The sequence below is a fragment of the Musa acuminata genome, chromosome BXJ1-1 (assembly GCF_036884655.1).
Source record: "Musa acuminata AAA Group cultivar baxijiao chromosome BXJ1-1, Cavendish_Baxijiao_AAA, whole genome shotgun sequence".
Lineage (NCBI taxonomy): Eukaryota > Viridiplantae > Streptophyta > Magnoliopsida > Zingiberales > Musaceae > Musa > Musa acuminata.
Window position 1 is genome coordinate 22,462,151 of NC_088327.1, and position 61,533 is coordinate 22,523,683.

Sequence of the window (61,533 nt, forward strand, 5' to 3'; positions counted from 1 at the left end):
TTCGCGGAGCTCGCCGAGAAAGATCGGAGCTTACCAAAGAAGCTCGTTGGAACTCGCCAAGATCAAATCGTGAAGTCTAGGAGCTTGCCGGGAGTCCGCAGAATGGTTTCCGAGAGTTTATCGGAAGACCGTCGGAAGTTCGCTGGAAGCTCGCCGGAAGAAGTCTTGACTTGCGGACTTTGTAATAGCTTAGAAAATGTCTTTAAATTCGTAGTTAGCACATTAATTAGGGTTAGGATTAGGTGTTAATCCTATAACCCAAGTAGGGGCCAATTGGGCCCAAGTTCGGACTAGTTTGGGCAAGATTGAAGCCTAACTAGTGGGCTGAAAACACTATAGGCGGTGGCACCGCCTGGGCTGGGCGGTGGCACCGCCCAGTGCCCGAGAGCTAGGCGGTGACACCTCCTGGCTGGGCGGTGGCACCGCTTGGCTGGGCGGTGGCACCTCCAACAGCGGGAACCTAAAGAGAATTCAAATTTTGAAGCCCAAATTTGAATCCTCTTGAGGCCTATAAATACCCCTCAAATCTCAGCTGAGAGAACAACTTTTTGAGCAGCAAGTGTTTGAGAGAAAGGCATTAGAAAAGTCCTAGCTAATCTTGTTTTCATTTTGCTAGTGTTCACCTCCTTCATTCTTGCTAAAAATTTGTAAGAGAGTGAACCGCTTGTAAAGAGTTGTAAGAGGGGTATTTACCCTTCCCTTTCAAGAGATTTGCTAGTGGAAGGTGGGAGCCTCATCGAAGAGGGGCCTCGCAAGTAGATGTAGGTCATTTGACCGAACCACTCTAAATCGGCGTAATCTCTGGTTTGCATTTCATTATTGTCATTTACATTATTGCAAATCTTCTTACTGCTTTAGTTCCTTATTACCCTTGCTGCGCAACTTTAAGAATACGCTTTCAAGTTAAACTTTTCAAGTTTCGTTCTTATCGTACGAAAAATTTGTCGAAATCAACGTTTTAATCCGCTGCACTAATTCACCCCCCCCCCCTCTTAGTGCCGCTTCGATCCTAACAACAACAACTGAACCACTCTAAATTCCGGTTTGCATTTTATTTGAGCAATTTACATTACTGCAAACTTCCTCAATTTTCTCTTTACACTCTTACAAGCTCTTTCAAGTCTAATATCTTTCCAAAACGGATTTAATCGAAACGAACATTTTCTGAAATCAATGATTTTTTTGCTGCACTAATTCAACCCGCCCCCCCCTCTTCTTAGTACCGCTTTTGATCCTAATAATTGGTATCAGAGCTTGGTCACTCTCATTTGGTTTAAAATCCAAGAGAGATGGTATTTATCGACAACCAATAGGGTCACTCAATTACATGTCTGCCCATATTTAATAGAACGGATTAATATATTGGAAGACTAGAAGGAGAATTTTTCTGATTTCTATGGATCTTGAGTTGTGGAACAATATCGAAAATGGTTTTTAAAAGTCTTCTCTTATAATGAACGATTGGAATGAGTTGGAGAAGAAGACTTTCGCCTTAAACGTCAAGGCTATGAATGTCTTGTTTTGTGCTTTAGATAAAAACGAGTTCAATCGAGTGTCTATTTGTGAAACAGCTTTTGATTTTTGGCATACACTTTAAGACATGATCACAGCTCTTCTTGTTCTAGTGCGTCAATTGCTCTTTCGGCGAGCTTCCGACGTACTTCCGATGAACATCCGACGAACTCTCAGCAATGCTCCGGCGAACTCCCGGCAAGCTCCTGGACTTTATGACGATCTTCTTGGCAAGTTCCCACGAGCTTCTTTGGCAAGCTCTTGGACTTCTCGGTTGGTTCCAACAGAACTTCTGACGAACGTCCGGACTTCCGACGAACTCTCGAACCCCAACGTGATCTCGATCTTGACTCCAGCACAACACCTGCTTTATATCTTATTGCTATCGTAGTTAATCCTGCACACTTTTCTCAATATATAGATTAGATCAAACAAATTATAATTGATTTCATCATCAAAAACAACTTAGGTTTCTTGCCCCCAAGGCGACACTAAGCCACCTGGTCATCCCTGTTGAGGCATTCCGAAACCTCACTCAACAAGTGACGCAAATAGTTATTCTGCTCTTGCCTTAGCTTGCCTAATAGGGACACCACCGTCTCAGTCATGGCAGCTGCACCAACACCATCGAGAGGGTGGATTCTGTTGCAGATTAAAGGCCTTCTTAGCATTATTATTTACATATTTCACCTACCTAGATAACTTAATTCCAATACCTAGTATGAACAACACGTAGAAGAGTATCATCTTATGGAGTATCCTATGCTCGGTCGTCATGAAGAATGTTTTAGCTGAATCACTAGGAAACAACTATTATGTCCATCAACTTTAATAGGCTCCTAAAAACTAGATTGAAATCAAAGAGTGACCTTTCTGAGCAACTTGATTGAAGCAATTTATTTCCTGTACAATAATCATGAGCCTCAGAACAAGATATTATGCAGATCTTGTACATTAATCACCACGGCTGGATCGGAGCACCTCTTCTACATTAAAACCAAGCGGAGACAAGTGGCATGATTACAGATAAAAGGTATAGAAACCACTAAACCTTCTCCACACCAATCACACACAAAACAAAGGATCGACTTAACCTTCGTTGTTGATCATCATACATATGGAACAAGAATGCTAAACACATGAGGCTGTGGAGGTTTTCTCACCGTGACCATGCTTGCTTCCAAATCTACACACGGCCCGTGATCATGGCCCTTACCGGGCTCAGCAAGAGGTACCCGGCGTGTGCCTTGGTGAAGTTGCACCTGGGCGAGTACAGCTCCGCTGCGTCCTGCTCCACCTCCCACAACACCTTTTGGAAGAGATCAACGTCGCAGGGAAGTTCCAGCGGCCCGGCAGCCGAGTACCCGAACTCCATCTCCGCCTCATCAAGTAGCATCTTAAAGAGCGGGTGGTTCAGACACTCCGTGCGCACCACGAACCGCTCCCTCGCGGGCCCGACGTACACCGAGAAGCAACCCTCGGACGTCCGCTGCCGCTTCTGATCCCCCTTGCGGTGGCTCCCCAGGGACCGGCACCGCTCCAGCGTCTTCAGTATCAGGCCCTTTGACCTCTTGTCCTTGCCGTTCTCAGCCCTCCCCATGTATGCGGGGAGAACCTTATGAACCACAGGTGATCTGAACACCAGTGTCTGTATAGACAAGAGAAACTATATTTTGGCTTGAAGGAAGAAGAGAAGAGACGCCAAGAACCCTACAGAGTGAGCAGAAGAGGAAGTAGCAAGCTCTCTTGCTCTTAGCCTCTGTCATAAACTTGATGATACATAGCCTTCGATCTGGGCACTTTCGTGTTACTCATGACTCGAAGAAGGACTAGTCATTCATGCGTACAGAGATCAGGGGAAGAACAGAAGAAGGGCTAAGAGAGAGGAAGAGACATTAGCTGGGAGGTGGAAGTGGTTGTTTAGTGACCAAGTGGGCACAAACACCGATATATAAAGAGAGGAGAGATGCAAACCGGCTTGTCGATGCAAAGTCGTATCCATCTAAACCGTCCAATCTTTTATTCTCGTCATCCAACCGTTCGTCTAACCTGAAAAGGAAAAAAGAGCTGCTCACATCCTCGGTGTAGAGCATGTCAAGTCTTAGATCATCTGTGGACTTCTTTAGACTTAAATGTGCCACGTATCGTTCATATTTGCCCTGGATTTGTGCAGGAAATTTGTAGATATGATCGAATATATTGATTAAACGTAATGGAAATGTCTCTCCATTAATCATCCTTCCAAGCCAATAGAACGAGTGGCAAGAAACATGGCGCATGATGAGAGGATTATTGGACTAACGTGAGTGATAGGCTGCCAACTTTCAGTTTTCTTATCTATCCAAGAAAAAGAATGGTTGATGGCCGGCGGCTTCTGTGAAGAAAGTCAACGAGTTACGATAGGAACAGACAAATAAAAACAGTCCACATAATGCAGCCAGAAAGGAGTCGGCGTGCTGCAAACTCGGTCCTCTCAGCAACAAATTATCAACTATAGAGGTTTGTACTTGTTCGTGACTTGGGATTCTCATTTTAGTCAAAAGTTATGCAGATCTATCCAAGATCATCCATGGCACTTGTCATTTCGATCTTTGCATGAGCTATGCAAAGAGGTGACTCTAGAGATATCTAATAGTGATGACAAGGTTTTCTTTATATCACGTAGGGGTGTCATCAGCTTAAGATCTAATGTTGAACCTTATATTTAATGGAACTTGAGCACATATATACAGTGGAGGACAAAAATTAAAAGTATGTTTGTGTGTAATAGCCCATTTAAGCTCCGATTATTGTCTATGGTCAGCATGCATGCCTGCCTGCCTGCCTGCCTGCCTGTATCACGGGTTCATTTTTACATTGTGAACCCAGTGTCAAATAAGTCTTTTAAAGGTCCAACCATGTATAGAACTACAGGCATACGATGAGTTGGTAAGGGATGGAGGATATTAGAAGCTTTCATTTTTTGTTGCCAAGTCAAGTCAAACAGATACAAACTATACCCGCCCATCCGGGGCTAGAGCAGTTGCTGGTTGACCTTTGACTTGCTATTAGGTTATAAAAAGCACAGAAGTTATTGTCAGGAATTGCAAGAGAGAGAGAGAGAGAGAGAGAGAGAGAGAGAGAGAGAGATTGGTTGAGTTTTACACAAATGCATACCTAAATGTATGCGCATCTCGACAAGCAAAATTATACTCATTCCGCCAACTATAAAAAAGAAAGCATTTGATAGTATATGAAAAAGTAAAAGCTGAAAGAATAGCTCTTGAGGGATATATATAAAGTGGACTAAGGCACTTTCACATGGTTGACCAACTAATTTGGCATCAAAATATTAACGTTTTGTAAAAGTTAGGGTATAGCGAAATGACAATGAAGACAAAATTAATCAATACGAACCTTTTTATTAATGATTAATTTTAGTGCAAGTTGCACAATTATGAAAAGACAATTTGCGAATAGAACAAATCAAGTAAGGCCCGTACCTAATTCTTATGACTGATTTTAGTGGGTGTCATCTACAACACCTCCTATTTGTTATTTGCTGGGAATCCAAAAAAAAAAAACAGGGTTGTTAGGAATTAAAATACACCCTTTGTCCTAGTTATGACTATTTTGGTTCTTGGTCAAGAAGATATCTACACATTCCCTTGTTTTATTGCAAGTGAGAAGAGAGAAAAATTGGAGATTCTTGTTAGCATCGTTTGTTGGGTAAGCAAAAAATCAAGAGATGAAAATTAAGGAGGAAAAGAGTCAATCTTGAAATTTTATTTAGAGTCAATCTAGTAATGGTTTTGCAAAAAAAAAAAACAATTTAAATTTCTTATGCTAATATTTCCATCTTAAACTTCCATTTTGGTTTCACCGTTTCGTGTATTTCTGTAGTTTTTTTCCATGAGAAATGAATCAACCATTAAACTACTCTTAGATACTTTTTTTTTGTCAAAATAATAAAAAATATTTCTAAGGATTATGTGATTCTATTTAATTTTAGTTAAGATATATTAAAATTTTATTTAAATTTTGATTAAAATTATCGATAAATATAAAAAAATTACTTATGTTCAAAAATGTTATAAGATAAATTTAATGGAAAAAACTCTCTTAATTATCTCCTCTGCTCTCACTTATATATAAGCAAAATCCTCTATAGATCGTAATACTATCAAAGAGATCTCACCTCTATATAAGCAAAATCCTCTAGAGATTGATATAATATCAAAGAGATCTCGTAGAATGGAAAAGATAAGTCTACCTTTCGATGTAAATTTGTGATGATAGTAAAATCATATTGACTATTATATTTAAAACAATTTATGATAGTTGATTTTAGTCCTAATATTAAATTATTTTATATTTTTATTTTTATTTTTATAATTGATATCAGAATCATATTATTGATAGATCAGTAAAAAAAACTAAGTCTATTCTTTCTGGTTCATTGTTGCACCTCTACTAATGCACAATAATTGTATGTATCATTGATACTCAGATTATACTCGGAAGGCTAAATATATTAAATCTATAAGTAGACGAGGCAGATTATTCGGATCATACTTAAATTTAATCCTAATATTAAATTATTTTATATTTATATTTATATTTTTATAATTAATATCACTGGGGCTCTTCTAATTATTTTATATTTAGATTATACCGTCTATGTCGGCAACACTGTCGTGGACGGCAGTTTGCTGCCGTCGATGGTACAGCAATGGGCGGCGGCTTACTGTGGTCGCTAGCCCTGTTGTTGCTGCTGTCGGCGGTCGGTGTGGCTGCTGTGTGCAGTGGGTTTGTTGAGCGCAGCGGGAGAGACGGATTTCCACAACTCAAGTAAACTTGTCCTTGCTGACACTTGTCTATTTCAATGTTTCCTCTACTGCTTTTCTTGCCTTCACAAGCCTAACTTTGATAATGAATCGGCAGCAATGTTTTCATTCGGAGGAATCTGCTCGATGGTATACCCCTGCAGAGTAGAGTGTCAATTCAATATTCCATCTACATCATCTCTAACCAAACTAAAATGATCCCGAGTAAAATCAAGAGTTGGTGTATCCTCTTCCAGTGCCTTCTCATTAGCAATGGATAGATCCGTCAAGTGCTCCTGACTCTTTATGGTGACGTGAAGCTACACAACTCAATTAAGGAAAAAGGGGAAGAACGAATGTCGTCAAAATACTGGTAATGATTTCATTGATCATATCAAAGATCAACTGAATGTGTATATGACGTTAAAACTGGGATGAAGACTGATAAACTCAAGTTGATGCAACATACTTTGGCGGCTAATTCGATGACCAAGATGGGGAATTGGGATAACAAAAATTTGGTGTTGACAAAAGAAATTGGATTTTGTGCCGATAAGGGAGACACGAAACTAGCAGATCTCCGTTCCGTGTCACTAACGGGTTCGACTCATCTGACCCGTTTGACATGGATAGGGTTCGGTCCAACCCACATGACACAACTCAAACTTACCATTTGCCAGAAACCCTAATCCAATCTCGGTTCCCTTCATCCCGTCGTCGGCCCTCAGGGATGCCGCTCGCATTGCCAGACGTTGCGATGATCCGACCACGGCCTTCCAAGACGGTGCAACTGCGACTCCCCGCCGACGATGACGCTACCCGTCTCCCCCTCGCTTCACAAATCTTCTCGTTCGCTGAGGTAAATAGGGCCTATCTGTGTCTTTTTGCTGCGTTCTCTTATTTCCCGGACTTCGCCGCCGCGCTCGTCTCTCTTTCTTTTGTTGCATGGGATCTTCTCTCACGGCACTTCCCTTCTTAGCAGAAATCATTTAAGTTGGTATTTACTGTCATCCCGGACTTGAGCGACACCTGAGATGCCATGAACATGTACTCGATTTCATATATTTTATGGAGCTGTTACTGAAGAAAAGTTAGATAGCCAATGTTTAATCACAAGCTTGACATAATCCGGCTTGACCTGACCTGTTTAACAATCGAGTTAATAGGATTTATTGGGTTAATTATAGAATCAGTGGGTTGGATCGTGGTTGAGTATTTGACACACACGTCAGGTTTGACGCGATAGTCGACACGATTCGAGCCGCGGACACCTCCACCTTTAGGTGTGCTCTTTCTAATGATAAACGTATCCTTTTTTTGCTTTTTTGATTCATTCAGTTGAATCAATTTAGCTGACCCAAGACTTGAACAATTCAAAATAAATTATACTATATATATATATATATATATATATATATATATATATATATATATATATATCGATAAAAATATACAGTAATTACATAAAATTTATCTTAAAAATATAAATAAAATAGTATAAAAGGAACCCATTATTCAAATAATAAAGTAAAAACTTATATTAAATATAAAGTAAAATATGATATAATACTAATATTATTTTTACTAATTTCGATCTTTAAAATGTTGTGTCTTTGTCATTTAAAGATTCAAAATAATAAAAATATCTATTTTAAATATTTAAAAATAAAAAATTATCTTTCAAGCATTTACAAATCATTTTTAAGGTTTTTAAATATGTAAAAATTTAGAAAAAAGAAAGATAAATTATATTATTTTTAAATAGACCCAAAAGTAATAACTTCATTCAAAAACAATAAACTCAGGACCCAAAAACTTTATTTTATTTCAAACTTTCAAAAGAATTTATAATAATATTTAAGTGATATTTGATCCAAATTTATTCTAGATTCACCATATATTAGTCAAAAATCAAATATTCACCATATATATATTTTTTTTTGATGATTGAATTAGGTAAAAATAAGTATATTAAATCCCTAAAAATATAATTGTGATCATTTAGGCGTCACTAGACATTAACACGCCTTTATGAAAATATTAGCTAAAAAACTTATAATTTCAATTTAAATTATTCAAAAATTAAAAAATAAAAATTTTAATCATTTAAGTACTTAATTAATCAAAAATAAGTATTTTAAAAGCCTAATAATATAAAAAGTGGTTATTTAAGGTTTTACTATATGTTCCAAGGTTTTATGGAAACTTTGATAAAATATTTTGAAATTTCAGCTTTAGTTTATCAAAAATAAAAAAAATTAACTTTTAACAGATTAATGAAACAAAAATTAAAAAAAAAAGGTCAACTATGACTTCATTAGACAATTTCACAAGTAAAAAAATCAGTTATATGTTCTTGAATATGAAAAAAAAAAAATTAGTGTAACCCTATTTAAAGATGGTGTATTCACAAGTAAAAAATAATCTTTATCTCAAAACTTTAGATAAGCTAATATTTGTCAAAAACTTCAAATAATCTTATTTAATAAAATAGAAATGATTGTATGATCAAATATTTTTAATTTGGGTAATTTATCCAAAAAAACCCTAATAATAGGGTTTGTTAGGATCGAGAGCACTAAGAGGGGGGGGGGGTGAATTAGTGCAGCGGAAATCTTTTAGCGATTAAAAACAAAAGCTGCGTTCGTTCGATAAAAATCAGTTTTGAAGCAAAAGCCGACTCTAAGATAACTTATGATTAAGTGCAGTTTACGTCTAAACGTAGTTTACGTCTAAACACAATTTACGTTTAAATGCAGTTTGCGTCTAAACGCAGTTTTACGTCTAAACGCAGATTTACGTCTAAACGCAGATTTACGTCTAAATGCATATTTACGTCCAAACTCAGTTTACGTCTAAAACGCAGTTTTACGTTTAAACGTAGTTTACATCTAAACGCAGTTTTACGTCTAAACGCAGATTTACGTCTAAACGCAGATTTACGTCTAAACGCAGATTTACGTCTAAACTCAGTTTACGTCTAAAACGTCTAAACACAGTTTGAGCAGTTTTACGTCTAAACGCAATTTTACGTCTAGACGCAGTTTCAAAGGGATCTGAACTTTAGAAACTCGTTCGTAAAAGCGCAGAAGACAGTTTTGCAGAATCAAGGCGTAAACGTAAACTGCAATGTAAATATCGTACGAAAACACTGGTTTACGTCTGAAAGCAGATTCTGACAGATCAGCACTTAGAAACTTGTTCGTGAAGGCGTAGAAGACAGTTTTGCAGAATCAAAACGTAAACGTAAACTGTAATGTACGAAAACACCGATTTACGTCTGAATGCAGATTCTGAAAGAACAGCACTTAGAACTTGTTCGTAAAAGCGCAGAAAGCAGTAGTTATGAAGGAGGTTTGCAGTAATGATAAAGTGCTCAAAATAAACGCAAACCAGAGATTTAGAGTGGTTCGGTCAGTCTTGACCTACTCCACTTTTGGCTTCCTCCACCGACGAGGTCACCGACGTCAACTAGAGGCCTTCCTTCAATAGGCGAAGGCCAACTGCCCTTTTACAGTTTCTCTCCTTTTGACAGGCTCAGGAGACAACCTTTACAGACCTTTCTCTTCTCACTTTACAACTCAAAACTTGAAGAACAGAAGGAGGAGACTTAAAGGCTTTACAACACTTTTGAGCTCTTAGAATCACAGAAAAGATCAAGATTTCGGTGTAGGTCTGTATCTCTTCAGTGCTGAATGGGTGGGGTATTTATAGGCCCCAACCCAATTCAAATTTGGAGCTCAAAACGATCAAATCCCGGAATTCCGGGATCAGGCGGTTGCACCTCTTGACTGGAGAGGTTGCACCGCCTGGCAGAGCTCGAAGACTGAGCCCAGGCGGTGCCACCTCTTGACTGAGGCGGTTGCACCTCTCTGCCAGAGCTCGAAGACCGAGCTCAGGCGGTGCCACCTCTCTGTCAGGGAGGTTGCACCGCCCAGTCTTGCTCGAAGACTGAGCTCAGGCGGTGCCACCTCCTGGCTGGGGAGGTTGCACCGCCCAGTCTCGCTGGGAGGCTTAGCCCAGGCGGTGCCACCTCTTGGCTGGGGCGGTGCCACCTCTTTCACTATTTCAGCTCACTTGGTTTGGCTCCAAACTTGGCCCAAACCAGTCCGAACTTGGGCCTAATTGGCCCCTACTTGGGTTATAGAATTAACACCTAATCCTAACCCTAATTAATGTGCTAACTATGATTTTAAAGACATTTTCTAAGCTATTACAAAGTCCGCAAGTCAAGACTTCTTCCGGCGAGCTTCCAGCGAACTTCCGACGGTCTTCCGATAAACTCTCGGAAACCATTCTGCGGACTCCCGGCAAGCTCCTAGACTTCACGATTTGATCTTGGCGAGTTCCAACGAGCTTCTTTGGTAAGCTCCGATCTTTCTCGGCGAGCTCCGCGAACTTCCAACGAACCTTCCGGCGAGCTTCCGAAAAACCCTTCGGCAAGCTCCCTACTCATTCTCGGCTAATTCCGGCAGCATTCCCGACGAACCTTCGGACTTCCGTCGAACTCTCGAACTCCCAACGAATCCTTCGCGCTTGACTCCAGCACTTTGTTTCGCTTTATGTCTTCATCGTTATCGTAGTTAATCCTGCACAAACAAAACTTCGATCGAGACAATTAATCCTAAGCAATTAACCAAGTTGTCCGGTATGTCATTGGTCCCTCGACGCTTCGTCTGATTTTTCGGCGCATCGTCCTCTCCTGCGGCCTATTGCCCAATCGGCCAGTTGACTCCGCAACTCCGATATCCTTGGCACAATAACCGCTCTTCTTGGCCCGATGCCCGAGTCCACTACCCGAAGCCTTTTGTCGATACGTCGACCGATCTACCGGCCCGACGTCCAATCTTCTGACATGTTCCTCCGGCACAACATGATTTTCCTGCTTTAATTGTCTCATCCTGATCAAAGCATCCTGCGTCACTCAAAACGCAGATTAAATCATAAACATATATCAAGTAGTTTCATCATCAAAATACGAGATTCAACAATCTCCCCTTTTTTTATGATGACAACCACTTGATGACGGAGTTAAACCTAACTCCCGGAGTTTAAACAAACTCCCCCTATCAATATGCCATATTGATAGAACGTTGAATTCAAACTGAATTCAAGTCATTGCAATATTCATCATGAATACTTGCAACACGTCAACATGAACATATGCATAAACTTATGCATCACATGTCATGTTATCAACATACTTCTCCCCCTTTGTCATCAACAAAAAGGAGAAGTACCACAATCAAGTGTTTGTAATATAAGTTCAACTTATTGCATGAAAAACATATTATCAAGTTTTATCATCATGCAGTTTTGAAGCAAAAAAATTTAGCAAATGTTACATCATGCTTAGAATATTCAGGCTATCAAGTTTTAGATATGCAAGTTTTACAGCATACAAGATAGCACTTTTAGAACATGCAAGCTAGCAGTTTTGAGATGTTCAAGAAAGCAACTCTTGCTTCTTGAGATATGCAAATTTGTCAAGTTTTGCTAGATGTGCAAGTTAGCATTTTTGCCTCTTGAGATAGGCAAGATAGCACATATGCTTCTTTTGAGATAGCAACTTTTCGCTTCTCTTTAGACTACAAGCTAGCAATTTTTACGATATACAAGTTTCGCAATATACAAGCTAGCAAAAACTTCGAAAGCAAATGCAAGATAACTTTCTTGTGTAGGCTCATGATTATTGCTTCCTATTGTAATGTGCAGGTTGCAAGTCTTGCTTCTTGAGATATTCAAGATAGTGATTTTCAAGAAGACAATTTTTGCTTCTTGAAATAAGCAAGTTAGCAATCAAGTTTTTGCATCTTCTTGACTTGTGCAAGCTAGCTATCTCCCCCTTTGTCATTGTCAAAAAGAAAGGAAGAATACAGTTTTGTAGTTCTTTTTCCTTTTACAACGATTTCAAAATCATGACAAAGGATGAATAATCAAGTTATGAATGTCAAGACAATTTTTCATCATGAATATTTTATCATTGCATGCATCGTTATCATAGGTTGAAGTATTACATGCATAATTTCATATCACCATTCATAATTACATTAATGTTTCAATATAGCAATTTCTTCTCAAAGTGTGTAACTTAGCACTCATAGCATTTTAAATCATGATTTACATCATATGCAACACATCACATCATAATTAGAAAGCACAAGTATTGCATGCATAATTGCACATCATAAATGTTTCATATCATGATGGTATCAATTTTGTCAAATTATATCCTACCATGATCAAAACTTCTCCCCATTTTATCATTGAAAACAAGAAGAAAGTAGGGGGTAGAGCATAAAAGTGTTAAATATTTCAATCATTTCAAGGCATCATAGATCAAGTTATGATTCGTGATTCATCATAAAGCAAGTTAGTTTTCAATCATCACATAAGGCATTTAAGGAATTTTTTAAACATAGGAGAATGATTAATTTAAGCATACAATGTTTCAATCCAATTCAAGTCATGAATATCAATGCTTTCATATTGTGAGTATCAATTCATGAATACCACAGGATATTATTTGTGACTTCAATTTTGCAAGATCAAGATTATGATTTAGATAAAACTTATTCAAATCAAATCATTAACTTGAAATTCATAATCAAGTCATTAAAATTAATTTCGAGATTCACAAAATATCATGAAATCATTAATCTTGATCAGATGGGAAAAGCATTTTTTAAGAGATTCTTTTTCATCTAATCATGCCTTAGTCTTTATATGCCAAATTAAGATAAGCATGAAAGTTCAAGACAAAAGGCAAAGAAATCTTGTTATTTCTATATTATGAAATATATGATATCAAGGCTCATGATTCATTTGAAAAGATATAGTACAAAGAGCAACTTGAAACATTATTATCAAGATCACATTTTAAAATATTCCAAGTTTTAAGATATTAATATGACACTTCAATATGACACTAAGATATTAATATTATTTGTGACTTCAATTTTGCAAGATCAAGATTATGATTTAGATAAAACTTATTCAAATCAAATCATTAACTTGAAATTCATAATCAAGTCATTAAAATTAATTTCGAGATTCACAAAATATCATGAAATCATTAATCTTGATCAGATGGGAAAAGCATTTTTTAAGAGATTCTTTTTCATCTAATCATGCCTTAGTCTTTATATGCCAAATTAAGATAAGCACGAAAGTTCAAGACAAAAGGCAAAGAAATCTTGTTATTTCTATATTATGAAATATATGATATCAAGGCTCATGATTCATTTGAAAAGATATAGTACAAAGAGCAACTTGAAACATTATTATCAAGATCACATTTTAAAATATTCCAAGTTTTAAGATATTAATATGACACTTCATTGAATTCTAAGAAATCAAAAGACAAGTTGCATTTCATTTGAAGAACTCCTTTTTGATAAGCATAATGAACGATCTTGATTTATAACGAGCTTCATGTTATAATTATCAAGATCATGATTTTAATAATTATTCTCTTTAGCAATGAATCACAAAAGCACTTTATTTTTGCATAAGAAATCTCATTGTATTATGATTTATAAATTCTTTTTCTGCACATGAATCATAGGAGATATGTATGTGAAACAAATCTTTGCAAGCAAAAATACTATCATTCAAATTTCAAGATGGAATTTATAAGCGGGGATCATTTCATCAAATCTATTTTAGAAAATTATTTTTCATAAGTGTATGAGTAAATCCGATTGTTAGGATACCACTTGTTAAGTGAATCCGAAAATGAAATTAACACTTTCATATATTCAGACATGATTTTTGCTATAGATTTTGAATTTAAATCATGAAGATCAAACAAGCTCATGATCATGAATAACTTAAAATCTCATGCATAAAATTGTTAATCATTGTATCATAACCATTTAATATTATTATGCATTACTTTAAATCAAACGTGATTTCATTCAACAATGTTAATCAAACATGATACACATTATTACTTCTTAACCATGATTTCATATTTTCAATCAAAATAATTTTGTTTGTTTATCATAAAATATGCAATATTATCATTTTCGAAATTACTAGCATGATCATAATTTTGTAATTTTTTTTTTTAAACATGTAATTTTCAAGAAAATTAATTCTAAACTAAAAAAGAAAACTACATCATGAAAGCATCAAGTAATTTCAAAATAAACCAAAGGCATTACCTCAACGTTGTAGGCTGTTAAGGCGTAGTTTGCCGCCTCGCTTTTGTTGATTTTTTCTTCGTCTTCGGAGGAGCTCGATTCATCCCAATTTTTGTTCTTCTTCTTGCGTTTAAAGCAAGTAGTTCCATTCTTTTTGCTTTTTAATTTTCGTTTCATTTGTAGTTTAAGTTCACCATCACTTGAGCTTATGCTCGAGTGGTCTTCAAATGTTCTATGTCCCAAATCCTTCCTGTTCTTTGGAAGGTTGTTTTGTTCATCATTGTCCTCATCACTTGAGTCATCGCTCAAGTGGCATTCATTTGTCCAGAGTTCCAAATCCTTCCTGTTCTTTGGAAGGTGATTGTGCTCAACATGTTCATCATGTGCATTGTGCACCATTTCATATGTCATCAATGAACCAATTAGTTCTTCAAGTGGTAAGTTGTTTAGGTTTTTAGCTTCTTGAATAGCAGTTACTTTTGAATCCCAAGTTTTAGAAAGTGAGCGCAAAACTTTGTTAACGAGTTCAAAATCCGAAAAGCTTTTACCAAGTGATTTTAAACCATTGACGACATCCGTAAAACGGGTGTACATGTCAACAACGGTTTCGCTTGCTTTCATATGAAAAAGCTCGAAATCATGTAGTAAAATATTAACTTTCGAGTCTTTGACTCTACTAGTTCCCTCGTGCGTGATTTCAAGAGTGCGCCAAATATCGAAAGCCGTTTCGCACAAAGAAACCCGATTGAACTCATTTTTGTCCAAAGCGCAAAATAAGGCATTCATAGCCTTTGCGTTTAAAGAAAAATACTTCTTCTCTAAATCCGACCATTCGTTCATCGGTTTAGAGGGAAGTTGAAAACCGTTTTCAACGATATTCCATAAATCCATATTTAGAGAAATCAAGAAAACTCTCATTCGAGTTTTCCAATAAGTGTAGTCCAATCCGTTAAAGAACGGTGGACGAAAGACCGAAAAGCCCTCTTGAAGAGCCATTTCTCTCGGGTGTAAATCCGAAATGAGAAATACCCCGCTCTGATACCAATTGCTAGGATCGAGAGCACTAAGAGGGGGGGGTGAATTAGTGCAGCGGAAATCTTTTAGCGATTAAAAACAAAAGCTGCATTCGTTCGATAAAAATCAGTTTTGAAGCAAAAGCCGACTCTAAGATAACTTATGATTAAGTGCAGTTTACGTCTAAACGTAGTTTACGTCTAAACACAATTTACGTTTAAATGCAGTTTGCGTCTAAACGCAGTTTTACGTCTAAACGCAGATTTACGTCTAAACGCAGATTTACGTCTAAACGCAGATTTACGTCCAAACTCAGTTTACGTCTAAAACGCAGTTTTACGTTTAAACGTAGTTTACGTCTAAACGCAGTTTTACGTCTAAACGCAGATTTACGTCTAAATGCAGATTTACGTCTAAACGCAGATTTACGTCTAAACTCAATTTACGTCTAAAACGTCTAAACACAGTTTGAGCAGTTTTACGTCTAAACGCAATTTTACGTCTAGACGCAGTTTCAAAGGGATCTGAACTTTAGAAACTCGTTCGTAAAAGCGCAGAAGACAGTTTTGCAGAATCAAGGCGTAAACGTAAACTGCAATGTAAATATCGTACGAAAACACTGGTTTACGTCTGAAAGCAGATTCGGACAGATCAGCACTTAGAAACTTGTTCGTGAAGGCGTAGAAGACAGTTTTGCAGAATCAAAACGTAAACGTAAACTGTAATGTACGAAAACACTGATTTACGTCTGAATGCAGATTCTGAAAGAACAGCACTTAGAACTTGTTCGTAAAAGCGCAGAAAGCAGTAGTTATGAAGGAGGTTTGCAGTAATGATAAAGTGCTCAAAATAAACGCAAACCAGAGATTTAGAGTGGTTCGGTCAGTCTTGACCTACTCCACTTTTGGCTTCCTCCACCGACGAGGTCACCGACGTCAACTAGAGGCCTTCCTTCAATAGGCGAAGGCCAACTGCCCTTTTACAGTTTCTCTCCTTTTGACAGGCTCAGGAGACAACCTTTACAGACCTTTCTCTCCTCACTTTACAACTCAAAACTTGAAGAACAGAAGGAGGAGACTTAAAGGCTTTACAACACTTTTGAGCTCTTAGAATCACAGAAAAGATCAAGATTTCGGTGTAGGTCTGTATCTCTTCAGTGCTGAATGGGTGGGGTATTTATAGGCCCCAACCCAATTCAAATTTGGAGCTCAAAACGATCAAATCCCGGAATTCCGGGATCAGGCGGTTGCACCTCTTGACTGGAGAGGTTGCACCGCCTGGCAGAGCTCGAAGACTGAGCCCAGGCGGTGCCACCTCTTGACTGAGGCGGTTGCACCTCTCTGCCAGAGCTCGAAGACCGAGCTCAGGCGGTGCCACCTCTCTGTCAGGGAGGTTGCACCGCCCAGTCTTGCTCGAAGACTGAGCTCAGGCGGTGCCACCTCCTGGCTGGGGAGGTTGCACCGCCCAGTCTCGCTGGGAGGCTTAGCCCAGGCGGTGCCACCTCTTGGCTGGGGCGGTGCCACCTCTTTCATTATTTCAGCTCACTTGGTTTGGCTCCAAACTTGGCCCAAACCAGTCCGAACTTGGGCATAATTGGCCCCTACTTGGGTTATAGAATTAACACCTAATCCTAACCCTAATTAATGTGCTAACTATGATTTTAAAGACATTTTCTAAGCTATTACAAAGTCCGCAAGTCAAGACTTCTTCTGGCGAGCTTCCGGCAAACTTCCGGCGGTCTTCCGATGAACTCTCGGAAACCATTCTGCGGACTCCCGGCAAGCTCCTAGACTTCACGATTTGTTCTTAGCGAGTTCCAACAAGCTTCTTCGGCAAGCTCCGATCTTTCTCGGCGAGCTCCGCGAACTCCCAACGAACCTTCCGGCGAGCTTCCGAAAAACCCTTCGGCAAGCTCCCAACTCATTCTCGGTTAGTTCCGGTAGCATTCCCGATGAACCTTCGGACTTTCGTCGAACTCTCAAACTCGCAACAAATCCTTCGCGCTTGACTCCGACACTTTGTTTCGCTTTATGTCTTCATCGTTATCATAGTTAATCCTGCACAAACAAAACTTCGATCGAGACAATTAATCCTAAGCAATTAACCAAGTTGTCCGGCATGTCATTGGTCCCTCGACGCTTCGTCTGATTTTTCGGCGCATCGTCCTCTCCTGCGGCCTATTGCCCAATCGGCCAGTTGACTCCGCAACTCCGATATCCTTGACACAATAACCGCTCTTCTTGGCCCGATGCCCGAGTCCACTGCCCGAAGCCTTCTATCGATACGTCGACCGATCTACCGGCCCGACGTCCAATCTTCTGACATGTTCCTCCGGCACAACATGATTTTCCTGCTTTAATTGTCTCATCCTGATCAAAGCATCCTGCGTCACTCAAAACGCAGATTAAATCATAAACATATATCAAGTAGTTTCATCATCAAAATATGAGATTCAACAGGGTTTTACCGGATGGCGCCCCCATCTTTAGGTTTTATTATGGGTGCCTCTTTTTTCGTACTAGGATCAAAATACCCTTTATAAAATTAAAAAAAACACTCGATATCTATTGACCTTGGTTGACTCTGGTTTTTTAGATTGAATTGATTTGATGGACCTACCAGATTTATTATTCAATCTAAATCAGACCAGTTTTATTCAACCATACTGATTCAATACAACTCTTAAGTATTTGATTTATTATTATTAAGGCCTAGATTGCCCTTCTTTGTTTTTTTTTTTTTTTTTTTCAGATCACCATGCTACACAATTATACCAATGCAACAGTAACGTCGAAGAAGGTTGTCATTGCCAACCTTCTTGCCAATGGTGGCCGGCAATGTTGCGGCCTCCATCGCCATCACCCTCAACAATAGGAAGGAGGGATAGCGCAAGCCCATCGTCATCAGTTTCTTGCCAATAAGTCATCACCAGAGAGGAGAGGAAAGGGGTCATGATCATCGTCGCCAATGCGGTAGGAGGTGAACGTTGCCTTCATGCCAACAATATGTTAGCCTTCTAGCTATTCATTGTCACCATGGCCGTTGATTGAGCATTGAGCCTTGATGATTAACGAGCCAACCGAGCTATAGCCTAGCTGTTGTCATCTGCCTTCCCATTGGTCGTCATGACCGTGGTCGTGAGCCTTTGTGATGATCGATCGCCAACATCGACGTTCTCTGTCACATTGGTATTCGTGGTCGTCATCGACGACGAAGTCATCTATTGAGCCTCTGTGACCGTTGGGCAACAAAGTCGTAGCATAGTTGTTGCCAACATCCTGGGAGGTGGTCATCTCGATGTCTTTATTCCCATTGGTTACCATCACCTTTAGCAAAGCCTTATAGAGCCTCGATAATTAGTAGTTCATCGTCGTATCCTCATTTAATTTTGTGCAACCTCGTTGAATCGCTATATGACTTATTGTAGTATTGGTGAAACATTTATAGTGTCGTTGAAACCTCGACATCATCCTTCGTAGTGTCATTGAAGTGTCGGTTGTATCGACCTACCGTTCAATGCATCGTGAATCATTCACTACAACAAAAAATGTATTCTATTAAATGAATACATCTTTATCATTTAGTATTATTAATTTTGAATATCATTTAAGTAGAGGCTACTTATGACAAGAATGATCCTCTTTCGAATAAAATATTTAATTTTCTAGATGAGATTGACACTTTCAATAAAACATCATCTTTGTCGATATCGGAAGCAGAAGTAATTTTTGGGAAGAAGTTATCTGATACCAAATAAATTTGAAGGATCTACCTCTGCACAACTTCAATCGTTAAACTTTGTTTTGGAAAGCGACCATGAGTTAGAAGAGCAAATTGAAGGATCTTCTTGACAATCTCAAACTATGTATGAAAACCTCTTGGGAGGATAGGGAAGATGACTTCAACCTTAATGCTTTAGCTTCCTATCTAAATAAAGATGAATTTGTCATCAATGACCTATGCATTAGATAGGTCATTTATACTGGATCTATACAACCTTAAATTTACAATCTCGATTTGAATAAGACATTTCTAATAGATGATAATGACAATAATTATGAGATATTTGAAGAAGAGTGGGCTGAACAGTGAATAGCAGGAGAAATAAAAAAAATGATATAGATCGTAATAAGTTTCAGTGAGCTTATCGAATTCAATTAACATATATATGAAAACTTCATGGATGGTAGAGTCATGGAAGAAGATGACTTCAACCTTAATGCTTTAACTCCCTATCCAAATGAAGATGAATTTGTTATCAATGACATACATTAGAGAGGTAATGATTTGTGTTCATATTATAATATTAAATGTAAAAAATTATTTGTGATATTTGACACTTATGTCCTTCATGTTTTGTAGGTTTTTAAAGATATTTTAGGATTTAAAAAAGCCTTGCAAGAATATGTTATAAGGAGGAATTTTGAAATGAAAACTCAAGTGCGTAGAAGTTACAGGTTTAAAGTATGATGTAAGGTTGAGCGTTGTGGATGGATAATTGCTCATAAAGGTGATACATGTCGAATTACAAAGTTCATCAACGAGCACCAATACAAAATATCTAAAGGAAATCGAGATCATCCATCTTGCACTAGCAAGTTTGTAGTGAAGTAATCAAGTAATAAGTTACTGCAAATGAACAATATACTCCAAAGATGATCATTATAGACATACAAAATAGATAGTGGTAGTTTCGTATAGAAAAATATATCTAGCACATGAAATCGCATTAAATGAAGTTTGTGGAGACGTTTGATGGATCTTATGGTGAGTTAATACCATCCCTATGAGGGTTGAAAGTTCATGATTATGAAACGATTGTTTAATGACTTTGAATAAAGGACATTTTCATCTGGTTTCCTGGGCATTCGATGCATGTTTTCGTAGTTTTATTCAGTAAATTCATCTAATTATCGGTATAAATGCAGCATATTTATCTAAAAATTATCTTGTTGTATTGATGATACCAACTACTATTGATAGATTTAATAAGTTATTTCTTATCACATTTGGAGTTGCAAAGATTGAGGGGAGAGAGTAGTGGGAATGGTTTCTTTTTTAGTTGAGAAAATGCTTTGGTGCGCATTATGATTCAAGTATCATCAGTGATAAAAAATCTAAGAATTCTTGCAATAGTGAAAGAAATATTTCTAGAATCACATCACAGTTACTACATTGTTCATATTTTGAAGAATTTAATAAGTGACGTACGCGATACAAAAGTGATTAGACTTTTTTGGTCTACTACTAGAGCGCATATTGAATTCAACTTTAATGAATATTTGCGAAAACTAATGGAATAATATATCAAAAGTTATCGTTGGATTTCAGAAATAGAGAAAAGTGAGCTACTACATTTTTTTCAGGATGATGGTATCTAATGTTAAATGATTCCGAAAGTATGAATTCACTACTAAAAGATGTCCATAGACTTCCAATAACATATATGATCAAGATGACATGAAGAAAAGTTACCAAGTGGTTTTATTTGTGTTGTCTAATTGCTAATGCTATGATCAATACATTGACACTCTCGATCGAGGAAGAAATATCAAAGTCGAAAGAGAAGGTAAGATTCCAAGTTGTTCACCCTGATTCGATTAATATTTTCTAAGTTCAAACATCTATCAAGGTAGTTATTATAGACCTGGAAAAGAGGATATATTCATGTCGACGTTTCGATATATTTGGTATTCCATACTCTCATACAATAACTACTATTGGGTTTCTGAATTCCAATCCATATGAGTATTGTGATGATTACTTTTTGGCAGAATATTGTAGAAGACTTACAATGACACTATCTTCCCAATAAGAAACAAGCAATTTTGGATTAAAAAACCTGACGATAAGATTATTTTACATTCAAATAGTGTAAAACAATCAGGCAAAAGGAAGAATGCAACGATAGAATCAAGACACAATAGCAAGTTCCCTATAAGGTGTTCGAGGTGTCAATAGCTAAGTCACAATCGATGGTCATACAAATTTTCACCGATTGTACAAGTCAATGTTCTCAAATGTAAAGCAATGTGGCATCATAATTTTTTGTTGTCTATATTGGATATAGAAGATTTTTTGTGTATAGTATACTTATATAATTTTTGGACAAGTATGTTGCAACATTATGAGATATTGTAAACTTGTGATAATTTTAATATGAAGTTATCATTTTGCAATTGTCGTTATAATCGTTGTAGTAGAAATGCTTTTTGTGATATATGTAGAGTGGATTTTAATTTAGAATACTTTTTTGGTTAAGATATGTTTTGTTAGGACCATCACATGCCCAAATTCCATTAATTACACTAAAATCATCTAAAGTATGAAAAATTGATACTAATCAATTTAGAATCATGTCATGATTGTTGTAGAGAATGTGGTTTTGATCTGAGTCATTTTAACTTGAGTTACACCTTATGGATAGGGTAGGTTTATGATATAAATAATATATATGCCAAATTCCATTAATAACACTAAAATTATTCAAAAATTAAAAAAAATTACTACTAATTAACATAAAATCATGTCTTGGATAAGATCGGATCAGTTATGTTCATTGTAACTCGAGTTATACTTGAGTTACACTCCATCACAATTTTAAAAGATCCTACTATAACGTTATCGAGTGATAATGGTACTGCTTATACCTAGTACTCATCTAGGGCAATGGTACTATCCCAAACCAAGCGATACTACCACCCAGAATTGTAGTACTCATTTTTTAAAAAATAAATTCTAAAATAATATAAAATTTAAAAAGGATAAATGATATTAAACATATTAAAATTATGTTATGATTGTTATAGAGAAATTTGGATAAGTTTAGAGTGTAATTATTAGAATTACACTCATGTTACACTCGATTATAGATTCAATCTCATACATCTCCTATTTCAATAATTAATGATCTAAAAATTTAAATAATAATAATAATAATAATAATAATAATAATAATAAACATGGTACAATAATATTATGATAGTTTTGAAGAAGATTGGATAGGTTTGGGGATAATTCAAAGATTTACACTTGAGTTATACTTGATCATAAATTCAATAAAAAAATCTCTTATTTCGATAATTAATGACCCAAAAATTAAAAACAATAAAAAAAAGTGATACTAATCATGTTAGGACAATGTTATAATAGTTTTAGAGAAGTTTGGATAGATTTTAAGATAATTTAATAACTTACACTAGAGTTACACTATGATCAAGCTACACTTGATCATAGATTCAATATAGAAATTTTTATTTCGTAAAATAATAACCCAAAAATAAGAAAACAATGATACTAAATATTTTAGGATCATGTTATGGTTGTTTTTTTAGAAGTTTAGATAAGTTTTGAAATAATTTAATGACTTATATTTGAGTTACACTTGCATTACATTTGATCACAAACTCAATATGAAAATTTTATATTTCATTAAATAATGACCCAAAATAATAATAATAATAATAATAATAATAATAATAATAAAGGTACTAAACATCTTAGGATTGTTTGTGATAGTTTAGGAGAAGTTTAGATAAATTTGGAGATAATTCTACTAGTTACACTCGAGTTATACTCGAACATGGATTTAATGTAGAAATATCCTATTTTGTTAAGTAATGACTCTAAAATCAGGAAAAAAAAAAAAAAAGATAGTAAACATATCAGGATCATGTTACGATAGTTTTAGAGTTGTACTCAGTTACACTCGATCATAGATTCAACCCAAAGTATCATATTTCGAAAATGAAGCACTTAAACACACAAAGTGGGAAACATGGCAACCATATGCAATGAATCATAATAAAAAAACCTATTCATAGTAACATTAAAGCAATTCACAAATCACACAGATTACCAACATGACATAGAAGCAATTCACGTTAACATTAATGATATTTAATCCCAAAATGATATGACATTATCAAATAATTTGTACAAGAACAAAGGTCATCACATATGACAATAGCAGTAACAATGTTTCATAAGTTCAAATCTCTTGGTGCCTTGTTACACAATAATAATCGTCATTGGCAATTTGGAGCTTAAACAATAGCATGTCTCTTTAGCTAAATTTTATATTTTTATCCTTCAACAAGTAATCTATGTACTTTATCATGAATATTGTGCAGTCATTGTTGCAAAACAGGAAAAATTAATTAGTACAACAATAATCACACAACTTGACCAATGTAAATGGCATGACTAACTTACGATCTGTCTTTGTTAAGAACATTTCACCACCTTTGTTTTTCATCCGTTATTAACAATCTTTTCTGCAATGCTAGGATGGAGAGTAGCTAAATCAATAGCAAATATTTTCTTAAATTTTTGGACCTATTTTTTCAATAAATAAACACTTAATATTAAGATAAATGTTCTGATATCATAACTAGTCAAATTAGGACACTTACCATTAATCTAAATATATTCAAATGGAAATACATCTTCTCCTGAACATCTATCATCATGAGATACCAATGATTGGTGTTATATAGTGAGACAAAAATATACAGAATTGAGCCATTCAAGGTGATCTTACAACTGAGATTGGAATTCTTCATCCAAATGAACGATATGCCAGCTACAATTGAAACCAACAAAAAATATTAGTTCATTTATCACAAAGTTCAATAAATTAAGGAACAACATATAAATATACTAATTTATCTCAAAATCATTCCACAAGAATAGTGATGACTAAAATTTTTGTCTGGATCGTACAACGTCACGACAAAGAATTAGACGCATAGGCATCTATACTTCTCCATCAATAAATTCTCCCACATCTAATAAAGACCAAAAAGATTTGTATTCACAAATCAACATTTCATTTTTCCAAAAAATAGAATAGCTTACACTACAAATAATAAATGATAATTCAATGTGTTATAACAACCTAATTCAACAATCAATTATTTGTAAGACTTACTATAAAATCTTTAGTTTTGAAGCTAAAATGATAGTCTCTTCTTCGACGTTGCCCATCCTCTCATAAATCTGCAAGATGAAAAATATTAGTCAACATGATCAAATCAATTTTATTTTAAATATAATTATATTTGAATCGCCTTTGTAAATTTCTCTCTTTCTATCTTCCATAGTGCTAAAGGATTATCGACGTTGTTCATAGAGCTCTTTGGAATATAGACGTTTCATTGCTTACCTCTAATGTTCAAAATCCTTTAGGTAACTTTCTCTTCCTAAAGAAATAGGAGCTATATTTTAAGACTTGATATATCTTAAGCCTATATAGCCTATGGAGTGTCAATAGAGTAGCTGTTGATCAATCCTTCCATATGATAAGTGTGGTAGAACATATTATAGAAGAATCATCATGGTAGTCCTAGAGGCCTAGGATGACATGATGGCCACGTCCATGATCATGTAGTATCTTATGTAATCTTTGAATCTCATCTTCGTTCTTTTTACACTTGGCACATTATGTTCAGAACCCACATGTGTATACAAATTTATAAAACATATAATCAAGATAATGAGATGATGTAAACATATGAACATCAAAATTAGTAACGTTAAAAATCAAAATTAATCTCTATTATGTTTTTCATATGTACCTAAAAATTGAGATTTATCTTAACATTAATACTAGTAATGTTCCAAAATACTATACAATGCAGAACGACATATAGGAACGTTAAAAACATCTGCTATATTGTGGAAAGGTGTCCTCCTAAGGACACGAAGATGACACAACTTATGGGAAATAGATATCATGTTCCCTCAACTCTCGTCACTTGATTCATAAACAAAACACCTAAAATGGTTAATGTAATAAAGACCATTGACTATGTATCATGGAGCGGGTATAATGGTAGCTAAGGAAGCACAGGGTGGTGAAGGAGGGGGTGACACAAGATGGGATGATGCAACAGGTGAAGGAGGAATGGATGATTTATGCTGCTTGGACTTTACACTTGAAAAAAAAGTTTAATTAGTTGCATATAACTTAATAATGATTAATATAAATCTTTTAAGTTATGATGTTTAGTAACTGCTTCATCTGTCTTCTTTCCCCCTAAGTCGAAGGGATCTACGTAATGGCATCATTCTATTTATATACAAAAATAAAATGTTATAAATAGGGAACATTATATCCAAAATTTAAGAGATAAAAATAAAGAGAAATTCAAACATATTAAAGAATTCAACACCCTCAAATTCTAATCAAGCAATATGCCTAACTAAATGAATTAAAATCAAGTCTGTTTGATAAAGATAACCGACAAGCAGGTTATCAATGAAGTGCAATGATTTGAGCCTAGACTAATATAAAAAATAAGTCTATATAGTCCACATTAATTATAGTATTATAATCCGAGTGTAACTGAAGTGTAAATAGGAGAATTGTTCTCAAACCTATCCAAAGTTTTCCAAAACTATGATAATATGATCCTAAGATGTTTACTATAATTTTTTCTAATATTTTTCTGATTTTAGGATCATTAATTATCGAAATATGAGAATTTTATATTGAATCAATGATCAAGTATAATTCACTCAAGTATAACACAAGTGTAACACAAGTGTAAATAAAAACATTATGTCCAAAGTTATCCAAACATTTCTAAAAATATCATAACATGATTCTAACATTTTTAGTATCACTTTTATTTTTTTTTTCTAATTTTAGGATCATTAATTATCAAAATAGGGGATTTTTATTTTTTTTTTTATTTTTTTATTTTAGGGTCATTAATTATCGAAATAAAGAATTTCTATATTGAATATGTGATTGAGTGTAATGAAAGTATAATCGGAGTATAATTCTAGTAATACACTCCAAATCTATCGAAACTTCTCTATAACAATTATAATATAATTCTAATATATTTACTAGCAATTTTCCTAATTTATTTTTATTTTTAGATTATTTTAGAAATTATTTTTTATAAATAATTTTATAGTTTAAGGTATTACTATCGTCTAATCTAGGGCGATACCATTGCCCTAGGTCAGTAATGCATTGGGTATAAGTGGTACTATCGAGCAAAGATCCAAAATTTCATTTGATCTATTAACCCTAAATTCAATTGATATGCAACCCTAAATCACCTAAATATTTAGATATTATATAATATTTAGATATTATAGATAAAATTTTAGAGAATGAGACATTAGGCAAAGGCTTACTAAAGATAGGAGAGGAGATGCCAGAGAGGAATTTGCTGAAGGAAGGATCGATGATGTCGGAGAGAAGTCATCAGGGCTCTTGGTGAAGGGAAATTGATGCTGACGAAGTCGGAGAGAATGAGCGAAAGCTGGTAAGGAGAGGACACGCAATCGAAGGGGAGATGAGTTCGTCGCCTATAATCGACGCCAACAAAGCCAAAAATAATATGAGCGCTCCGACAAAACCAAAGAGAGAGAAATTGAGAGCAATCGTTGAAAAAGAGATGAGTTCTTTGCTAGGGCCACTTAGACTAGAATTACACTCGATCAATGTAGCCCGCTGATTGTAACCGCCATGTATTAAGTGGAAGATTTGGCCTGCAATCTCTCCGATCGATAACTAATCTAGCCCAAACCAAAATAATTGATTTGAACTAGAATGAGTATTTAATCGGGTTGAACCAATTCGTGGATCAATTCAGCTTCAATCAAATCGATTTAAGGATATTAATAAATTTTTCATAAAAGGGTGCCCCTTGATAAAAATCAAAGATGGGGATACCACATGATAAAATCTCATTATATTGGCAAAAACAGTTGACAAAAAGTAGAAAATTGGATATAATATATATATATATATATATATATATATATATATTCTATTTTCGATTAATTCACGTCGGATTTGATACGCCCAGCCTGTGTACCAGCAAAGCATTCCTCGGGAACGCGTGCCGTGAGCCGACGGCCAACGCAGTTCCCCATGCTGGCATCGCAGTGAGGATTCTCAAACACCGGCCTTCCACTTTCGTACCACGGTGGAGGGCCCACGTAAACAAGATGCACGTGTCCCATCATCACCCGGCTCGTCGATAAACTTTCTCGAATGCTGCCAGATGAGCACAGCAGAGCCGCACTCGGCCTCGTTATCTATGGTAGAGCCGTTTCCTGATGTCGGCCCCACAGTAACCTAGCCCCAGCGTCCATTCACGCAGAAGAGTTCCCCCACGTCTTCGCATGTTCCTGTCCGCTGCATCCCTGCTTGCCGATATCATCCCAAGTCCTGAGCCACGTAAGCAGCTTGGCAAGAGACAGCTGATAAACTATCAATGGACACGGGTCCCGCTTCCCCTTGCCTATAGCGTTCTCGATGCTGGGCCGCATGCAAATATTTCGTGGGTCGCTCTCAACACCGCCTCCCCTCTCTCCCTATATCTCTCCCATCTGCTCTGTTTTGATCGACTACGACCCTTTCGGAGATCGTTGCTCTAGGGTTTGCATCGGGAGCGCCTTCACAGAATCTTGTGAATTCTATTGTAGTGGCATATTGCCGAAATCGCAGGCCCCGGAGGAGGCTATCGCCGTCGGTACCTGTCGGTTCTTCATCCCTGATCTGTCGCATTGGACCTGAGCTTTTGTGGATGTGAATTGGTTCATGCGAATGCTTCTGTTTTTGATAGATGCATTGTCTGAAATCCACCCTCATATGAAATTTCTCCATTGGTTGTCATGTTTTCAGGAAAAATACGAATGCTTTTGCTTTTGTCTTGGTTTGTGATATTTTTTCTGGGATCTGTAGTTTATGGTTCGATCAAGATCTAATGCATACTCTTCACTTCTCCATTCTAGTTTGATCCCAGTGCAGTGATTAGGAGGCAAAAGTGACACACGAATGAGACCAACTGTAGGTGATGTAGAGTTTCAACCTCTTACTAGCACTGTCATTAGATATTTCATGGATATTTGAAATCCCAAAAAACCGTCCAGTGGAAGCTCAATGTTTTTGGCACATATCATGCGCCCATGTGCTCGTAGGAAGGCATGGGATACTACAGAAATGTGGTTCTTGATTACGTTAAATTTCATCTTCCATATTTCTATAAAATGAATTTAGATTTTGTATATACCATATTGTAAGATTGAAAATTTATTATGTAATCATTTTGCTCAATTTTTGATATGCAAGTTTCTCACATGTTCTTTTCTTTATTTAAGAAAATCATTTTGTTGTGGTTAGTCCTTCCGTTGCTACACCTTCTGCTTTTCGCATCATCTATTATGGGGCGCATGGATTTGATGCATGTTCTTAGTGCTTATCATCGTTGTAACATGTGCTATGTCAATATTCCTTCCCATTGTTTATGATACTTCTATTCTGCATACCAGAGGCCTGGTTGTTTCAATGGGTTCCTTATGATTCTTTATGTACATTTTCAGGTACAGCTAAAGCCTTTTTTCATGGGTACTAAAACAGTTGAAGAACTGCAAGACAATTCTGCTGGTGTTCACTTTTCAGGACTTCACGTTGATGATCTAGAGCAGAGAAATTCCAAGGAGTTACCAGCAACTTCTGCCATAGAGAATGGCTACAGAGAACCCTTCGTAATAGGTTAGTTTTTATAATATAATTTTTGAGTTACTTATTTTGTTCAATGTTCTGGTCTTTCGTGACCTAGTCATCATATTTATGTACAAAAATCTCCAATATTTTTGTCCTTTATTGCAAAGGTTAATGTATAAGAATGTAACAGTGTTGCACACAAGAACTAATAAAGCAATTGTTTGGATGGGTAATGGATGTAAGAATTCCCATAGTCTTTCAAAAATGAGAAAGAAAATCATGGGAGTAGGATGCAATTCTTTCTTGATTGTGTACCTCACTGTAAAATGTAAGTTTTTATTGGCCAATATTGCAGAGTCAATTGAGATGCACCATTTAACCATAGTAGACCATTTATGATTTGTGGTGCAAAGTAAGGTAGATGAAGACCCATGAAAACTCTATTAGAATCAAGAAAAATTGATTTATTAACTCTTTATTTGACTAGAAACATTTATTTATTCATTTATTTATATGTATATGTATATATATACATATATGTGTATGTGTGTGTGTGCACGCGCGTGTGCATGCATGTGTGTGTAGCCAATCCCAAATAGTTGAGACCATACAGACACACTTGTTTAACTTGCTGGCACATGATTGCTCCGATGAATAACATTACAACACACCACCAAAAACTGAAATCTGCTATACTTTCCCTTGTCTTATGGGTGTTTACACTGTATTGTTTTTTGGTTAACTTGAAATAAATACTCTGTGGATGTAATTCTCCCCAGAAAGTGGAAAAGTAACTTGTACTGATATTGTTTAGCATTGCATATGTTTCTTCTCCTGAAACTAGTGTACTGAGCTATTGCCACACTATTCAAAATTTAAGTACTTAATTTTCTTCTTTATTTAATATTGAATATTCTGCCATACAAAGGTGTTGCTGGTGGTGCCGCATCCGGAAAGACCACTGTCTGTGATATGATCATTGAGCAGCTCCGTGATCAACGGGTTGTCCTTGTTAATCAGGTAGATGTAGTTCTAACTTCCAATATTTTCCTTTATATTTGTTGGGTTAAATTTGATTAGAACAATTTTATACATTGACCCTCACCAAACCCCATATAGTGGCTTGCTTCATGTGCTTGAGTTTTTCTTTGTTAAAAAAAATTCATATAAGAAACGAGGCATCAGATTTCAGATAGATAAATTTGGCTTTTTTTAGTCTTTAAACGTAATGGCAGAAATTGATGAAGATGGCTGTTTTGAGGACTGGGGGAAATTTTGAAGACATTCTTTTTCAGTATCCTGTATTTCTGCTGCCAAATCGTGAATTTGAAATAAAAGAAAATACCAATCATGTGTTTAGAATTCTGTCTAGCCTAATTTAGCCATATGTGGTGGTATATACCAGCCCTGACTGGGTTATCTGGTTCATGCAAATTCATATAGAACAACACCAGCAAATCCAAGGAATCTAATTTCAGATTCTTGACCCATGCTGGTCCATGAGCAGATCAGTATGGGTCCAATCCATTCCAGCATACCGATACACAGTATACTGGAATCTACCATGGTACTTTGTTTCTAGGGGAGGGAGAGATGGGGGAGAAAGAAGAAAGAAACGGAAGAAGGAAGAAGAGGAAGGTGGAGGAGGAAGATATTGGTGGTGGTGGAGGAGCAAACACGCGGGCAGCAGTGTGCAGCAGGCAGTGGAGGAGGAAGAGGAGAAGGAAGGAAGGTGGTCGATGACAAGAAGAAGAAGAAGAAGAAGAAGAAGAAGAAGACGACCGGAGATGTGAACAGCAGGCAGCAAACATGCAGGTAGCGGCAGGTGTGTGGGCGACAACAGGTGATCAAGAGGAAATTACAAGCATTTCCTTGTGAGCCTCCTTGCAAGCCCTAGCACAATGACAACATGCATCTGTTCCTTTTCTTTTAATGGACCAAAACAGACCACTGGTTTTAAGTGGTCCGCATCTTAGTTGATGGTTGGATTGGTAAATAGCGGCCAGACTGTTTTTAAGTAGTCCGCATCTTGGTCGATGGTTGGATTGATAAATACTGGCCAGACGATACAAACTGAGCAAAACTAAAAACCTTGATCAAACCATTTAAAACTGGAGCATGAGGTGGAAACAGTTAAGTTATATGCCAAATTATTCAAGAACTGACTAAAAACCTATTATAGTTGGATATAGGATCAAGTCGGTTCAATTGAAAACTAGTTTTAGACTGATTTGTCTCAGAAGGTTGAACCAAACTGGCCTTGTTATGTACAATTCCTTTTTCCAAGCACAAGGAAGCTGGCCTTGTCTCAGAAGGTTATTTAATCCTTGGTTTGACTTCTTTTAGGTATTAGATGGTTGTGCTTCTAAATACTACCTGTTTGGCTTATGAAATTAGTGTAGTTGTCATGCAAATCTTATTGCTGCTTGTTAATGAAAGGATATTATATTAGGTCCCAAACTAACACATGAGAGACTATATTTGGTTTCTAGTACAAGTTGCTCTTATCACATGTCACCAAGACACATTTAAAGAAAAGCTTGGTAGGAACATCTATTAATCGAAGGGACTTGTCATTCACAAAGAGCACAATCATTAGATCCTGCTTGTTGATGTTCACTATTACCTAGATGAATTTTGAGGCTGTTAATAATGGTTATGCAATCTAGTTTGCATATTTAGAAGAATATAATTCATTATCTTTTGTGGTGATCGACTTTTGTGATTTAGATCAGGCTTACCCTTGTCTCAAGATATCTTAAGAAGATGCAATTATGATCCAAGGATACAGGAGTAACAAAACTCTTCTCATGTATCTTTATTTATCCTTTACATTGTAATGTTAGATTTTCTTTTGTGATTCAGATCAGGCTTCCCCTTGTCTGAAAATATCTTAAGAAAATACAATTATAATGAAAGGATATGAAACTATTCTCACGTATTTTATGTTGGATATCAACAGAGGACCTGCTATTGTTATTATATCCAGTGAATCCTTGAATGCATATGGAGACAGTATAACTGTGATTATCTTCTTTTTCTCTGAACTGAATTTGATATTAGGCCAGACTTGTTATCCATGTGGCGACTAAAAACTTAAAATAGGGTTGTAATCATGTCAGATGGGTCAATGTTACTATTTAATTGGATCATTAAATTGGACTGAAAATTGGATAAATTAAATCAAAACATAATCCAAATTCAGTTTGGCTAAGAGCTAGAGCTCTAATCTGGTCTATCTTTAAAGGAGGAAAATCAGTGGTGACAGCTCAGTGGTGCATGTAGTCAAGAGAGAAGGCGTGTAGGAGAGGAGAAAGGAGAAAACAAAAGAGGAGGTTGGACCATGTAGCTTAGGCTATGAAGATGTCTTCCTTAATTGAGGAAGTTGGAAAGAACTTTGCTTAAGAGGAGGCTGTATATCTTGGTCATCAAAATTCAAAGGATATGATAACCAAGGTTCGCAATTTCGTACCGTACCGGAGTTTTGACGTTCGTTCGGTATGGTATGATACTATATACCGAGCGGTATACCGTTCGGTATATATATATATGTATATGTATATGTATATGTATATGTATATGTATAGATATATATATGTATATGTATATGTATATATATATATATATAATTCGGTGACGTCGCCTCTCTCTTCTCCCAAGCGGGGCGACGTCGTCTCGTTTATATATATATATATATATATATATATATATATATATATATATATATATATATATATATATATATATATATATATATATATATATATATATATATATATATATATATATATATATATAATATTTATATATAAAAGATTATATATATTTATATATATATTTTTTATAAAAGGCGATGTCGTATTTTTTTATATCGTTTATATATATATATATATATCGTTCCGTTCGGTAACAGGCGATCCATGTACCGATCAGCTGATGGATCGGTACGTACCGCCCGTACCGGGCAGTATTACTCGAAATTGCATACCTTGATGATAACCATAAAAACTAATCATTGATTATGGTTGGAAATATAGTTCACTAAATCCAAATCATATCAAAATTGTCTTTAGAGATTGAATCAAATAAAAAATAGAAACTTGTTAACTTTCTCTTTCTTTTACAAACTAGCCCTTATTAGTTATTAAGAAAATTTGTCTTTAGAGCAAGAATTATAATTTTGGTCTATACCGGTGTACCAAGCCCTACTCGGTATGGTACGTACCAAGGCGTATCGACGGTTTGTCGGGGCGTACCGATAGTACACCCAAAATCATCAAAAAGAACCTTCGAAAAAACATGAAAAATAGAAAAAAGTTAGATTAGAGTTTTTAAGTTAGAAATAAATATAAATTTAGTATAATTTTAGCAAAAAAATGTAAATTGACCCAATATCGATTAAATTTTGATTAAATCATTAGTAAAATCACTAATCACAACATTCAAAAAGTTAATTAAAACCTAATTAAACCTATTATACCATCACAAGCATATGATCCAATCCTTAATATGCATGAAATATAAAGATTTGATATATTAAGTGTCCAATTTCGAAAAAATCAATATTAAACACCCTAATCACAAATAACATATTAGACACTAAGTTATACACCAATATAAAAATCAATATTAAACTTAATTACTTCCTAATTAATACTATTCTATCATCAAACAACATATTAGACATTAAGTCATACACTAGATACAATAGGCTTAATCATCTTATAAATCAATAAAAATCTAGAAAAAATATATATATATATTTTGATTAGAGTGTTCTTCCTCTTAATCCTCCCAAATTAGCCTCTTAAATTTGATCCAACTCACAAATTGTAGTTTTGTTGAGTTTAGGAGATTGAAAATGTGAGAATAAGAGAAAGATGTGAGTGAAAAAGAGTTTGAGAAAGTTTAAGAGATTGAGAGAGTGAAATAAGTTGAACGATAGGGAAGGAAAGGGTTTAAAAACCCTTTTCTATGTCTCAAATGCTCAAATTGACCGTTTAAAATAAGACAATCTCAATCGTTGATCGGTAATGGTCGAAATCCAATCATTACTGACCGGTACAGGTCGATAACGATCGGATTTCGATTATTACCACCTAGTACAGACCAAGGTTCTGAATACCATACCGTACTAGTATACCGATCAACTGTCGGTACAATACGTATCGAGTTGTACTAAGCATACCAACATACGGTACGATATACCGATGTACCACTTATACCGGTCCTCTATCAAACAGGTGCATATCACCCATATCGAGTGATACAATATGGTAGTGCAAACCATGGTACAAACCTCATATTGCTCGATACGAGGTCAAGTGGCCAGTATTACCCGGTAGAGGATGGTCCACGTACTAGTATCATATTGGACCGGTATGTACCGCCCAATCATCAGTATAGCAAACCTTACTTTAGAGCAACTTTTTCCAACTTGCTGCTTACCCATCAAACCTGCAGCCTTATAATTGGACATTAATTTGGGTCCAGCATGGGACCTTCATGTAAGATACTCTTGTGAATTGAAAAGTAAGCCTCCACTTGTAGAAAAATCATCATTGGTTATTTTAGAGTGCTACTTTGAAACTCCAAGTTATAGGGTTTATAACTCACAAATCCTAAAGTCCTTCCCCTTTTGCTTCTCCCACCCCTCTCCCTATCTCTGTCGGGCACAGGTACCCATGTTGTAAATGATGACAATGGTAATGGCCAATATTTAAAATATTGTCAATATAGGTTGGTTTGGGTTAGCCTTTACTGGTCCAACAACAATTTGGGAGACGGAATGGACAATTTCATTCAGTTCAATCTGGTATTAGTTGTACCATCCATTAAGCTTATGATACCAGGCTTACTGGGTGGGTAAATGGTCTGGTATTATTTATTTTTTTTAATAATGACAATTGTCACCGCATCTCTCTTTCTTTTTCTCTCAAGTCTAATATGAGTTGTACCATCCGATAAGTTTATCATACTAGTATTAGCGGGTGAGGAAAAGATATTAGTACCATTTTGTCCTATTTTATAATATCAATTGTCACCATCTCTTTCTTCCTCTCCATCTTCTGATCCCTATTGCATTGCTACTACCACCATCTCCTCTAACCAATACTCTTCACAGCCTCCTCTCCCTCCTCAGTCCTGTCCTCCCCCTCTTCCTCATCCTCCTTTGTCTTCTTCACCTCCTCCATCCACCAGACTTGTATTAGTTAGTACAGGGATTGCATTAACACTATTTTCCCAATCATACTGGTACCACACTGGTCTGCACAAGGACTGATATCAGTATAAATTGAATTCTGAAAGCTCAGTGATGGTGATGGAGACAATATCGACAAAGGATGATGACATAGTGATAGATCGGCTCTATAGTTTAGGGTTTATTTAATTTCTCCCACTATCCTTCCTCATCATCTTCTTCTTTGGGCAGAGTCCAGCCATGTCTGATTGGTTTTTGTCAACTCACCAAGAAACCAACTAATTCCTCCTAGGATAATTGATCTTGGTGAAGTGTGGATGATTTAGTTGATTTGATTTTTTTTTATCATTTTTGCTGGTGACTTGAAGCTCTATCCATGAAATTGGGGCATCTCGTTCGGGAGAGGCTGGTCTCGATCCAAACCAGTCGATTTCAATCTAAAGGACAATAAGGTACCAAATTAAAACATATATCGGATTAGGATCATGAGCTGTATCTAAATAATGTATGTATATAGAAAGGAGTTCTTGGGTGGCATGAGTGGAATGCTCCTCGGTGCTCATTCCATCCATCTGACCTTGAGTAGTATTCAATAGCAATATAAGATTAGTCATCTTTGCCAGCATCATCCATCGATGCACTGCTATTTATATTTTTACTATCTCCACAAACCTTACAAAACATGGACTATGAGAGAGAAGATTTCTTGTCACTCAACCAAACCTGTTGTTCATTAATTGTGTTCAATGGATCAGTCAACTAAGCTCGACCCCTTTCCTTACTATGGTAGTCACATGTTTCACTCTGCAGTGTCCTGCCATGGCCTTTGGCAGATTGGTTGGCTGAAGTCTTGTCACACCCTGGCATCAGATGATGCCCTTCCTGTGATCACCTTTTATTCATTTTTTGTATTGCCTCGGTGATGAGATGAGATGAGATGGAAGTGAGGTGTCTTGCCTAGTCCATTTGATGATCCAGATTGAGCATCAGATTAAAATTATCATTATAGAACTAGAAGTCAAAGAGCGGATTAATCTCGGGCTCTATTTCCTTTTCTATGTCAGCATATTAGTCTCAGATGCATGTTATAATGCAAGTGCATTAACTTCTCCAAGTGTCTGTATGAGAGCCAGTTAGTGAACTTATATGAAAGTGTATTTCAGCCAATTATGTTCGCAATCGCTGAATAAATGTAACTCTTAGATTAAGTGTCCAGCCTCTAAATTCTGACCATCTCTCAACTGCAGTTAACACTCATATTAGACAAACAAATTGTTCAAGGTAAATATAATTTAAGTTGTAGGTGTCAATTATATTACCAAGATCCATCTGATATCAACACGATATATCACTCATCTAAATATAATGCATAATGTATTTTGCATAATATATGATATGATATTAAATATAAAAATTAAGATTCAAAGGCCCTTGGGATGGACAATGCTGTCCATATGACCAATTGTATAGCCGAGCGCTTGTCTAGTTTCATTATTAGTACCAAGCATTGAATGGGCTAGAAGATTGCTTGCAGCCTCGACAGCCTTCATCCTTTGGCCATCAGAGGAGACAACAGCATGGGGAAACAAAGTATGAGAGTGAGAGGAAATAAAAGAGATGTTGTGTAAAGAACACAGATCGAATTGACAAGCAGAAAACAGTGTATAGTGTGTAGTGGAAACCATTTTATTTGAGGGAAAAATGTAGGACACAGTAGATGAGTGAAGCATCTATGCTTTTATAAGGAATTAGCAGTAATTATGTTAAATGAAGAAGTAATTTTGTATTAGTAAATACTAAATAGTAGCTACATAACATTTAAAATTGATATACCATAATATAATATAAACCATATGTAGGAATCGTATGGGGTTGTCAGATTGAGTCAATGTAGATTCGCTTCATTTCAGTTATTAATTGGATAAGATTGGTCATACATATTTGGGTCATTACATAAAACATTTGGATTCCAATCCATTTCTAACCAGATTTGACACTAGATCAGACTGGATCAGGTTTTATCAATTGACAGCCCTTCTATGTGATTGTCTCAGTGCATAAATTTTTGGTTCATAATGACTACAACATATCACTATAATTTCCTGTAATTAATTTCCGGTGTTGGAAAGACAATAAGAGATCTAATGACCTGTCAGATAACATAGTTTTCAATTATGGGGTTCGCATGACTAATGAATGCAATAATTATAAGCAGTGATTTTAATAGGCGCTCGGGCGCTCGCCTAGGCGCTCGGGCGAGGCGAGGCGAGGCCCGAGCGCCTCGCTTCAATGAGGCGTCGCCTAGGCGCTCGCCCAAGCCCAGGCGCCGGGCGCTTCGAGCGAGCGCCCGGGTTAAACCAGGCGACCGAACCAGTGTTTTACGTCTGGTTCGATCTCCGGTGCTTTAGTTGGTTCAATCGAACCAACTAAATCACCGATAGGCTCCCTCTCACGATTTCCCCGACTTCCCCAACCCTAACACTCGCGATTTTGCCGTCGAGATTTCTTCTCCGTTGTCGTTGCTCTCTGCTGCGCCTGCCACTGTCGCTACTCGCCACTGCCACAATCGTCGCTCATCGTTGTTGTCGCTGCTCGCCGCTCGCACCTCCCGCTCCCACTCCCACACCCGTTGCCGCTCGTAGCTCCCGCTCCCGCTGTCGTTGCCTTAGCAGCCTCGGCCTTCTCACACTCTTCTCACTATACTGTTAACAGTATATTAACAGTTAACTATATACTAATAATAGTATTTTTATTTATTAAATTAATAATATATTATTTTGATTTTAATACTATTAATTTTTATTTATTTAAAATTATTGTTAGGTTTCAGAATAAATGGCAAGTGTACAGAGCAACTCAATAGATTTGATGTAAAATTTTATTATTTTAATTTTTGAGACTTTTTATTAATATGACATTGTGATTTTATATTCAATTTTCTTAATTTAATAGCATATTTTTTATTTAAATAATTATATTAATTATATTATATATTTTTATATTTTAACGCCTCGTTTCGCTCGGGCGAGCGCCTCGGGCGTTTTTGGACCTTGGCGCCTTTTGGCGCCTAGCGCTTTTTAAATCACTGATTATAAGCAATATGGCTAGAAAGATATGCAACCAATAACCAACATACCACTGTGCGAGTTACATGAATTTAGAAAATTATGACATATATGTGAATCTTCCTTGACAACAAACTATCCAGAAGTGCATTGAATTTCCAAATTATGTTGTTTATAATTTTCAACAGTCATTTTGAGACTCAGCAAATTGTATTTTCATTTCTTGGATATAATAATGAATTATTACATAGGTTAAAGGTTTCGTTTAGTTACAAATAAAGAAAATAAATCATCAAACTTTGGCTTTAATTATACACTGCTCTATATAAGCTGATATGCATCTTTTTAAAGCTCTAATAAATTTCGTTGTTATTCTCTAAGGGATATTGAGGTAAGTGATGGCTGATATACTTTTGTCCAATCATCTACATGTCTTGCTGCAAGGAAAAAAAATATTAAATTAAACTATTATCTAGTCATATTTGGAAATTGATATATAATTGGATATGACATGGCAGGAATCTTTTTATTATGATTTGACAGAAGAGGAGTTGAATTGTGTACATGAATATAACTTTGATCATCCAGGTAAATTGATATTCCTTAAGAATTCATTAAAGATTATGGTATTCACATGAAAATCTTGACTCTTGATTAGTAAGCTCATTGATTGCTAACAAATGGATTAGATTTGCACACTTGTGTTGATATTGGTTGCTTGTTCAAGTTCTTATCAATCAAGCTGTAGTTCCATGTTTTGGTTCATATTAGTGTAATGAAAAAGAACCAAGTTCTTATCAATCAAGCTGTAGTTCCAAGTTCTTATCTCCTGATAAAATGACAAAGAACCTGCTTAAGTGTCTCTAGTAGATATAGGTGCAGAGGTTATTAATTTAACTATGGTCTTTGATGTCTAAAAGTCGGTGATTGATAATTACCACATAATTCCCTGCATTAGAATGCCATAAGAAAACAAATTCTATCAAAACAGTTGAAACATCCACTGTAGTTCCCAATTTTGTAGCTTTAGCTTAAAAACCAGCTACACGATTGACAAAATACTTGCTTTTGATCAACAAGTTTTTCATTACAATGCAGCTAGAGACCTTTTCTTGATTCATCATATTTTCCAAAATATGGAAGAATAGTTTTGCATTTCTTGAACTAATAGAACATCGACATGAATAATTCCAACAAATTCTTGTGTGCCTTTTCTGCCTTTTTATCTTGGTCATCCATTTTTCACCATTTATCTAGTTCAGAAGATTGCTTCTTCATTCTAAATACAAATTTTAACTAATATTTGTTCATTGCAACTGATTCATATTTTGATGCTTCCCTTTTTATCTTCTTAAAATAAAGCTTGAAACAATCAATCTCGAATCTTGAGAATTTTTTTAGTAATTATGCTCTCCTTTATTTAAATTTGCTTGCATATTGCTTTCTTCAAAGCTATGACACAAACCTTGGAAACCAAAGGTTATAAATTAAATAGAACTAAGACTAAATGTATGAGATGCAATTTTAGTAATACTAGGAGAAGATCTGAGAATATAATTAAATTGGATGGATAAGAAGTTTAAATAGTAGAAGTCTTAGGTATCTTAGGTTGATTATTTAAAAAGATAGAGAGATTGGTGAAAATACTATTCAGAAAGAAAATTTTGTATGGTTAGAGTTGAGAGGGGATTAGGTTTTTTGTGTAATCACTAATTACCTTTTAGATTATAAGAAAAATTTTGAAAAACCTTATATACCTAAGTGTTGGGTGGTTAAAAACCATACAACAACAACAAGAACAACAAAGTCATAAGTTTCAATTATTTAGGGTCGACTATATTGATCTTTTGTTGCCATTGAGATTTGTAAAAAGATTTATGTTTAGTTAAGTTTAGAGTAAGTTATGTCATGTCGCGCTATACCGCTCGATACAGGCAGTATATACTAGTCCAATAGGGGATTGATACGCAGACCATCCTTTACCAGGTGGTCTATGTCATATGATCCTGTATCACCAAATATGGGGTTTGTACTGGTCCAAATGGTTGAAATCCGATCGTTATCGACTTGTACCGGTTGGTAACGATCAGATCTCACTCACATATTTCTCTTATTTTCTCATTTGCACTCCCTTAAACTCCACAAAGTTATGATTTGTAGATTGGATCAAGCTTAGGAGGCTATAATTAGGGAGGATTAACACCTAGGTTAAAGGAAGAATTCTCTAATCAAAGAAATGTATTTTTTTTCTCGATTTTTGTTATTTTTTAGATGATTAAGCCTATTATATGTTCTCTAATCAAAGATATATTTTTTAGAGCTATTTTTCTCTATTTCCTATCTCGTCAACATATCCCATCGTGTCAACACACGGTACATCGGTACGAGGTGGTACATACCGTACCATTGGTCAATCGGTACATCGGTTTCGACTAGTAAGACGAACTTTGATTCAGAGTACTTAAATCTTTATTTATAGTTTATATTAAAGTCTTTGTAGGTCTTTCCCTACCTCTCCTTATACCATTAACATTAATCATTTTATCTCTTCTGACTATTGCATTTGGAGGTCTCCTAGGCAGATGCTTATACCATCTTAAATAATTTTCTCTCATCTTATCCTCTATCGAAATGATACATAGTTGTTCACGAATAAAAGTATTTTTTTTCTATCTTTCTTAGTAACTTCACACATCCATCTCAACATTCTCATCTAGGCAATAAAACTTTTTGTATATGTTGTTTTTTAACTGCCCAACACTCAGATTCATAAAACATTGTTGGTCTCACAATTGTGTTATAAGACTTCTCATGCCTCACGCCATTGTAACTATACTATTTTTACTTTATGTATAATATTTTCATTGATCTCTCTGTCTTATCGAATAATTGATCCAAGATATTTAAAGCTTTTAATTAAAGGAATATCTTGTCCATCCAACTTAATTATATTATCTTGTTTATTCTTAGAATTATCAAAATTGCACCTCATATATTCAGTTTTAGTCCTACTTAACCTAAAACCTTATAATTAGTTCTACTTAAACTCTCATTAACTAAGACAATATCATCAGCAAATAACATATACTAGAGGATATATCATGTAAGTGACTAGTAAGTTCATCTATTATCAATGTGAAAAAGGTAGAGACTTAATGCTTAATATAATCATATACTAATAGGAAACTTATTAGACACACTCTCTATAGTTCTAACACTAGTAACTACATTATCATACATATCTTTAATAACATCAATATAATTAGTAGATAAATCTTTCTTTTCTAAAATCTACCATAATAAATCTCTAATGATCCTAGCTTTCTCTAAGTTAATAAAAAACATATGCAAATATTTCCTTTTCTCCCTATACTTTTTCATTAATTATCTTAATAAATAAATAGTTTTTATGGTTGATCTTTCAAGCATAAAACCAAATTAATTTTCAGAGATATTTGTTTCAAATCTTATCCTACTTTCGATAATCTTTTCTAAAGTTTCATAGTATGGTTTATTATTTTAATTCTTCTATAATTTGAACCAAGGTAGGCAATACTGAATGATACCGCCCGGTACGGGCGGTATGTACCGGTCCGACAGCATACCGGTATGCGGACCGCCCGCTACCGGACGGAACAAAAATAATAATAAAATTATATATATATATATATATATATATATATATATATATATATATATATATAATATACCGAGCGGTATACCGCTCGGTATACTGTTTCGTACCATACCGAGCGAACGTCGAAACGTCGGTACGGTACGGTACGGTATTGCGAACCTTGATTTGAACAATTTTCTATGTCACCCTTATTCTTATAAATTAATACTAAAAAATTCTTTCTTTAATAATCAAAAATCTTTTTGAATTTTATGAATTTATTAAATAAGCTAGTTAACTAAGCTACTCCTTTATCTCTTAAACTTTTTCAGACATCAATAGGAATATTATCAAGTTCCACACTTTTTTCATTTTCTTTAATATGTCTTTCACTTCACTAGCTCTAATTTTACGAACAAATCTATAATTATTAAATCTACCATAATTATTTAGCATTAAATTTAAATCGTATGTGGAATATTCATTAAATAATTTATAAAAATAATTTCTCCATCTTTTCTTTATTTTGTTATCATTAACAAGTATTATTGTGGTTAAAAATAACATGTGGTTAAGAATCATATACCAAAAATTTATGTTGTTGAGATTAGACTTTAGAGTGTTGAATTGAATGTATGGAATTACTAGAAAGGATACGACAAGATAATTTTTTTATTCATAAACCATACGTATTGTTTCAATCAATGATAAGATGAAGGAGAATCATTTGAGATTATATAGATATGCACTTAGGAGGCCCATAAATTCTGTAGTTAGAACTTAGAAGATATGAGATGACTAGTTTAGTGATAAGAGGAGAGGTAGAGGGAGTCCAAAATAAAGTATAAAAGATATCATAAATAAGGATTTAAATAATGTTAATTAACCAACAATGTGGCTTTTCATAGAACTCAATGGCAGCAAAAAACTCATGTAGCCTGTCCCAGATAGTTGGAGCATCATGGCTTGTTGTTGTTATCAAGTTGGGCACATAGTTGGGATATCACGGCTTGCAGGGAGCTGCTATAATATCATGGAAATCATTCAAATCAAGCTCCTCACTGGAGAAATAGATGTCCATGAAATGATTGTCATAGGATGAACCATAGATTTCAGCTTTTGACATTGATTGTTAGAATTTCTTGTTAAACCAGGAAATTTTGGTAGCAATTTGACGTAGAACAAGTGTTGATGGGGTTTCTAAGAGGATTACTGCAACTCATTGAATTGAAATGAAAGCATAAAGCTGCTGAAATTCTAGAAATAGTACATAAAATTGTCTTAACAATGATTTCAGAAAGATAATATGATGCAAGTCATTGTCCAATACTTCAGATTTATAAATTTAAATATCATTTTAAGCTAAAACATGCAGGAATTATTGTGAGATAATTGTAAGTAAAAACCACTTTAAACAAAGAAATGAGTTAAATTCAAACTCCCTCTGGTTCCTTCGTTGACACTGAACCTAGGGTATAATTAACCATAAGAGAGGTTTTATATTAGACTCACAGAATTCTTTTACCAATAAGACTTTCCAAAAATTATAAAATTTCATGACTCTAAAATCATAATCAAAGATACTAATTACTAAACAAGTTCAAATTTCTAGTGGCTTAAGGAGTTTCCAAACTAAGCTATACCGTAATAGAACTAGAAAATGGAAAAAAAAAAACAAAATATGACTAATCAATATCAAAATTAGCAATTAAATTTAGGGACAGAAATTCATCTGAAATATACTCAAAAGATTAGTTAAAAATGGAGAATGCATGACTCAACCCTTAAACTAAACAGAGTGAAGACCTCTCTTGAGGAGAGCAGTCTAGGGTAAAGAGTTCTTCCTAGATTATTTAGTAAATGCTGGTAAAATAATCAAACAAGCTCATGTATCTTAAGGCCAACCTCTTCTAGATTGGCAAAAATTGCAACAGTTCATCTATGTTTTAGAACAACTTGTAGTAAGGTTTAAAGTTAGATACTGGTTAGACCCAAGGTATGAAATATCGTACCGTACCGGCGTTTCGACATTCGCTCGGTACGGTACGATATTATATACCGAGCGGTATACCAAACATATATATATATATATATATATATATATACCATCCGGTAATGGGCGGTCCGTGTACCGATCAGATGACAAACTGGTACTAACCGCCCGTACCGGGCGGTATTATTCAAAACTGTATACCTTGGTTAGACCTGTATGTACCTAGTCCTTACTGATACAACCAAGTACTTATATCAAAACATGTGACTTAATACTCGTAAATTTTTATTAATTTATTTAATTCAAAATTTTAAGCTGTATAGATCAGCATACCACCAGTATACTAGTATATTAGTCTGGTAATTTACTGAAACCAATATCTAATGGTACTTAATCCTTGAGTAATTGTCTGTATGCTTGTGTTTTTCTTTTTGAATGCGATGCATCCTTGTTCCTCATCTCTAATTGTCATTTTTTTGTAACAACCCCTTTCTTGATTCAGATGCTTTTGACACTGAAAACTTGCTTTGCTGTATGGAGAAGTTGAGGTGTGGGCTGGCTGTTAATGTCCCAAACTATGATTTCAAAACTCATAAGAGCAAGTTGCCAGCACGAAAGGTAATTAATCATGTATTATATTCAGACTTATTAATTAATCCAATGACAGTTTAAATCTGAAGTTCATAACCTTCACTAGATTTTTTTACACAAACTAAACTTTGGAATCTTTTGGAAGTAGGAAACTAGATCATCTTTGGTTATAAATCTAAACTTGTTTTCCTTTTATTTCTGGCTGAAACTAAATGTGTGATACTTTCTGAGGCATTTTCTGCTAATAAAATAATATAGATTCTAATATCTTATTTTGGCCAATCATGACAACGTTTATTTAGTTTGGTTGATGTTCTACATGATACAAATTGTGACAACAATCAATATCTTCTTTAGGATAACAGCTATGATTTTTTTCTATTTCTCAGATAAAAAGTTTACACCAATTAATATATTAAACCCAACCTTTCTAAATCTGTTTCAGGTCAATCCTTCAGATGTAATAATTTTGGAAGGGATCTTAGTATTCCATGATCCACGTGTTCGAGAAATGATGAACATGAAGATCTTTGTTGATACAGGTTATATTCTTTCTCTTCCTTTGTATATACGAATTAACTTGCATAAGCCACATAGCAGGAAAGATTAACATATTCAATAATTGTAATTCTGTAAACTTGTTTATTCAACTTATGTTCTTTATGACCAGACTATCCTTATATGGATATTTCATGCAGATGCTGATGTGCGGTTGGCTAGGAGGATAAAACGTGATACTGTGGAGAAGGGCAGAGATATTAAGGCAGTGCTGGACCAGGTTAGAATCTCTAGAACTTTGTTACAAATAATTTGGCTTCGACAATGTCATTTGAAAGTTGGGTAGATGTAGGACTTGTTTTCTGGATGTTTTTTCAACGAATAAGAAATTCAATTAGGTAATACGATCAATGTGTAAAGAAAAGATAACGGATAGTACTTGATTATAAGCTCTGTCAAATATTTGAGTGATGGTATTTACTTTTGCAAATAGTATACAAACTTCTCTTTCATGCAAATGGTTGTCCAGACTCCATCAAGAACTACATCAAAATGCTTTTTTTCAACTTCAAATTAAATGTAAAGTTGACTAATAAAAGGTTAACTTCAAATTAATTAATGAAAGTTTTATTTTTTCTCACTTTTCCAAGCTTGAGAGAATCAAATGAAGAAGAGTGTATTGAAACATGATCATGTATTCACATATTTCAGTACTTTTGGTTAGGATTTATTCGTAAATTCTTGACATAAGCTTAAAACTTGTTGACATGTATTTCTGTATTAGTAATTTTACACTTGGAGTGGCAGAATGAGTACCATAAGCAGTTATGTTGGATTTATCAAAAAGGTGACTCCCCATTGTTGCATCAAGAAATTGCTAAAGTAATATTTTATTGCAAGAAAAACAATGGAGAAATGCATTCCACTGAAAATTTAATTCCATCAAAACTAAACAGAATTTATTTGGATTTTAGGAAAATGAAACTATTTTCCTAAACCTTTTTGATCTTTGGAATGGAGAAAACCAAAACTTGGTCTCTTTTTTGGAAAGTGGAGTAAACACTAAAATGGAAAGAATGAATTGGAGTTCTTTCCATTTCTAGACTAGGCCTGGATGGGCATTGTCCGTGTAATTCTTGATGGTAGTGTTGCTGATTGGTTTAGTAAAAGCTCATAGGTGTGGTGGTGTAGATCTGCCCCTTTATTCATAAAACCAAGTGAACTATTTTCCTGCTACTAGATTTGATGCAGCTTATGATTTATGGTAAAATTACTAATGTTTGGCACTTCTTGGTGCCTCATGTCTCTGTACATGTCAAATTTGGTACCAGTATTTTATTCTGTTGGCTATGTGATAATTATTGTTGCTAATTTTATAATTCATTGATGCAGTACTCAAAATTTGTAAAACCTGCTTTTGATGACTTCATACTGCCAACTAAGAAGTATGCTGATATCATCATTCCCCGTGGTGGAGATAATCATGTGGCAATTGATTTAATTGTGCAACATATCAGTACAAAACTTGGCCAACATAATCTCTGCAAAATATATCCAAATCTTTATGTCATTCAGTCAACTTTCCAGGTAATAAGAAATGTTTGTTTACTTGTTGATAATCCTGAAAATTATCTTTTCCTTTGTGTGTTACGATAATTTATAGTCGAATCTCCTATCTTTTAACTTTTCCAGTTTTCAAATCTTTATAGCCCTCATACACAACAATTGTGCAAACATTTTTCAGATCCGTGGTATGCATACACTGATACGTGATGCCAAAACAACAAAACATGATTTCATATTTTATTCTGACCGACTGATTCGCCTGGTTAGTAAAACCTTTTTTTGCTTTAAGATTTATTTTTAAAAATATTTTAATTCATATTGTATCTTTTTCCTTGTGATAGGTTGTTGAGCATGGTCTGGGTCATCTTCCATTTAAAGAAAAGCAAGTGAATACACCAACAGGTTTCTTTTTTTCAATTGTTTGTACATGGAAGAATGTGTTAGTTTAGACTGGGTGGTATCACGACATACCGCTCGATATGGGTGGTATGTACCGGTCCAATAGGGGATTGGTATGGGTAGTATATACTGGTTAGTTGGTACTCCCAAGTCCCAACTATACCATATGTCAATTTGTCAGTATGATTTAGTATGTACCGTGCCGACAACCGATCGGTACACCGATACGGACCGCATATTTCTGTAGGATATATGTGACAAATGTTTAGAAGATTTTACTGGAAAATTGATCCAAGCACCGCATGGATGAAACTTATTCTTTTCTTAGCAGTCCTTTGTTTTGTCTCAATTGAATGAGTCTTGATTATATGCCCTCTTGCTAGGTTTTTAGGTCCTTTAAATGCTGAAAAATTGTTTTGATGTTGTTGCTCTCATATAATCATCTATATAGAAACTCACAAATGCATTAGAGTGAGAATATATGCCAGTTTTAGATTAAACCAGCATGAACCCACTTTCACATACACTTGTCATGATAACGTGAGGAAAGAGAGAGAGAAAGAGAGAGAGAGGTACAGAGAAGGATGGTTGACTTCTCTTTTAAATCTCAATTGCATTGAGAGGTTGGAACCCTTATTTTCAAGCCCACCTCGATCCATCGCCTCCTCTTGTGCCTGTTTTCTTCTTCTCCTTTTATTATCCTTCTTTCTCTTCTTCTCTAGTTGTTGCATTGGCTACTGTTCACATGTGAAGGAGGCATTGCAAGCAAGAAGTTCCATGGTTTCAAAGAGATGTTGAGGTGATTAAATCTTCAGACTGACTGGCTGAATATCATCAATTTCTTCCAGTTTAGTTGTGGAAAGATTTCAACCGAAACCCATGTACTTGTCTGGGGTTGGTTAAGGTGTTCTAAAGCATTTTGTACTTTGCAATATATGGGCTGGTGTGAATGAATTCATGATTGCTCTATGCTTGAGCAAATACATAGCACATGTATTGCTGGTGTACCACCATATTAATTTGAATGATTAGTTATTAGCAAGGATTTAAATCTCAGTCAAGTATTAATACAGATTTGTAGACAAATTCATATGATACTGATATGCACTCGTACCATGGTTCAGTACCAATCATTACATTGTAGACTGGTAAATTCTGGTCAAACCTTGATTTTTGACCAGTTTTTATTAAAAAACTTTGTTTTTGCTAATGTTGGGTCAATAATGAACAAATATTTTTATCATTCATTTTGTTCCATTATATGATAAGAACATGCATAATATATAAACATATGTTCAGAAATTAAATCTTATTCACATTGAATGGCCTATTTCCACCAAAAGGATTGTGTTTATTCAACTTGAGGTAGTTTTAGGTCCTCATTGTTCCTTGATGATTTTGAAGAACCCATTCATGAAATTACTACCACAACGTCGGATATTAATATGAAATGAGATACTGATTAAGTAAGTAGTAGTAGCCATGGTCTCATCATCATCATCGGTGACCATAATATTTAGTAAATACTATTTACTAGGGCAATCGTGTTGGCTATAAAGCAGTTGAACTGCATTTTTTTATCACTATACTTGTGTTGTGTGCTTCGTGAAATATCACATTCTGAGCAAAACTAGCAACTGTGTCACGAGGATACATTTCAAGGTAGGTAATACTGAATGAAACCGCCCGGTACGGGCGGTACGTACCGGTCCAACGGCATACCGGTATGCGGACCGCCCGCTACCGAACGGAACGAAAAATTATATATATATATATATATATATATACCGAGCGGTATACCGCTCGGTATACCGTTTCGTACCGTACCGAGCGAACATCGAAACGCTGGTACGGTACGATATTGCGAACCTTGATATATTTTTTTTATGAAATTCATGCTTAGCAAAAAAGTGATGACAAAAAAAAAAAGGAAAGGTGATGACCACAAGGAACTTGCATCTGACTTGATATTATCTAAATGCTTTTAGCTCCCTTGAAATCAACTTCTCCTTATCTTTCCAGCCATAAACAGATCAAGTGGATCTGTGTCATGATCATCATCTTCGTTGATGTGAATGAAATATTGTTAATCCATTCATGCTTGACTTCTCTGTATATCTAGTGGGAAAGTAAAACCCCTGGTCACTCTCATCAATAAACATACTATTCTTAACCTAACTTCCATCTTTAAGGACACAAGGACAGAATGTGAAGTACGTGTCTTATTTTCTGAACAGACTTATTGCTCATTGATAATGTATAATGGGTTAATAAACTACATTGAATGGCTTCACCTCTTGATTTGGTAGCTGGATGAATGAGTGAGACATTGTCCTACTATCCATGGATAATAAGATATGGGTATCCCAATCACATTCCAACACTGGGCCTTGCTTCTCATACTGAGCTGTCTTGTCCTATTGGTCCTCTATTATTTGCTCCAAAATAATATGATGTATGTCATATATCTTCAATCTCATCCAGAAGTTGATCATCCTAGTTTTCTGTTGTGCTTATCCAATCTGTCATCGGATTTTACTCTGTTGTACTTCTTTAAGGACAATGTCTTCATCAACATACCCTTCTTGCTAAATAATGGATACAATATCTCTGAAAGGAAAATTCTTGACTTGTTTCTAGATGGTCAAGTGAGATGGGAATGGCCTGCTACTTAAATTGTAAAATATTTTTGGTATTCATATATTCCCACTGCACAGCCTGTGTCAAATTTGAATAGAATTTTCATCTAAGTAAACTACTATCATTGTTGCTTCATCTTCTGATTCATCATCTAAGTTCATGGTTATTTGATGTTACTGTATAGTCTTTCTAGATTTTGGATATTTATTTCCTATTGGTTAGGTTGAAAATTCAAAAATTTTATGCTCCTGCAGTTATGTCTTTCTTTCACCTTCTTTCTTGTGAGAATTCTAAACAAAATGAATTGCTAATTAAGGTTCTAAATATTTATTTTTTTATTTATAAGTTGACAAGGAAGTGGTGCCTTATAGCTGTTGTCAGTGGTAGAGCAATATTATATATTTATATTTATACCACATGGAAGAGTAATTTCTTTTTTTATTTCTTTATGTTATAATGTCAGTCATGAACTTTTAGTGCTTCACTCATGTCAGGATCTGTTTATACTGGGGTAGAATTTTGTAAAAGGCTATGTGGTATTTCCATTATAAGAAGGTATGCTTCCCTTATATTATTCAAAATCATTGGCTTTAAAATTATTACTCACAATTTAGTTTGTTGGTTTTTTGTTGAATCCAAAAATCATTGTAAGTCATAACATTTTGTTAAAAGTCTGTAAATAGTTAATACTTTAACTGACAAAGATGACAGACTTAAAAAGTTACCTAATCTTGTCTCTTTTGTTTAAAAATGGTAGATATACTATTTTGTTTTCTTATTATACACATATAAATTCTCGTTTGTTTTCTTATTAATAGGCTCTTAATAAGTTAATATGATATTTTTTTATGATGTAACATTCTGTTTACATGTGAACATGATAAAGAATGATGTTTTAAATAGATGTCCAATGCTACTTCTGGTTAGTTGTCAGGGCAGTAAGGTACTGAGATACCAAGCGGTATATTATCATAATATGTTTATTATCACTATAAAACAGAATAAGAAAATTCATATACTGATTGGTGCCTGTTTTATGACCTCTTGTTGATTCTTGATTACCAGTAACTACTGGTCAGTATATAATAATCTGACCAGTGACTCAAACCATGATGGATAGTGTTATTGATGGTTATAGCGGCATCCTTCATATAGTCTACTTTTCCAATCATCATAATTAATGTACCTGAAAATGCATTTAGCACTTCTTTATTCTATTGTTTTGGAACCCACAACCACCCCATCCTTAGTGAAAAATACATACAGACACATTTATGCAAGTGCATGTGGTGCCTATCTCTCTCTCTATCACATATTAAAGTACTCGTCTTCTATGCCGGTGGGCATATATCAGTGGTGAAAGTATGGAGAATGCTCTGCGGGCATGTTGTAAAGGCATCAAGATTGGGAAGATCCTTATTCATAGGGAAGGTGATAACGGTCAGCAGGTTTGCACAATGCTTCTCAATCTTTTCATGGAAATGTTCTGACTGATGATCTGACAATGTCTATTTTTCAGTTAATTTATCACAATCTTCCAAAGAACGTCGCAGATAGGAATGTGCTGCTTTTGGATCCCATACTAGCCACTGGTATATTCATCTATTCTATACTGCCTAAATGCAGTTATTCTCATATTACTATTAGGAACACTTGTGTGCAACTTGATGAAGCATCCGAGTATCTTAATTATTTCTAGCAAGTACAAACTGATGTGTATCTCTTTTGTGTATTGCTATTTGTTCATCCAATAACAAACAGATTAATATGTTACTCTCATATCTCGAGTGACTTAACTTCATCTATCTTAAATTTCCTTGGTCCAATTATCATATTTTGTGGGGTCCTAGGTAAGTGGAAATGTAATGCCATAATGTTTTTTATAAACAGCTTTTGTCGATTAAAGCATGGTTGATATTTCCATCTTTTGTATATAGATGTCTATGAATGGATTTTCTCTAAATTCCACTGTGTTTGCCCTTCTTATTCACACACACTCAACTCCTAGCATTTACAGTTCTCCCATCTCCGCTTGAGACTTGCTACCCCACCCTCGATTGACATACCAATTGAACATTGTCACCCATAGGGTTGTCAACATGTCATATACGAATGTATCGGTTCAAGAACTGCCACCTAAAATCACCTACTTTTCAGGTTTGAAAGCATAGCACTAGAATGAATCACTTTTATTGATCTTTGAAGTTTTATCTCTGCACCTAATGCCTCCATTACTCGACCTTACATTTTCATCCAGAGGCCAGAACCATGGTGATATTTTACCATGGTTGTTAAGTTTCTGTGACCGCACCATCCAGATGTACCTTCAGGATTTGTCAAGAATTTTGGATTTGCTGCACTTTCCTCTAATTATGGTTGTTGTTTTATGCCTATCAATTTGATAAGATAACATAGTAGTGCCTAATATAATGGGGCATTCATTCCCTTATTATTTGACTTAGTGGCACTTTATATTTTTAAAAATGTGGACCAATAACCTTCTCATCTACATTTTCACATGTATTCTAGTTCTTATTCATGCAAAAGATAAATAGTTCTCTCATATCTTCTTGCATCTCTCAAGAAGTAATATGCTCTTTCTAAGAGATTATTTGGGTATCATTTGAATTGCACTTGCCTGACAATATGCCTTGCTGCTCTTTATAAAATCAACTTTTGATGGGATATCATTTTTCCTTTATGTGAAATCCCGTTTCTTTTTGCTAAACTTTTTTCATCTCTGTATGATCTCATGTGACATTTCATGAGTTATCTTGTGAAAAGATCCATCAATAATGTAAAAATTATCTATCTTCTATTATGGTGGTAAAAGTTCTAGATTAATAATTTTAGTTAGTGTTTTCTTTTTAAATGGAAGGATATTTTTTTTACACTCTAAAAACCATTAGAATACACTCCCTAGATATTGAAGTTTAAAATATTCACAGGTTCTGTGGAACAAAAATATTTCCAAGCAACACGAGCAAAAACTCTTCTGAAACATAGGATTCAATCTATAGTTTTATTGTAGAAATGTCTAATTTTAAAACATATTAACTGACAAATAAAATACTTGCAGTCCCTGATAATACTGCAAAGTTGTTGAAATTTTTGATTTGTTCTTCAATCAAGGAAACAGGAGTTTGGACTTCAATCATGGCTTATTAGTTGGCATCCTTATCTAAAACAATTGTGGCAGAACAAACTTGTTTATGAGCAGCCAGAACATGAGCATCCTGAGTTATTCTTTATGATAAAGCATAACCTGTCATTTTCCTCAAATACATGTGATCAACCTGATCATATGATCCCTGTCATGTGAGTTCCACAGGTTCTGAAAGGTGATAGTTATGCAGCCTTCTAAGAACCATTTTTCTCTGTGCTATTCCTCTTAGGCCTACCTGTCCACAAAATGAAAATGACAACCATAAAATTGAATAGAAGATCCCAAAGATGACTAGTATCTGGTCATTTTAGTATGATTTGTTGAGATTTTTCTTACTTTAAGCCATGAACTTTATCTGTGGTGCAAATGTTATCACTAAATATGGGTTGAGATAGGTAGCCTTTATGAAGATGTAGTCCGAAGGAAGTTCACATAGTCCTGGCAGGCCTAGTTATAAGTGCTAATCTGGAAAAATTCCACAAAGGCTTATCATCTCAATTCCCCAGAATCATTGAGATGTTGTTCCTCGGACAAATAGCTAGCCGGATTGGTACTAAGCAACATATCAACACATGGTACGCATGTGAGTACCTTGGTACCAGGAGGGAGGAGATGGAAAAGAGGAGGAAGAGAAGAGGAGAAGACAATTCAAAAGAGGGGGGCGGAGGCTAAGAATTAGAACTGATGGACGGGGCAGCAATGGTATGCAGCATGAGGTGCAAGTCACAAAAGAAGGGGATTTAGCAAACAGTAAGCCTTATACCATATGTGGACTCTATAAAATTGAGCGGGTTTGTCGCTCTTGAGAATTAGGAGTCATTGCCTCTACTAGAACTCTTTAGAAGAATCAAGGTTTGTATTTTTACCTCAGACCAGATGATGATAAAAGCTGCTATAGTACAGCTAGCTAACCCTCTTTTGGAAATTGAGGGTCTCTTTTGTCATGTGTTTGCCAAAAAACAAGTGTCCAATGTTGTAGACATTGTAGTTATTGATCTTCTTAGACCATGAACAAGGACTACATAGAGGATAAAGCGTAAATGTTGTCTATGGTCAACTAATCAAGTGCTACCTGTACTGAGTTTATCTTTCTAAGAAAATCAGAGAAATATGTTGATATTAGAATTTGAGCAGCATAAACAATGCATTGACATCTTGGAATTCCCATATATTTTCCTTGTAAAGATTTTTTCCTTATTCTAATCTATGTGTTAATCAAATGGCTTGGCTGAATTGCATCCTCACAGTTTCTCCACTGATCAATTCTTTGTTATTTTAGGGAACTCGGCTGTTCAAGCGATTTCCTTGCTACTGCAGAAGGGGGTTCAAGAAAGCAATATAATATTTCTCAATCTCATTTCTGTAAGTCCAGTTAGTTTGCACTTGAATCGCTTATATCATGTATTCATTCCCTGTCTCCTGAGCTGCTTATAAGTTTGTGGTTACATCATTACAGCACATCTAAGCTACTTTCCTTAATGTGACTAGGCTCCTCAAGGAGTGCACGTTGTTTGCAAAAGATTCCCAAGAATCAAGATTGTGACATCTGAGATAGACTTTGGTTTAAATGAAGATTTTCACGTCATTCCTGGAATGGGAGAGTTTGGAGATAGGTATTTTGGAACAGATGACAACTAGGAAGCTATATTTTCAATAAAGTTCAAGAACAGGCTCTTGATGAACCCAGTAAGCTTTGTCCCTCTCTTATTTCTGTAATTGTCTAAGAATCAGCAGTACAATTATGAATTGTGGTCTTATACATCGTAAATATTATGAATCTTCGGTCTCTTTTTTGCCTGAGAAACGATAAATAACACTTCACAGGTTCTTGATTGGACTATCAATGTTTTCTGACCACAAATTTGAAATATCGAAAATAACTTTAGCAGCAACAAATTCTTGATTATTCCAGTTCAATCACGGGAAAATTGATTGTAAACATTGTTTGTTTGAAATTACTCTTTTACAATGGTACATTTACCAGGAAAGTTCAGCTTGTTTACTAGTTTAAACCTGAGTCTCTCATGTCTGATTTGTTTACAATGAATATTCTTCACTGGATATTTAACTGGCAAAGTATATGCTTGTTCACTAATTGTTAGTCAATGGTAGTGACACTCTTCATACTTGTTCACTTAGAAACAAGCTATGGTGTTTAAGAGTGTTTTGCTTTTATTGTTGCTGCAAAATTCTAAGATAGATGTGAAATAATACATCTATTTAATGTTTGAGGATTGATAATAAATATGATTTGGTTGACATCTTTTGCAGACATTGGTAATTATTTTTTTCGTGCAAGTGGATGATGCTATACAACAAAAGGTACACCGTACACCACCGGCAGCAATTCTTCGGCATTTTCCAAGCTTTTTCTACTTGTACATCTTCTTGTTCGCCTTCATAGGATGTTATGAGACAGTCTGTTATTGAAACTAGGAATACTTTTCTCGTGACCTCCTACTCTGCTGCTGTTGGGTGATCAGTGACGGCAAAAGCGGCTTCTCCTTGATATCGAAATCTTGAACTATATTTCTAATAATACATCTTAAATTGCATCATTCTAATCATATGTATTTAATATATGGTTTAGATAGGATTTGATATGCGTAAACAGCAGCATCTTTTCATGCTTACCATCCCTTTTACTGGCAGCACAAATTAGAATGTGGCTCTATCGTCAGACTCTTCCATCTTTATTTGGTGTAAACAGATATCAAATTATTTAGTAGAATTTCAATATAAACAAAAATACCCAGAGCATCTCTTTAAGAACATCCAACACATGGGCACATCTCTGTTGCAAAATAAGTAGGCAGTAGAAGAGATGCTAATAGTAATGAGAAGGGTTGAGGAAGAGATGTATGTTTCGTTTGTATGTCATCTTCAGGGAGAGATCAAGTCACTCCCAAGGAGACTTTTGTGGAAGAAAATGAAGGAGGAGGAGATCGAGTAAATGATCAGTCGCATCCTCAATACAAAGAGGTGTAAAACACAATTATCTGAAACAAATCAAATAAAGAGAACATAACATGTGAAAAATGAGTTCCTTGATCTGAATACCTCTTTCAACTTTACTAGGATTGATGTCATCTAAGCTTTGTTTTAATAAGTGCAAGGTCACGTGGTTTAGCAAAGTTGGATTGATGTCAATGTGTCAATTAGTTTAACTGGTAATTATCTATCGCAAGGTCTAAGTTCGAATTGCATCTTCATCGTTTACTCTTTGCGGAGATAAATTAGATTGATGTTTCCCTCACAATATCGCAAGTTCTAAGTTCGAATTGCATCTTCATCGTTTACTCTTTGCGGAGATAAATTAGATTGATGTTTCCCTCACAATATCGCAAGTTCTAAGTTCGAATTGCATCTTCATCGTTTACTCTTTGCGGAGATAAATTAGATTGATGTTTCCCTCACAATAATAATCTCATCCACCTGGTTATAGTTCCTATGAGATTTTACAACTTCCATAAAATCTTCACATAAGCTAAGCTCAAAAATAAAAAATGTTATGAGATGTTACAAGCTCAAAAATAAAAATCTTCACATAAGCTAAGCTAACCACGACAGATGAAAGCTTCAATGGATGAACAGTAGCACAAAGAAAAAATTAAATAAAAAAAATATATCTTTTTGGTGAATTTATAAAAAAAATCCTTAAGTTTGAAATTTTTTTATAAACATTCTAACTTTCAAAAATTTTCATATAATGTTTTTTTTTTCTTCAAAATGATTATCTTACTTTTATCGAATATTGTTTGTTTATCGTCCCCCCTCATCTCAACTATTGTCTTCTCCATGTCGCTTATGCTTTTATGCAAGCTGACCTCATCGGTCACCCCCCCCCCCTCCCCCGCCGCACGAGTTGGCCTCATTAGTCATGCATATGCCTTCACGCATGGGGCTAGCCATGCTTGTGTCTTCACGCACGAGTTGACTATGCTTGCGCCTCCACATAAGGATTAGCCCCATCGATTGGCCTCCTTTATGCATGGATTAGCCTCACTAGTCGTACTTGTGTCTTTGCATATGGGCTAGACTCATTGGCTAGCCCCCCATTGTTTACGAGCTAGCCTTATCGATTGCCCCCTTTGTGCATAGGTTAACTTCGCTGATTGTGTCTCTACCTCCATGCACGAGTTGGCCTCATTAGCCACCCCCCTTAGCCTGTAGGTTGGCCTCGTCAACTACTCTCCTTCTCATGCACAATACCCCTAAGGTTTGATGAGGGTGGTTAGGGTTGGCATGGGTACCCACGCCCATGCTTGTGATTCTCTTGAGTTTGACAAGAGCATATAGACGATGACAAGGATGACATAGGGAGGAGGAGGCAATGGTGAGGACGATCGAGTCAATAGTAAAATAATTTTTTTAAATGGTTAGAGACACTTTACGAGAAATTTTCAAACTTATGATATTTTTCTAAGGAATTTACCCATGTCTTTTTATTTTTTAAAAAAAATTAATTTTCTTAAATAAAGTATTTAAGATGATATCATAATGGAGGCCAACTTTGAATAATTAGGTTGTTAATTTTTAGAAATATTTTATTTTACATTTTAAGTTGTCACTTAGATATATCGATATAATGTCCACCATAGTATGAATTTTTGACATGTTATCATTCATAGTTTAAGTTATGACATAATTGTCCATATCCACCATAAAATATTTGGTTCTTTCAAAGAATAAGTTATAGTGCATTTAAATCTTTTTAAAGTGCATAATACTTGTTTCCTCTCTGATTATTCTTTTACATAAAAAGAAAAAAGATGGACAAAGAAATTAATCTCATATAGTTAAAAATTAAAAGAATTATGTTATATATATTAGGTTTGACCAACTAATTTTTGGACCGAATTTGTGACAAATCTAATGTATATTCATATTGACTTATTTGATTAAAATTTATTATTATTTGATTTCTAATAGGTTGTCATAGCTAAATGGATAAAATTTGATTTAGATAAATTAATATTAAAAAATAAACTAGTGAAGATAAATCATTTCACACGACTGATATTCTCATCAACACTACATTTTTAACCTTATGTGCTATGCTCTTGTGTGCCCTTCGATAATTAGTATGCTTAATCAATATAGCATAAGTAATGGAAGTCGATTATTAGTTAATTTAGTTAGATTGACTTTTATGTCAGTTTATATATATATATATATATATATATATATATATATATATATATATATATATATACACGTCAATTTTAGAATGGAACTATATGTTAGATCTTGTAGTACGAAATCAAATCTACTTTGTTTTTAGTTGTACAAACTTAGTTCATATTATTTGGTTTTTGTTTCCCTTCTTTTTTTTGTTTAGTATGATGATTCGGAGGATAGCCCTCGCCAGTCGGAATTATTTAAAGTCAAATGGTACTATCTCTATAAGGATTTAAAGTCAAATTTTCTTTAAGATGAAGGGGGGAAAGCCAACTATACGCCAATAATTCATCAGTTATCTTGAATTGAAAATATAATGGATATCTTGTTCATAATAAAGGATCATACCTATTCATAGTTTCATACAACTAAGTTTGTGCCATTTTTGTATTAGAATATTTGCATTAGTTTATCCTAACACAATTTGTTTAATTTCTAAATGATGGAGCATCTAACGTTGTCAAACAAAATTGCTTTTTGTGTTCCGCCGTTTAAGTGAGTTAAATTTATTACATAACTCAATGACAACAAAAGATAACTTTTTGGATTAAATTTATTTAATCCTCTTTTACTCCAAAGGCTACTTTGCTTCAAGGAGTGACTGTTTACCTAAATTAATCTTTTTCATTGAAATTACATATATACATATATATATATATGTATACAAATACACATACATACATACATACATACATATATATATATATGTATATATATATATACATATATATATGTATATGTATATATATACATATATATATATATATATATATATATATATATATATATATATGTATATAAACATTTAGGGTTTTACTAGCTAAGTTTCAAAATTTTACAAAATATGATCTCAAGTACCTTAAATTAATACGATGTATCACTAAACTAATGTTCAATGTATACAATTTGTCGGATGAAGTTTGATATCCTCAATTTAATGTAGATGAGTCAATCACATCATACCAAAAATTATGAAGTCGCTTGGGCATTATTTTAGTCATAGTTTTATCTTGTCATATTAATTTTGCTTTTCCGATTAAATTAGTTTGTTGACGCGACAGTAATCCATTCTCCTTTTTCTCTCGAAATTTTATGGGTTCGCTTCTCACGAAAAATCATTATATGTATGTATACGGCTGATTTCCATATAAAAGTCATTATTTTTAATTTTATTCGTAGAGCGTCCAATGTTGTTTTTCCTGTTGTTAATGTTCGAAAATGATCTACCTTCAATCATTCTTGTCTTTTTCTTCATGTCTTCTGTTCTTAAACTAATTCAATTGAACCGATTTGATAACCTAAAACTCAGATTGATTCAAAAAAGATAATAAAAGTTTAATAATATTAATAGACCCACTTATATTAATAAAAATATAAAATAATTATATAAATCTGATTTTACGGTTAAAAGTAATATGTCACAAAATGAAAAATTAAAAGAACATATTATTGAATATGAAATAGAATATTAAATAACATAATATAATCTTCTTTATATTTTAAAATGAATAATAATAAATTTAAAAATCCTTAAATTCTTAGGAAAACTTGGTAATTGCAGAGGCCTGATTATTAATTTTGTCTACTTGTAAGGCTTCTTACTTCAACCTTTAGATGGCACAAAATATAATAGACCGCCAAAAATTTTTCCTTAAAGCTTTACCAAATATTATATTCTTTGATAATATTCACTGGCTTTTGGTCCAATTTGCTTGTAATTTTATCTAAAATTGGATATAATTAAAAAACATAAATTCAACCTTTTGAATGGTTAAAATTATAAAAAGAACTATTTGAAAAGTTTAAAAATGAAATATGGTCATCTAGTCCTCTATAAATCAATTTCAAGGTTTTTTTTTTTGAAAATTCATATTTTAAAAAATAGATATGATTTATGCTATCTTTGAATAATACTACACTACTTTTGTATATAATTCAAAAACAGTGTAATCACTCTCAAAAGTAGTGTAACTCGGGTATCAAAAAATTATTTTTCTTCACAACTTCAGAAAATCCTTTTCAATAATATTCAATGTTTTTCATCTTATAATGGATGAAATTAACAAAAATAACACAAACTCAACCCTTTTAAGTGCTGAAATTATTAAAAATTCTATTTTCGATGCTTAATTTGTTTAAAAAAAGATTGTCTACCCATTGTAAGTTATTTTCAAGTTTTCTTAGAAATTCAAAAATTTTAGAAACTTGGGAATTGAGTTACAACACTCTTTTTGAATGTGGTTATATCATTTTTGAATAAGATCCAAAAATAGTATGATTCAATTCTTCAAATTATTTTTTAAAAAATTTAGTAAAATATTCTTGAAATATTTAAGTGGTTTCTCACCCAACACTCTTTTTTAATGTGGTTGTACTATTTTTGAATAAGATCCAAAAATAGTATGATTCAATTCTTCAAATTATTTTTTAAAAATTTTAGTAAAATATTCTTGAAATATTTAAGTGGTTTCTCACCCAATATGACTATAAATTCACCTTAAATTGGACAAACTCATTTTGTATGTCATTTGTATGATTTTCAAAAAAATTAAGATTTTTTTAAGAAAGTAAGAGATGAGTAACACTATTTTCATAACCTTCTTAAAAAATAATGTAAGTCAAATCTTCACTTAAAAAAAAAAATAGATACCTTCTTTGATAATATTCAAGATATTTTTTGGCCTAACTGTTGGGAGAGCTGGAGAGACATCATATGCACAGCGAAAGAATAAAAATAAAATTTTAGGATTTTTCACAGAAAAGAAGGTTTCATCGTCATGCAAAGATTGGTGCGCAAAAACCCGTGAAACTGAAAACTATGCATGTAAGGAAGATGTGTTATCTAGAGAGATCATATATCTCTAAAAATCTATAAATCTGTGAGAGTGGATGAAAGAGGTCAACTGTCCTCCTCTTTAGTGGTGATCCACATGGTAGGAACTACGAAAATGCTCCTCAAATCGCTGCCCAAATCTCTTCCTCATGCACACCACGCAATTAAAAAGGGGTTGCCCCTTCTTGTTGTCCACACGCCCCAAATGGATATTCATCCAACTATCCAAGCCTTTTAGATTAGTTGATCTCTACCCAATAATCTCTTATTGGCTTTTATTGGATCTCATCCGTAGGATCCAATCATTTAGGGGCTTATTGGATATCCAATAAGATAGGGGCTCAAACGGATATCTCATATCCAAACATTTACTCGTCGCAACATCTATCATATGTGTGTAATCCTCTAGGCCCAATATTAGGGTGGCCATGAATTATTGTCTCCATAATAATTCACTCGACTCATCGACTATGGATGTACTAGGCCACTATGCCATAGTCCCCAAACGATATAGGGGAAGCTAATCCATTAGATATGTTTGTCCTCAGTTACCATATATCTATAGTCTATATTCTATCTAATACCATAAAAATCATATACCGGGCATGGTGTTATCAGGCCCATATAATTTATACTCGAGTCTCGCTCTAATTGGATTCTCCCAAAGAACTCTTTCTCTCTCACTCCGAATGACCCTAACTAGGAATTTGTCTAAGCAAGAACATATGAGATATTTCTCTCATAATACCGAGAGTGGATGATTCTCTATCAACACTCAATAGCTCTCGTAAGGTTGGCTACCACTCCCGATAATCGACAGTGCTAGATCTG

The 61,533-nt window shown here is 34.8% G+C and overlaps 2 protein-coding genes and 1 long non-coding RNA gene across 3 annotated transcripts; 2 read left to right on the forward strand and 1 right to left on the reverse strand.

The window, feature by feature from the left end:
- Positions 1–1,558: 1,558 nt before the first annotated feature.
- LOC135587461 (auxin-responsive protein SAUR71-like) lies at positions 1,559–3,444 on the reverse strand. Its single transcript, XM_065078929.1, has 2 exons — positions 2,676–3,444; positions 1,559–2,154 (listed from the first exon to the last, which is right to left on the reverse strand). The coding sequence occupies exon 1, from the start codon at positions 3,110–3,112 to the stop codon at positions 2,699–2,701; it is 414 nt and encodes a 137-aa protein (XP_064935001.1). The 5' UTR covers positions 3,113–3,444; the 3' UTR covers positions 1,559–2,154; positions 2,676–2,698.
- A 3,549-nt stretch (positions 3,445–6,993) lies between these two features.
- Positions 6,994–7,420, forward strand: LOC135587463 (uncharacterized). Its single transcript, XR_010475883.1, has 2 exons — positions 6,994–7,176; positions 7,300–7,420. It is a non-coding gene; the product is annotated as an uncharacterized LOC135587463 (long non-coding RNA).
- Positions 7,421–27,804: 20,384 nt separating this feature from the next.
- LOC103972803 (uridine kinase-like protein 4) lies at positions 27,805–55,206 on the forward strand. The gene is made up of 16 exons (XM_009387166.3): positions 27,805–27,984; positions 28,829–29,000; positions 29,881–29,972; positions 38,738–38,807; positions 44,331–44,446; positions 44,865–44,961; positions 45,118–45,197; positions 46,310–46,504; positions 46,662–46,745; positions 46,825–46,885; positions 50,017–50,077; positions 50,877–50,970; positions 51,042–51,114; positions 53,968–54,050; positions 54,177–54,374; positions 54,960–55,206. Exons 2-15 carry the CDS (start codon positions 28,850–28,852, stop codon positions 54,324–54,326), a joined length of 1,407 nt encoding a protein of 468 aa, XP_009385441.2. The 5' UTR covers positions 27,805–27,984; positions 28,829–28,849; the 3' UTR covers positions 54,327–54,374; positions 54,960–55,206.
- The last annotated feature ends 6,327 nt before the right edge of the window (positions 55,207–61,533 follow it).

Coding starts and splice junctions, on each gene's coding strand:
- LOC135587461 (XM_065078929.1), bottom strand. CDS start 3,112: ATGGGGAGGGCTGAGAACGGCAAGGACAAGAGGTCAAAGGGCCTGATA.
- LOC103972803 (XM_009387166.3), top strand. CDS start 28,850: ATGGGTACTAAAACAGTTGAAGAACTGCAAGACAATTCTGCTGGTGTT. Junction 29,973..38,737: donor GGGTTGTCCTTGTTAATCAG/GTAGATGTAGTT, acceptor ATGACATGGCAG/GAATCTTTTTATTATGATTT. Junction 38,808..44,330: donor ATATAACTTTGATCATCCAG/GTAAATTGATAT, acceptor TTCTTGATTCAG/ATGCTTTTGACACTGAAAAC.